General features: G+C 32.3%; 1 protein-coding gene and 1 non-coding gene across 6 annotated transcripts; one reads left to right on the top strand and one right to left on the bottom strand.

Moving 5' to 3' along the window:
* Positions 1-35,600: 35,600 nt before the first annotated feature.
* Positions 35,601-43,597, bottom strand: LOC115988683 (DNA repair protein RAD51 homolog 2). Of its 5 annotated transcripts, XM_031112313.1 has the most exons (12): positions 43,334-43,594; positions 42,613-42,726; positions 41,990-42,142; positions 39,858-39,961; positions 39,688-39,751; positions 39,536-39,591; positions 38,293-38,373; positions 37,555-37,614; positions 37,350-37,441; positions 37,159-37,278; positions 36,318-36,461; positions 35,604-35,966 (listed from the first exon to the last, which is right to left on the bottom strand). In XM_031112313.1, the coding sequence occupies exons 1-12, from the start codon at positions 43,415-43,417 to the stop codon at positions 35,923-35,925; spliced, it is 1,116 nt and encodes a 371-aa protein (XP_030968173.1). In that variant the 5' UTR covers positions 43,418-43,594; the 3' UTR covers positions 35,604-35,922. The 5 variants fall into 5 exon arrangements, with proteins under 5 accessions (XP_030968146.1, XP_030968152.1, XP_030968157.1 ...); XM_031112286.1 differs by having other exon boundaries at positions 35,601-36,461; positions 38,293-38,403; positions 43,334-43,597; XM_031112292.1 differs by having other exon boundaries at positions 35,602-36,461; positions 37,555-37,641; positions 43,334-43,597.
* Positions 43,598-63,802: 20,205 nt separating this feature from the next.
* Positions 63,803-63,911, top strand: LOC115956150. Its single transcript, XR_004084269.1, has one exon. It is a non-coding gene; the product is annotated as a small nucleolar RNA R71 (small nucleolar RNA).
* The last annotated feature ends 8,178 nt before the right edge of the window (positions 63,912-72,089 follow it).

The following is a 72,089-nucleotide window of genomic DNA, read 5'->3' as shown; positions in this document are numbered from 1 at the left end:
TCCCCCGCGCAAGCCACTGTCAATACCCTTTTTGCCGCTGCTTTTCTTCTTGGTGCGGCATGGATGACTTCGATTACCCCCAGGGGTGGTGGAAGGGGGTTCCTTTTCTGTTGGGCGCCCTGTCCGGCTTCTCGGTCAATGGAATCTGCTACAAACTCTTTCAGGTACCCTGCCTTCACTAGCTGTCCGAGATGATCTTTTAATACCCGACATTGCTTGGTGGTGTGCCCCTTGTCTCTGTGATAGGTGCAGTATAGGTTTTGGTTCCTCCGAGATGGGTCGCCCCCCATTTTGTTTGGCCACCTGAAGAATGGCTCGTTCTTGATCCGTTCCAAGATTTTGTGCACGGGCTCTTTAAACGCCACATTAACCCCTTCGATTTGCACCTCTGGTTCCTGCATTCTGAAGTCTCTTTTCGGTTTCGTCGGCAAAATTCTTTGCCGAGATCTCCCCATTAAAGGAGCTTTCCCCCTGCTCTGCAGCCGGTCATCCTCCAGGCATTTGTACTCCTCTATGCGTCTCATCAGTTGCCTCATATCTTCTGGGGGTCTTCTCGTCAGCGACTCCCGTAATTCAGAATTTTCGGGGAGCCCCATCCTGAAGGTGCTTGCTGCAATTTTCTCGTTTCCTCCACCAATCTCGTTATAGAGTTCCCAGTATCGGCTGGCATAACTTCGAAGGGTTTCCCCGACCCTCATTTTTATGGAAAGCAGTGCGTCAACTGGCTGTTGCACTCGACTGCAGGTAACGAACCTACTGCCGAACTCTTGAATCAGCTCGGCGAAGCTGTGTATAGAACCTTTCCGTAACCCATTGAACCATCTCAGTGCAGTGGAACCGAGACTAGAGGGGAATACCTTACATATCAATGCATCATTGTGTGCATGCAAAGACATCATGTGGATGTAATGGCTAACATGCTCCACGAGGTCTGTCCTCCCCTCATACGAATTGAATGGCTATCGCATGAATCTGCTCGGCATTGGGGCCCGTTCAATTTCATTGGAGAATGGAGACCGAGCCGCCATCCGCAAGGCTCGGCTCATGGCGTCCATGGCGGCATTGTGGTGTAGTCGTTCCTCCGGCGATTCTGATCCTTGGTCATCGTAATCGTGCGACCGTGAGCGGTTCCGCCGATGACGTTGTTCCCGTTGTTGCCGGTATGACTCTTGGGAGCGTGATCGGTCTCGGGATCGTTGTGTACCAGATCGGCTGGAGCCCTCGCCCTGATTTCTCCTTTGCTAGGGGTTGCGATTCCTTTCATGTCGCCGACCCCTTGCTTCCAGCTCTAAATCCATTACCAGTCTGCGCAACCGCTCCAGCTCTCGGTCTCTATCATCATACTGTCGATGCGCCGAGACGCGAAACCGTCCGGTGTGTCTGGGCCGATCCTTCTCCCAATCCGGACCTTTCCTCCCCTCTTGGGTGCTCCCTATCTTCCCGCTGTTTCTGCCTTCTCTCTCTCCACGTTGATCCCCGAGAAGATCCTACGGAGCCGCTCGATGCACGCTCTCCTGAACGCTCCTCAGATATTCCCCTCATTTGAGTCTCAGTCGAACCACAGCTTCGTAGGAGAGCCCCACGGTGGGCGCCAATTGTAGGAATCAAGTATAAGACTTCTGGGCCTTAAATCACTTGGGCTCACAATTTATTTGTAGTGGGCTTGAGGATTTCCTACTATGGGTCGTTCTCGGCAGAGAGACTCAAAGCAACACTTAGTTGATACTCACTCACTTGGCTCTTTTCTCTCAATTTTTCTGAACCCCTTCTTCTCCCAACTTTCTTCTATTTATAGCTAAGGTTAGTGAGGAGATTATGATTACAGTCACCGTTAGTGCTACTGAAGGTCCAATATAATCTGGTTAAAGTGGATGTTTAGGTGAGAGGGCGATGCAGCATTTATGATCTTGGAACTTAGTTCCATCTTGACCGATTATGTTCGGCAACTCAGTTTCCCGTGCATATCATGATTTCCCCAAACACGGCTCATATGCTTGCCCGGGAAAGCTTAACCGGTCACCTCTTGGAACTCAATACCCAAAACTTGTTTTTACACTAAGGCGGTTTCAAGAAGGGCATAAGGTAACTAGACCTTTCTGCTGGGCCTGCGCCCAAAGCCGGTATGGGCTTGGGCCCGGGACCTATATGGGCCTGGGCCCAAGGCCAGTATGGGCTTTGAGATCTCGGTGCCGTACAAGTATTATTAGACAATGCTCAAAGTAATTGTAATCAAGATTAAAAAAATACAAGTTGTAGAAAGAAAATTTTAGAAACTGCCTGGTTCGATCGATCGAGAAATAGGCTCAACCGATTGAAACACGTATCTGCAAAATTCTATTTCAGCCCAAACGCTACTTAAACGTATTGGGTTTCAAGTAAAACACTACTAGTATATAAAGGAAACTCTAGACACGTTTTTATGAGGCTTTTCAAAAAGAGAAGAGTGTGCCTCTTTTGTAGATCTAGGGTTTTGTACCTAAAAGCTCTCTTATGTCTTCTACCAGTGTTATTCCTTAAAGAATCTCAAGATTCGGTGTTGTAGAAGTTACTGCCTTCTCTAGTCATTAAACGTGTTGATAATCTAAATCTTTAAGGGTGGTCTTGTAGTCACAAACAGGTGGGTTTGTATTTGTTTTTTATCACATGTGTGGGTGCTTGTGTTGCGAAGGCCTAATAGAGAAGGAGTCCTTGAATTTGGAACTTGTACGTGATCGTGTTAGTAAGTTCTACATGTGGTACCAATAGGATGTTAGTAGTCTAGATCTTATTGTAAACTTCAATTCTTTATAGTGGATTTGCTTTTTACCTTGAGGATAGCTAGATTAAATCCTCCCTAAGTTTTTTACCGGTTTGGTTTTCCTGGGTCATCATATTGTTGTGTTATTTACTTTTCTACTGCTTTGCATGACATGATTTATGTTTGTTTGACCTAGATCTGAATAATAAACCTAAGTATTCACTTGGTTAATTAATTAGGTTAAATAATCTAGTTTACAGGGATCTAAAACCTAACACGATTTTTAAAACCATGACTTGAACATCCTTTTTAGGGTTTTGAGTAATAAGATCAGATCTTTTGAGCAATCGAAAATAAAAGCCATGTATAAGGAAGAAATGTTGTGCACTATAATTGTAAAAAGAAATCGAAGCAAATGTAAAGCTTTCTGAAACTTTCATGTATGTTATCGTACTTTCAACATATGCCTGATTTTAATTACATGTAATAAATACATATTATTTCGTAAGATTATGAACCAAGCATGATAATGATTATTATTAGAAATCTTAATCTACCATAAATGAACACATATATCAAGTTTAAATTTGTGAATATCTCTTTCCACCGCCCCCCCCCCCATATTGCAATCCTATTACAATTTACATTTACAAAATATTTTTATATCTTTGTTTAATATCTATTTATTTGATTGATTATCTATATTAATTAATTTTTTTCCATTAATTTCTCTAAGAAGGCAATAAAATGTGCTATTCATAAGAATAATGAGACCTACGAAACTTAAATGTTAATCCAGTTGTAAATCACATTTAAATTTCAACATTTTTCAATAAAATTAATAGTTTGAATAGCTCACATCATCTCTCTAAAGACTAAAAGTGACCTGTTACTAACAAAGCATAGATATAAGAGCATCCACATCAGTTGTGGCAAAAATTATGCCATTTTGCCACACCAAACACCTACTTTATTATTTTACCACATAATTTTACAACAGCCCATTTATCAGATGTTTTATCCTTCAATTCTATATATTAAAATAATATATACTACACATTAAAATAATATATTATCTACTCCCTCTCATTACCATCAACAACAACGGCACATCACCACTGCCGCAACAACAGCCACCAACAACCACTGCCGCACCAACAGCCACCACCACCCCACCATCACACACACCCAGCAAGGCAGAAACCACCAACAAAACAGGGAAAAAAAAAAAAAAAACCAATCACCAAGCACAACCACCACCCAAATGCCAAACCAACACCGATTCAAACAAACAAATAGCAATTGATTCAAACAGACAAACATAGCCACCGATTCATCATTTCATCAAACAAACACCAACAGCAACCTTCACCGATCCAGATCATCCGTAGCAACCTTCATCAACCTTCACCCATCCCAAATCTCACACCCACAACGCCGACCCAAAACCCACATTGTAACCCACATCAACGCCGATCCACAAATCTCAGCCAACCAACAACAATCAAAACAACAACCACCAAAAGAGAGAGAGATCGGTGAGATCGGATAGCGATGGCGATGGCTCGGCGATGACGATGGCTCGTGCGCCGTGAGCGGCGAACTCGTCGCCCATGCCGCTTGCGCCTCCGGTGATAATGGCCACCGTCAAACTGATCTTAAATTAAAGGTAAAAGAGAGAATAGAGGGGATCGGTGGCTGAGAAGAGAGGCAACCGGTGAGAGAGAACAGAGGTGAGAGAGAAGAGAAAAGAATAAAATGAAAATGAAGAGAGAGGAGAGAGAATAGAGAATAAAATAGGATTAAAATTATACCATTTCTATTCCGTACCGTTGCAAATTTGCAACGGTACTGTTCACATGTTGTAAAAGTTATAGGATTTGTCACATCTGGTATTTGGTGTTTTTTGTGTTTGGTGTGGTAAATGTGCCAAATATTTGGCATTTGGCATATTTACCACACCTGCTGTGGGTGCTCTAAAGGAAGTCAAATTGCACTGGTATTGGACGTACATGCGGTATACATTGTACCAGTCGAAAGACCAATGCCGATACTCCTGTAAAATGTATACCGATCAAAATGTCGTGTTAATGTTGTACCAACCTGTACCGGAGACTTTTCAAGTGTTTTGGCTAGAATTAATGTTTCAAACGATATAATAATAATAAAAATTGTTATGTAAAATGTTTTCTAAGCTAATACATTGGCTTAATGTATTTAGACTAATATTTGAGCTTATAAAATATATGGATTTAAAATAAAATTTTTGTAAAGATACAAAAATAATTAAATACATTCAATATATATATATATATATAGGCATATAGCAATAGCTCCGAAATGAATCAAATGAAATTTCATATCAACTAGTGCTGAAATATTTTGTTTCCATGGCCAAACCAAAATTGCCTACGTATGAAATTGACCCCATTTATAAATATTTTAAAATAAAAACCGTGTGGCACTAAAGCCAATATAAAGGAGAAAAATTCATACCCAATCGATTTTTAGGACTTGTTTTGATGCAAATTATTATTTATTTATGAAAAAATATGTGTAGGGGTGACCTGAGTTAGCATTTTTTTATCTAAGCGTGACTATGACACTCTACCCGTTGGACCCAGGCCTACAGGAACAAGAAATTTAGATGACCCATAGCCGTGCATCCAGCCCCATCAAGAACGCTAGTGAGCATGAGCCGAGAGCTTAATGGCCTGTTTGGAAGTTAAAAAAAGGAGAGGGAGTAGAGTAGAGGGAGGGAGAGTAATTCAAATACCTTGTTTGGAAGTTTTTTAAGGAATGAGAGGGAGGAGTTTGGAGGGGTTTGGAGGGGTTTGGAAGGTTTTCAACCACCTCTAACCCCTCATTTTTAATTCCCTCAAATTAGAGAGATTTGGAGGGAGAGTAGAGTAGATAAATTTTCCAATTTATCATTTCTAAATTAATAATAGACCAATGTTGCAAGTCCATTTTCAAATAGGGGTAAATTTGTCTATTTTAATCATTTTCTCTCCTCTCCATCCTAATTTTTAAAATATCCAAATAAGGGGAAAGACTAATTACTCCCTTCCTCTTTACTAATTTTAAAAATATTCAAACAAGTCACTACAAAAAAGATTGCTATTAGCGACGGCCAAAGTTCGTCGCAACAACACAAAAAGCCGTTGTAGATTAGTAGTGTCGACGGCAAAAGGCCGTCGAAGTCCGTCGGTAAAAGCCTCGTCGATAATACTATATTACCGACAAGGCCGTCGCTAACACTCATTTTCGACAGTAAAAAGCCGTCATAAGCAATTTATTTTTTCCGTCGAAAATACTTCTTCATAAGAGGAAGTTGGACGACCAAATACATTTTGTGATGAACTAAGGCCGTCATTAATGTATTTTTTCGACGGCTAAAAGTCATCATAAATACTTGTTTTGCCGTTGAAAATACAACTTCGTACGAGGAAGTTGGACGACCAAATATATTTTGCGACGAACTAAGGCCATCGTTAATGTATTTTTTTAATGACAAAAAGTCGTCATAAATACTTGATTTGCCTTCAAAAATACAATTTCAAATGATGAAGTCAAACAACCAAATACATTTTGCGACGAACTATAGCCATCGTTAATATATTTTTTTCAAGGATCAAAAGCCATCGTAAATACTTAGCTTTTCGTCAAAAATACAAAATCTTAGTGACCATTTATGTCTTTTCAACGAACTTTGACCGTTATTAAAAATTAGTTACCACGTCACTAATACATTATTTGCAACAAAATAGCTTTGTTGAAAAAAAAAAAGGCCATTTTTAGTAGTTTAATTGCAACAAAACAATTTTGTCGAAAAAGAAATACATGAATTATATGAAAGTAAATAAAATAATATATAAATTACAAACATACATCTCATAAAAAATTTTCCATTCAAATAACAAGTACAAATCCATAATTGTTCAAAACTAATAAGTGAATAATGCAATAAAAATGAAAATATTAAAAGGTCTACAAAATAGCATGATGTTCAATAATACATGAAAGCTATATTATATCCTTCGCTAAACTTGAAAGCATAAGTATTGGAAGATCAGTCATCATCCGAGCTAATTTCCTCTAACTGAGAGTCACCTTCCTCCTCAAAGTCATCTAGTGTAATTATTCACACTACGATCTCCTCCCTAACATTGGTCTGCAATATTTTAGATTAAACTGAATAAATATACAAAAATTATAACTACACAAATTTTTATGTTTACAGTAAATAATAAAGAATTAACTAAAATATATTCATTTAAAAAAATTAACACAATCACCATGATAAAATGACAAAACATCAAAAATAAATCCTTACTACTGACACAAACATTGCATCTATCATAAATTCTTACTACTGTCAAGAACCTTGTAGTTCTCCTGTGAATGAGAACTTCCAAGAATACATCCACCACCAATAACCACATTAATAGTACATCCCCATCACTCTTAACAATATATCCATCATCACAACAAGTCACATAAAAATTATATATGAACTAAGAATAGCAATTAATTGAAAACTGTAATGAGCAAATTTATCATTGGTTTCAACAACCTCAATAAAATAGGGAAAAAAAATTTATGTTGGTTATACTGGAATAAATTATGTGCAATAGGTGCTTGCATATAATTAAAAGTAATCAACAAATTGGTTGGGGCCACCAATACACACAAACATTACACTATGGTCTAGTACCAAACTGTCAAGAATTTTACCTACAATACAAGATTGTATATTATGAAAGAGATATATCTAAACCAAACCCAAAATTTAGATAAAATAAATCAACCAACAAATCCATTTAGTAATCCACTACATTAACAAAATATATAAATCAAGATATAAGGATTTAAGAAAACTAACCTAGGCTAATGAGGTGAGAGCTTTTTCTTCTTTATTTTCTTAGTGAGTGAAATAGAGTGTTAGGATTACTAAGTAAAAAGGGAGGCGTGGGATTGAAAAAATAAAAAGGTAGGCGCTTGTTTTTTAGTGATAGGGAGAGGTAGGGTTTTGTCTTCTTCTTCTTCTTTTTTTTCTTTTTTTTTTTTAAGTTAAAATGATATTGCCGTGTGTGTTTTTTTAACAATGTGGGGCTGGGTTTATTTTACTGCAATGTGACTTCTCTTTTTGTTTTATTTATTAAAATTATGTTTTTTTTTTTTTAATGACAACCACGTCACTTTCTTTTTTTTGGTCACTTTGAAATATCATTTTTTTTAATTATTATTATTATTATTATTATTATTATTATTATTATTATTATTAATAAAAGATAGAAACACTATGAAATTTTACTTCTTGCAATTATTTTTTAGCAAGTGTTCTTTTAAAAAATGTCAAGGAAATATAACCTCAATATTGTTTAGGTGGATTTATTTTACAGAAATATAACCTCAATATTAAAAAATAAATAAAAATAAACTTTAATTGTGTATTTTATTTGGCAAAACCACTCCATTTGAAGGAAAAACCATTTTCCACTTGACATCTCATTAACTGAATTTTGTTAAATTAATATTAAGAATGTTGTGTACAAACCTGCCCGCAAATTTCCAAAATCATCTTATTTCATAATTAAAATACATTGATTTCAAATTTTAATTAAAGATTATTTTAAAATATTTAGTATGACATTTTTTAAAAAGTTTTTCAAAGGGTTGTGGAGGGAATTTTCGTTGCAAGTATTTTGGTGCTTAATAAAATTTGTATTATTATTCTAAAATTTTTAGTATTGTATGTACTATTTATTGTTAAACTTTGATAAAGAAAATTTTATAGAAAAGCATAAATGTCAAGAAAACCAAAAAATACAAAGCAATACCCAAAATCCACTCAAAACCTCCTTATTCAACCTAATTTGATTCTATTGAACGGTCATAGACCCAACTTCGATGGTTGACCATGTTTGACCAAAATTTGCAAACTTTGACTACTCATTTCTCACAATCTAACCGTCTAATTGTTATCATACTTTGCCAACACTAATATCTCACCACATTCTTCCAATCCAACGGTCGGATTTTGGATTTGAGTCTAGAGCATTATGGACGTGTTGTTGTACCAAGACACTAAGAAATTTTGATTGGTCACATTCTCCTAATCCAATTGTTTGATTGAGCTCAAAATCTATCAAAACCAATATTTATCCCACTCTTTCAAACTAATGATCAAAGTTTTAATCTAACTCTGGCACAAGATGGATGCGTGTCGTTGTATCCACCTATCATGAAACTTCAATCAATAAAAATATACAATTCTCTTCCGAGTTATAAACTATATAAATATCACTAAAAATCGAGAAAATGATCTACAAAATACAACCAAAAACCTGCAAAATGACCCCAATGGATTTGCATATGACCTTTGACTTTGCCATTTTTAAACTTGAAACTGATAAAGGCATAAAAACCCAAAAAACCTTAAAACACTGACCAATACCCAAAACCTACTTAAAACCTCCTGATCTACCTAATTTGATCAAATTCAGTAGTCCTGGAACCAACTTTGAAGTTTGACCAAAAATTGACCAAGTTTAATAGACTTTGACGAAGTTTTGCAAGATTTGACTTTTCTGTTTTCATAATTTGATCGTCTGATTGTCATTGTAATTTACAAAAACAAATATTTCACCATATTCTACCAATCCAACGGTCAGATTTTGGATCTCCATCTGGTTGCATGATGGACATGTGTTGTTGTACCCACCCACTGGGAAACTTTGATTAACCCTTGTTGACACAATCCGACCATCCAAAATGGCTAAAATACACCATCAAAGCTAGGAAATAACCAAAATACCCATAAACTTCTAAAGTGACGAAAGTTCCCCTAAAAACTTCAAAATAATAAAAATACCTTTTACTTGGAGGGTCTTGAAAGTTTTTTTTTTTTTTTTGCAATTTTTAAAATTAAGAAAAAATTCTACATTTTTAAGACAAAATTGAGGAAAATTTACCATTCAAATAAAATAATAGATTTTTATGGCCATATATATGTTAGAAATCACCTTTATTGTGACAGATTTACCTTACCGACACTAATACCTTCTTTTCTTAAGAAAATTTTAACTATTAACGACGACCAAAATGTCTGTCACAAATAACAATGCAATATATAGTGATGGAAAACAATCGTCAAACACATAAAAATAAGGGCATGAATTCCCCCCCTTTAAAAAAATTACCATTGTCGACAGCTTAGGTCCATCGCAAATATTATTTATTGGGAGGGATCCAATTCTATCATTAATACGTTCTTTCTTTTAAAGCAAATTAACTATTTACGACGGTCAGTATGTTCGTCACAAATACAAACTTAGTTAGAAAAAAAAAATAAAAATAATTGCGATGGATAAATGTCATCACAAATATTGTGAAAAGTAAGGGGGAATTTTCCCTCCAAAACATTTCACCATTTTTGATGGCTTCATGGCTGTCACTAATACCCTCTTTTATATTTACGATGGAAGAATTTTTGTTGCAAATAATAACATCATAAAAAATATATTTTTTGTATTTTCGACGTACAAAAGCCGTCACAAGTGTTAATAGTTTTGATGGTTTTTCTTCGATCATCATAAATAATACCCACTTTTATATTTACGATGGAAGAATGTTTGTCGCAAATAATAACACCATAAAAATATATATTTTTTGTATTTTTGACACACAAAAGCCGTCACAAGTGTTACTAGTTCTGACGGTTTTTATTCGATCGTCGTAAATAATACTTTATTAGCGATGAACATTTTTATGCCGTCGTAAAAAGTAAGGCGGGAAAAATTCCCTCCAAAACAAATCATATTTTTGACAAAAATAATAGGCATTCTCGACGAACTCATTTTTCCGTCACAAATATTTTAATATTTGACGAGTAATTGTCGACGAAAAAGACTTGCCGTCGAAAAAGCTAGTTTTTTCGACGGCTTTTTGTAGTCATCGAAAAAGTTTCGTCGCAAATAACAATCTTTTTTGTAGTGAGTTGGAGGGGAACTATTTCCCTTTACTCTCCTCCCCACTACTCTCCTCCTCTCTACTCCCTCTCTAAACTTCCAAACAGGCCATAAAGTTTTTTCTCAAATACTTGTAATTTTAGGTTTTGAACTTGGGATCTTTACCTCCCAAACCAAACCTGTAGAAGTGAGCCCATGATTGAAGTATGGGGTTTTCATGCAGCATCTTGTTTGATTACTTTTTTTTATTTTTTTTTATTTTATTAAAATTTGATTAAAGAGTAATTATAAATATTTAAAAAAAAAAGTGAAACTCAAAAAACCATACATAAAAAATAAAACAAAAAATAATAATTGAAAGAAAATTGTTGTGAAAATACGTGTGAGTTAAAAAGTATTGTAAAAATACGTATTGTAAAAATACATATTGTAGTATTTAAATACTAAAAACTGTTGTTTAAACAACATTACCAATTTCTCAACCAAAAAAAAAAAAAACAAAACATAACCAAACACATCCTTAATTATTCTGGAATGGTTGGATTCCTCGTTATTTATTTTTTAATAGCAATTGGATTCCTCGTTAAGCACGAGCATGATGGAAGTCGCAAGTAGTTAAATTAATAGTAGTTTCTTAGGATGAGGAATTCAAATTGCCACGTTGCTTGGGAAACGAATCAACCTTTTTCAAAGATAGTTATAATCTTTATGGTTTAACCAAAAACCACACAATAATTCACTTTTATAGACGCAAACTTTGACTAACAAGGGGGATTTTTCTTTCTTTCTTTGAACTTTGACGTGTATATATATATATATATATATATATATATACACATTCCAAGAGAAGAGAAAACCTTGTCCATCTAGTTTTATAGGAAACATCAAGTCTAAAAAGTTTCAAAAATGTCCATTGGGTTTGAGTCAATTTACTGTATAGTTGGCTGGCTGCCATAATAAATGTGAATCATCACATTCTTGCTTTGCCCTTTTGCCTTTTGCAAGATTCAAAGTTATTTGACCTATTTGTTATTTCTTTCAAGTTCTCTCCCTCTCGTGAAAAACGAGGCCTTCTAAATGCTCTTTCGAATGATTACGATGTCTTATATTATATATGGCCATGTAAGTTTACACGTAGATAGATTTTCTTGGTCCAATATAAAGATTACAGTCTCCTTTCCCATGTTGTCTAATTTTTCTCACTGTGATGTGTTGCTCGTGGATATATTCATCATATTTTGAGACTTTTTACCAGTGTTTTGAACACGTGCAGTTTAAAATTTTCTTACCAAAAAAAAAAAAAAAAATCACTCTCATCTTGTATATATGTTTTTTCATAGAAATATATCTCATGCTCATCCAACAAATATAAACACTTTTATAGACTATTAATTAAGTCTATTTTAAACTTGTGCAAGTTAAATATTTATTTTGAGAATTGCTCGTTAAACTTTAAGTTTAGAGTCAGATTAGGTTTATGCAACATATAAGCACAACACATGTCAAAATAAATCATGTGTTGGATCTCTGTTCTATGCAGGGACGGAGCCAGAGCTTTGAGTTAAGGGAGACGGCTTTACTGTTGACTGTATGCAGTGATTTCAATTTTTGACTCTGCTACTACTTAATCTCTGTGATTTTATTTATTTTTTATTTTTTGGTGTCGGTTAATTATTTTTGTTTAGAATTTTTTAAATGACAAGGTTTTTTATTTTAAATAAAATTGGTTAATTGAGCTTAATTTTTTTTTTAAAAGTTTTACTATTAGTAATTTTTGTTGTTGAGCTATTTTTTTGGAGCTTGTATATTTTGTTTTAGATTTTAGATCTATAAATTTTTTTATAGTCACTAAAATGAGGAAAATACTAGCGCTACAAACTTTTTTATATATTATTGATGTAATAAGTGGTTACTAGTAAGAAAAAAATGATGTGAGTGGTGGGTCCATGTGCGAACCAATAAAAATTTGCTATCAAAACAGTTTGTAAAAACATTGTAAAAAAATTTGTGAGTATAGCATTACTCTTAAAAAAATCAATGATATTGTTTAAGGGAAAAAAATGTAACTTTATAGAACAAATTGCTAAAATTAGTACACATATATATAATAATAATAATAATAATATTTTTTTAAAAAAAGTTAGAGGGGGGCCATTGCCCCCCTAGTCCAAAGCTAGCTACGTCCCTGGTTCTATGTAATGCAATCAAACATTACAAGGAAATTTTGCCTGTTATAATAAATGAGAATAATCGATTATATATGATAGTTTTTAGACCCCTTAAAATACAATTGAATTAACCTAGGTAATTAGCCAAGTTGTTACTTAGTTCAAATTAACAAATCTAGGTTATCACAATCATAGAGATCATATCATGCAAAGTAACGGAAAGATAAATAACACAAAGATATGATCACCCAGGAAACCAAACCGGTAAAAACCTGGGGATGATTTGACCTAGCTATCTTCAAGGTAAACTTGAATCCACTATCTTGAAAGAATCGAAGTTCATACAATAAGACTTACAATCCCTTACGCTCGACTTCTTATTGCTACCCACCAGTAGAACTTACTGACACGACCACGTGCAAACTTCAAATCCACAGACTCCTTCTTTCTTGGATTCACCACCAGATACAAGCACACTCGCTTGTGTTTCTTTAAGTTTCAATGGCAGCAACCGAGTTGATCATCAAGGTGTAGATAAAATCTCTTTCTTGAAAACTCTAAGTTTGTGTAAAGGAAAACTCTTCTAGATCTCACAAGAGATTTACACAAACAGCAATATGAGCAGCACTAAAACGTGGCTAGGGTTTGTCTTTTATACTTAGGACAAATTAGAAAACCCTAAACGTTTTAAACAACTAGAGCTGAGTTGAAAATTTGCAGAAAAACGCATTCTGCCCGAGATTCGATCGATCAAGCCTAAGCTTCGATCGATTGAGCCAGGCCAAAATGCACAGTAACTTCTGCATTAGCTCGATTCCAACTTTACATAAAAGATACAACTTTGAGCAAGACTAAACATTTCTAAACATATTGTTTTGATCATGGTTTGCCAATAATACACATTAGAGTTCTAAATACATAAATACCTAAGTCTTTAGAACCTAACAATATATGCTTCACTTTGCTTGAATCTATTGGAATCAAAAGGGAAATGATTCAAGCTTTGCTTCACTCTAAGTATCTAACATTTTAAAGTCGTAGTCAAGTGTTCTCTAAGTTTCCCTTAGAGAAAAAAGAGTAATGTCAAATGCGGGTGATTACTATGTCTTATAATTAAGGCCCAGCAAAGTTTACGCGTACACAAACTTTTAGAAGTGTTTTAAACACATGTAGTTTAAAATGTCCATACGAAGATATCACTTTCATTTTGTATAATTTTCTAATAAAATTGTATCACTTGCTGGTTCATCACACACACACATTTTCAGACTATTTCAAGCATGTACAGTTTAAAATTATTTGTTTGAGAAATGTCTGTCTAAACTTTATTATTGAATTGTAAAGCTATCATCATAAATGTTTAGTTTCAAAGATACAAGAATGAGGATAATCAATTTTAGTTTACATTGCTTGAATCACTTGGATTCAAGCATTGCTTCATTCTAACACTTGAGAACCTTAGTGAAGTGTTTTCAAGTTTTCCCTCATGAAATAAGAGTCGCGTTAATTAAATGTGCACTGAATGATTACAATGTCTTAAATCTTAAGGCCAAGAAAGCGCGCATGCACACACACACACAAATATTTAGCCCTGATCTCTAAGTGATCTGAATAATTTTAGAGTTAGTAACTTATCTCAATAATAATCTATCTTGACAATTCACGATTAAGTGACAAAGCAAATTAAAGACACAAGCTGAAAAAACTCCATATATATATATATATATATATCATGAGTAATACTTAGGTATAATCATTGTCATAAATATTTTACATTAATTTATGAAGCTAACTAAGTATTAATCAACTATCATGTTACATAGAATATAAGTATAATCATTGTCATAAATATTTCATTTAAAAAATTTTAAAAACCTGAGCCTCATTTTTGATTAGCTAGTCACAAGGAATTAAATAATTTATGATAACATCTAAATCCCAAATGTCAAATTATTAACTATTAATTTAAAAGAGATTAAAAAATTTTAAGCTTAAAAAGTAGATATATTTGTTAAAAGAAAAACTTTTGGTTATACAAGACCAACACAAAATATAAAATATTTAAGGAGGCCAAAAATAAATATATTCTAATTTTTTTTTCCTAATTTAAGAACACATGAGGGAGGGAGCATGGGGATTGCCTATTTCAAAATGGTTTTGAATGCGTATGTTTTAATAAATTTCATCTTATATAATTTTCCATTGAAATGTGTTGTTTGCTGCTGATTCATCATATATAGATCCATCATCTTATATATTGTTTTAGGCGCATGCTATTTAAATGCTTCTTTGAGAAGTGTTTTTCCAAACGTGAATGTTAGATTCTTAGCTATATATCATGGATTTATATAACAATGAGAACAATCAATTGTAGTCCACTTTGCTTGAATCCATTGGAATTTAGGCAATGATTCAACCACCGGTTCATTCTAACACTTGGGATTGTTAGTCAATTTACAATTTCACAATTGTCAAATTTAGGCTAACTCAGGATCCCACTTAAGTCGAAAGTCTTCCATTTAGAAGTGAAAATGATGATGCTGAGATCTTCAGTCAAGATGATCACCCAGTAGGATTGTTGACCAAGACCATCTAGAAGCCCTGCAGGAACAAGTGGAAAGAGGGAACATCGGTGTGGTGCTTGCCACAGAGCCTCCGATAGTTAAGTCAGATAACTGAGAGAGGGAAGAGAGTTTCTATATTAAAATATCAGAGTTTTCTGTACTAGAATTGTGTACCTTTTTAGGTCTTAAGATACTTGTATATATACCTGCTTCCTTTTCCTAGCCGTTGGGGGTGCTCTTAATGGAGGTCTATATGTGGTATTTGTAACTCTTCCTTGAGGTGTTAATGAGAGGATCGTCGTCTCTCCAACGGTAAAGAAACTTATTGTGGCCCCGTAACGTATTGCTATAATTTATGAGCGAGTGGCCCTTTTTTCATCCAATGGGTTCCTTTGTCCGTTGGTTCCTCTTCTGGACGAGGAGGTTGCCTGAGGGAGTTATGGTCGTCCATCAGAAAAGATTGGATTTGGATTTTCACTCAAATGTAATACTTTGCAATCATTAGGTTCAGGTATAACAATCTTGGATTGTTAAGCTTTAAGTGATTAGTTGATCGATTAACCTTAAAAACTAAAAACTGTTAAGAGCTTGGAAGACAACGAGTGATCTTGAAAGGAATGAATGGAAAAAAGCTCTTGAAATGGGGGTTTTAAAGGAAGACAAGTGTGTAGAATGAAAGTAACTAAGTGTGTACATCTACAATTTTTCTTCAAATTAGGTTAGAGGTGATTCTTTTCTCAAAAAAAAAAAAAAAATGGTTAGAGGTGATTCATTATGATCAATAATAGAGTTGGGCCAGTGGGGCCAAACCCTTCTACAAGTTGGAAAAAAAAAAAATCTTAAATACACGTAAGATTAATCTAAACCTCAAACTCCATTTTCCAATTGGTTAAAATATTAAAATTAAATTAAATAAGGCTAACTTGTGATTCCTCAATCAAAAAGTCACAATAATTCACACTTTTCTTATACCCTTCCACTTAGGAGATTGAGACAAGATAGCTCCTTTTTCTTTTACACCACTTTTGCAAATTGTGAGAATCACATATCTCTTACGTCATAAATATCACTATCCCATATCATGCCATAATAAAAAGGATTCGATTAACAGATGCCCTTTAGGTATTTGCTAATGAACCATTTTAGAAAAATTTTAATATTACTTTTATAGGAAATATAAAAAATTGTTTAAAAAGTTAGTTACTTTTTGCCTTTTCCATAAGAAGTTTTTAAAAAAAGTTCTTAAATCAATACCCTTAAAGCATTCGTTAACTTTTCCCAAGTTTCTTTTGTAACTATTTTTTTTTTCTTTTCATTTCCCCAAAATTTATAAATCTTCTTATAGTTGAATTATTTATTTATATGTCAAAATACAATTTTAATTCTCATTCATATTTGATTTCATTCAAAATATTGTTACTACTTCAAAAGATGGTTGAATTAACACACGATTTTTGAGTATATAAATTAAATGGTATAAGTGCATATTGTTTGATTTGCTACATAGTAGGTACTTGGTAGTTAGAATTTTCTTTAAATTGATTTAAAAAAAAAGACTTTGTCGGCTTTTAAACACGATAAAAGTATGAAGTAACTGTCTCATTTTTTACTTTTTATTTTATTTTATTTTTTCATAATTTTATTGTCGTTAAGGTTTTTTTAATCAAAGAAAATAATGTCGGTAAGTTAAACTCATATTGTATAATATCAAATCTGTAACTTTTCCTTTTTCCTATGTAGCCATGTTCGTAGTCTCAATTTACTCCATAAAGAAAGGTAAACAAAATTTAAAGAGAAGTAGTCAAACATTTTTATGCCTTACACCAAAAAAGAGGTCGTATAGTATAAATAAATAGTTCGGGTAATGTGTACCCTTAAGGCATATATTAACTATTTATTTAAAAAAAATGTTTTATAAAAAATTGAAAAAATTGTCAAATTAGTTAGTTACTTTTTCACTTTAGCTTAATTGGTAAAATCTCTAATGGTTGAATAAAAGATTTGTGGTTCAATCTCTACCTACACCAAAATTTGACTGGTGACTTGGTCTGACGATAAAGAGTTATCATAAAAAACGAATATCATAGGTTGAAACTCTCTTTAAAAAAAAAAATTATAATGATTTTCTAACATATATCTTTTAGAGCACACATCAATAAATCCCATAAATAAAAGTTAGTAGTATCTTCTAGTTCTACGTTAACAAAATAATGACATGTAGGTCCACCATTTTTATTTTTATTTTCTTAAAACAAAGACCACCAATATTGTTAAAGCACACGTGAGAGTGGAAATAGAAATAATTCAATTTGAGCAATAAATAATTAAGAAAAAAAGAGAGTAAAGATTAATATACTGTTTATTTTGTTGAAAATTAAAAATAATAAAAAAATTACTATTCATACGTGGGTTACTGTTTCTTTAAAAAAAAAAACAGAAAATGCAATCGCCGGACGCTTAGAGAGGGAGAAAAATAGATACTTTTAACCCAAAAGAAAAAGAAAAAAGAAAAATAGATACTTTTCTTAGTCATACAATCAGCACCTTCCTCTTAAGGCAATCCTCCAACCTTAAATCTTTTGTTTAAACTTATTTTCCTCTTCAGGTAAACTTCGATCACCACCATGATTGCGATTTATTAACCGGCTATAACCGGTTCCTCAATTAAATCCAATTCCATATGAATCCACTAAACTTGTACGCAAAGTCCTTTTCTCCGCCAACCCTCTTCTGCCACGTGTTATGTAAGTGGCATTATCCACCCAGTCCATCTACTCATTCGGATATTTTTTTTTTTTTTTTTTTTTTTTTATGAATTTCTAGCAGATTCTTTTTTGAGTGAGTTTTTTAGGAGATTCAGAAAGATAAAAATTGGAAAAAAAAAAAAGAATCTTATTATTATTTTTCTTTAGATAATCCAAGGCTAGAAAAATAATACTAAAAAGTATTAGAAGTGTTTACAATGAAAATGCGTAGAATTCAAAATTTTCCTCCCTTGTTATCAAATTATTGTTATTATTTTAAAAAGCTATTAGTCAAATACCGCAATACACTAAGCTATTAAATACAATAAAAATATTGCAAGAAGGGCAAAAGCCTGCAAAGTTTTGTGCCAATCAATTAGGATAGCAAACAAATCCCACTTCATCTTCTAAAGTGCCTTAGGTGAATTTGGTTGGGACATGGAAAAATGAGAGAATTAAAAAAATGGAGGGGTGAAAAAGTGGGGAAATAGAAAAAAAAAAATTAGGTTATGTTTGATAACGGTTTTTATTTTCTATTTTCAAAAACTTGTTTTTGAGAATATTAAGAAAAAAAAATTTCTTGTATTTTTGAAATAAAAAACATGTTTGGTTAGTTGAAATTAAAAAGATAGTTTTTTGAAAAAAAAATAGAAAATACTAAAATATATTTTTACTAGGATTTGAATTCTAATGCTAACTCATTAAATGAAATAGATTCATTAAATTAAATGCGTGTTTCCATTGACTTTTAAAATTAGAAATTGAAAATAGCTTTTTGCATGTTTTAAGTTTTCTTCACAAATTGAGTTTTGAGAACAGTTTTTGTTTTCTATCCATTTTGGATACCCAGACAAGTCTTTTAGTCTCAAAAATAGAAAATTGTGAGGGGAAGGGGGGGGGGGGGCGATGTAAATGACTAATTTCAATCCAACCCATTCTCCTCCCCATTTTCTCCAAGGGAGTCAATACCGTACCGGAGGCTGCACCGGTTTGGCCAGCAATATGATATATTTCGGATACCGGTTAATACCGATGTACCATTTCGGGTTTACTGCTATTTTTTATATTTATAAATATATATATGTATGTGTGTGTGTGTGTGTGTATTATAATAAATATAAAAGTTTACCATAAAACATTTCCTCAATTTAGAACTAATTATTCATGGTTTTAGACTTTAGTATCAATTAAAAGAAAAAAAAACACACAATATAAAAAATAGAAAGTTTAAAAGTTACCATTGCATACTAAGAAAACAAATAATACTAATAAGTTAATGCAAAAAAGTTACCATTCTGCCCTAACAAAAATTCAAAAATTACAAAACTTAAAAAAAAAAAAAAAACTTTTTTTTTGGTACCGGCCAGTATTGCCCGAAATTGGCTGGTATGGCTGGTACATGGCCAATATTTAAACCGATATGAAACGTTGATATTTCGATACCGGTATGACCGGTACCGGTACGGTATTAACTACCTTGAATTTCTCTCCCATTTGATGGGGCAGAAAAATGGTAGGCCAGGAGAAAATAGTCATGCTCCACCATTTTCTCTCTCCCCAAAATCACTCTAACCAAACATCCATCCTACCCAAAATCTCTCTTATTTTTTCTCTCTTCCATTTTCCATCTTCCTTATTTTCACTCCAATCAAATGTAGCATTAGAGAATTCACATAAGTTTTTGTAAAATAGAAAAAGCTCCACATTTTGCCCAACCAACCCTTAGAACCTCCCACATCAATCTATGTATAAATATTGTTTAAAATCCATCAACAGCTACAATAATTGAGTAAATTTATACTAGCACTATTCATTTTGTATTTAGCTTTTTATTCTTTATTTATGTATCCGAATGATGAATGAAGATAGTGAATGATGGTTGTTGTGTATGAAGAAAGATAAATTTTTTTAAAAAATCACGAAAAATTGATATTTTGATGTGGGTATTTCTAAAAAGTGATTATATAAAATAGAAAAAAAGTAAATTCTTATAATAGAATAAACTGAAATTTTTGCACAAGTTTATGTGAATGCTCTTAATACTTCACTTGCTTATAATGTTTGATCCTTTATGTGAATTTTTAATTTTTTTTATTACAATTTAATTGTTGTTATAATTTATGGTCAGGAAGTCTAATTATCCACAAAAAATTGAAGACGAGTAATCTCATTGAGTTACAGACTTACAATACAACTAAATTATAACTTAAGAGTCATTCAAATAACTAATTGTTGATTTTTGTCTTTATAAAGAATAAATGGCTAAAGAATTATTAGAGTTTTTTATTTTTTTATTTTTTAATTGTGTGGGTTATAGTTGAAAAAAGCTAAAACTGAACGAATGAAAAAGAAAAGAAAAAAAATCTAAACAAGTTATTTAATATATTAATATTGTGAGTTGTAAGCCTGTGAGTCTGTGACAGATAGAATGAAAAATTTAGGAAAACTATCCAATCTCAATGGGTCTCGATGTATTAATAATAAATTTATACCCAAAATAAAAAAAATTTATTGATTGAGATCCAAATCTTATTCTATATCATTATCTAGAACCAAATTATGAATTTTTTAAAAGGAGAATGAAATAAAATAAATCATACACAAGTTATTTGTTTTGGATTTTTCTGTAGAGGTGAATCTCCTTTTAGCACGCGTACATAAAATGATTTTTTTATGTTCTTTTAAATAAAGCAGACATGTACCTGGTCCTATTGTAGAGTACTATATTACAGTATTGTTATTAATATTATCTTTGCTGTACCTGATGATAGACTGATTCTGATGTTTTGTTTTAATATATATATGGGTTGGGTTCAAGTTACATCTAATTTAACTCTAAGTGATATTACACAATTTAATAACTTATTATTATATGCGAATTTTGACAAATCTACTGTTGGATTATATTATATTCATACACTTTCCATGCTTGCAAAATTTCACGGTGATCAAAGATTAATAACCATGTTATCAATCATTTTTTTAAATTCAAGTTTTTGTAATTTAAAATAATTCATAAAAAATGAGTTAATGGATCACAAGGTAAATAATATCCGATTAACATGAAAATTGGCATACATGTTAAGTACATATAGAACATGTAATTCAACAATGAGATTCTTAAAATATGAATTTAATAATAAATTATTGGGTAGTGTAACATTGCTTAGAATTACACTAGGTGTAACTCTCTCTCTCTCTCTCTCTCTCTCTCTCTCTCTCTCTCTCTCTCTCTCTCTCTCTCTCTCTCTCTCTCTCTCTCTCTCTCTCTCTCTCTATATATATATATATATATATATATATGCAACCGCAAAAGTAAACAATGGTTGATATAGAATTTATTAACATTGGAAATATCGGGTTTTTTTTTTACGAAAAGAACCTTGGAAATTGCCTCAGTCCAAGGTAAAACAAATTTATAGCAAAGGTCTCTTTGTAGGATTTTGCTAATGTGTACTCTAATAGAAAAAGTATTGAAAGTTTTTTCAATTCCCAATAAATTTTTTTAAATATGGATGGTTTAATGTGTGCATGTATTAACCGTACCTTTCTTTGTATGCCGGTTAAGTCATCGGCGTTAACCTTTTTGTGGTCAAAACTTGGAAGTCCTGGTCCTTATGATCATTGTGTTAGATCTCCTTGGAAATTTTGATTTTTGTCGTTGAAACTATTTTCACCACTCGTTTTCAACCTTAGGGAGTTTAGATCATCATAGATGCTCCAATTGGTGGTCCCCTTTAAGGAAACCTCGGGTCCCTTTATGCTATTTTAACCTATTATTATTATTAATTAAGGGTTTGTTTGGAATCTGCTTATTTTGTTGAAATTGAAAACTTTTTGCTGAAGTACGGTAGATAAATATAAAAATTAACTGAAATAGTATAGTGGGACTCATGAATAATAGTAAAAATAAGCTGACTTTTTAAGCTGGAGCCAAATGCACACTAATTATTGGAGTTTACTTATCCCATGTGGTAGATTTTTTTTTTTTTTGAAAAAAAAAAATGACTTCACCTCACCTTCCTTTTTTTGAATTATCAAATTCACAAGTTAAGTTTATATAAATTAAATATTAAGAAAAAAAATCAAGTAATTACTTTAATTTGTGTTTGTGCTCCATGAATTATTAATATATATATATATATATATATATTTTGAATGCATATATTATATCTCACAATTAAACATTTTATTATTCTTAATTTTTGTCCAATATAACACTCGTTACTACCGATACTCTTCTTTCTCAATTTTTTGTACTCTTATTTTAGGCTGTGTTTGGATAGACGTAAAATGTTTTTAGATTGTAAAGTATTTTAAGTTGAAAATATTTTTGAAAAGGAAAATGTTTTCAGGTATTTGGTTGTTTTGGAAAATATTTTCAAGTATCTAATTTTGTTTAGTTTCTCACATTTTCTAGCATCCGAACATATTTTATAATAGGAAATCTCAATATTTAAAACCCAACAAAAATAAAAACAAAACCATTCATTAAACCTGGTCAAATTAACTGTGTGTGTGTGTGTGTGTGTGTGTGTGTGTGAGAGAGAGAGAGAGAGAGAGAGAGAGAGAGAGAGAGAGAGAGAGAGAGAGAGAGAGAGAGAGAGAGAGAGAGAGAGAGAGAGCGGAGGTGATGATGTAGAGGTGTTGATGACGAGCTTCAGGCAGAGTTGATGAGATTGGGTTATGGGTGGTTCGATTTTGGTACCTGCTAGCTTGATTTGGACAGATTGAGCTTTAGGGCTTTGTAGGTCTGAGGGAAAGAGAGGGAAAAATGGAGAACGAGGGTGGCGTTCAGTGGTGGATGTTCAGTGATGAGGATGAGGTTAAGGGTAGTTTTCGATGGTGGATGTTTGGCAGTAAGGATGAGGTTGAGGGCGGCATATATAGGAATAACGTTCGGTGTTTAAAATTAACCATTTAATAATTCATAATGTGTCCAATATGATACTCATTAACAATACTCATCTTTCTCAATTTCTTGTTCTCCTATCTTATTAATGTAATCTGAGAGTAAGAGAATGAGTTTAGGCTTTTTATTTCTTTTCCTTCTTTTAACCATCACCACTCAACTCAAAAATAATAAAAATGACGAGTGTTTTTGGTGTGATAACAAGATGCAATGCATGCCGATGAGTCTTGTTATACATTTAAAAAAAAAAAAAATGTGTGAATCACCTTGTAAAAATATCACTAGCAATTTTTCAGAAATTATATTATTTTAAATAAAATTCCTCTTTGAACCCAAAAAAATAATAATAATAATAATATTATGGCATTTACTATTTATTTGTGGGTGGTTTTGTCACATCCTTCTTTCTCGTTAATTTGACTTTTCATTAAAAATCTGAAGTAACTACTGCAGTACTACATTTTATCCTAAAAGTTATTACATATATATCATATCATTATTACTAATTTGTCATTTGGTTTTAGAATCTCTATAGACCCTATCTTTCATATGATAAATTGATAAAAACTTTACGTAGATACGAAAATCTTGTACGAGACAGGCGCGTGCGCCCAATGTGTCACAAATACTTACTCTAAATTATATGAAAACCATCTTTAATATCTCTCTCTCTCAAAACCTTGACTTACTATGTACCTCCACCTTATCCTTTGATTCAAGCAACTACCATTATTGAAAGGGTGGGTAGGGGCCTGGTTAGAGTTTATTTTATGAAAATGGTCCACATGTTAAGGTGCTAATTTATATTAAATTATTAGCACCAAAAAGAAAAGAAAAGAAAAGAAAAGAAAAATCAAGAATATAATAAGTTTTGAAACATAGAATAAAAGCAAAGTACAATTAGGGTTGCGCTTTTCGGCAGGTACATTGTCGGCAAGGGTGTACGAGGTTTACGCCTAGGGAGACGTGGACTCTTCTTCTCCATTCATGGAAAGCCCTCCACCAATATAAAAATACCCTGTGTTTTTGTCAAACTTTCTATTTTTATATTTTGTTTATTAAGTCCCGCTAATTGGTGTTTTAGATTTTTTTAATACTGATTAGCGAACATTTCATGTGCTATAAGTAATTAACAGGGCAGGATATCTTTTTTTAATTTTAAATAAGTTGAATCTGTTAATATATTTGACAAAGTTAATCTTTTAATAAGCTCATGTTGTCATGCATGACGTGTATTTTAGAAGGTGTTTGGCATGTTATATACCTTAATCAGATAGAAACATTCTGATTAGTTTTAATAATTATTTTCAATTGGATGATTTTTTTTTTATTTTTTTTATTATTTTGGTTAAAAGTTAAAACAACTGGTCCAAAATAAGATGAGATATACTTCCATAAAACTATTTTTAATTTGCTTGCATGAGATGCATGTTAGTTTTTTTTTTTTAAAAAGGTTTTAATTTGATTCAAAAAAAAGTTTTAATTTTGGTTCAGCTTATATTAATTATTAAAACTAAATTAGTTCTGTGGTTTATAAAATGCCCATTAGGCACACAAATTTACCATAAATTGGATATAATTTCTTGATATATTTATATATAATTTCAATTTTCAAAAAAATAAAAAGATTATTAAATTAAAAAAATTAAATACTTCTAGCCTATGTATCTGAGTACCTCCATTTACAAATTTATCTATACTATAGAAAGAATAGTCTTTTTGGTTTCATGTTTCTAAATTCTTAAAAATTATTTTGAAGTTAATTAAATGCAACAAATAGACATAAATTACAAAAGTTAAATTAATAAAATAATTAAATTTTAAATTTTAAAATTCAATAATTAAATGAAATAAACATATTCTTAGATGTAAGCACACTTTAACAAAATGACTCCCCCCTTCTTGTCCTCTTCTTTTCTATTTAAATTTCTTTTAAATTCCAGTATTTTTTATATATATAAAAATTGTGAAAATATTGATTTTACATATTATGCCCTTTATATGTTGACTTATCTCAATTTGGTACATACAGTTCAATTTTATGACCCTCCATCTATTTTTGTCAATTAGGTTGCTATTAAAGGGACTTAAAATTGCATAGTGTTTCCCCCCAATTTTTACTCTTTATTATGTTCTTCTTTTTTCATCTTATTAATTCTTCTCCTCCAACCCAGCCGGCTCCAAAATATAGAGATGAACCAGCTCTTGTTCCTGTAGAGTGTAGACAATTTCATAAAATAATCGAAGGGTTGGGTTAGTGAAGGATTGATCGGTGTTGTTGATGGGTTAACATGACTAAAGACCGTTTTGATTTGTTTTTGGGTGTCTTTGATGGTTAAGGCAGTGTGTTGGCTAATGGCTCATGGGTCTTGTTAATGATTCAAATTTTAAGTATTATTTTAATTTAACCAATTGTCAATAATAGGTTTTCGTGAGGTTGTTGTGGGTATGAAGGTGAAGGAATATTGATGAAGTAGTGATCATGTTCACGTCGTCAATCACTATGAGATTGGTGGCCTCAATTTGACGTTTGGTGGTGAATGGACCGACTGTTAGGGTTGCTTTACGTGTGTGTGATTGGGAGGGGCGTAGTTATGCAACAGTTTGCAGAGCTTTACGTTTAACTAATTAGGTTTAATTTTGAGTTTGGTGGCTCTCCCCTTACTTTTGTGTCTTGAAGGTGAATTAAGTTTTAAGTTTAGTTTTTCCTCAAAAAAAAAAAAAAAAGTTTTAAGTTTAGTTACAAAATTGGTTGTAACCTAATGCTATAATCTTAATTAATAAAATAAACATTACTACATATTTTAAAAATCAAACTGTTGAATTGCATGTTCTTTATACTCTTAATACACATGTTAAATTTTGTATCAATCTAATATTATTTACTATATGATTTATACACATATATTTAATGCAAAATTTTAAGTTACAAAAACTTGCAAGTTAAACAATTTATTAATAACATAACTATTGATTTTTAATTTTTTAGAAATTTTGCAAGCATAGAGGATATAAGAAGAATATGTAATATAATGATGGATTTGTCAAAATTTATCTTTAATAAAAAAATATTGAATAAAGTTGTAATTTTAAGCTACCACCAATAAATTATTGGCCAGATTAAAAATGAGTCAAGTTTAAAGAATATAACATATAATTAAGCCTCTATGATTTTAATTCCCCTTTCTTTTACTTTCCTTTTCCCATTACGTTTTTTCGCCATCTCATATCTCTTACCAATTATTTATTTAAAATCTCAACAGGACAAAATTAGGTTTTTTTTTTGAGAAAAACGATACAATATTAGTTTAAAATACATGTTATTGTTTTCTTTCTAGATCCTATATTAGGTTAAGTTTATAATTTTTTTGGGTATAAAGGTTAAGTTTATTTTCATCCTAAAAAGAAATGTAAATTTTTTAAAACATCACATTTCTTTTAGTAAATAAATAAAAGTAGACATAATAAAGTATATATATATATTTTTTGAAATTCAATAAAGTATAATTTTCATTATAAAATGAAGTTTATAATTTTGTATTTTTACACCATAAATAAAAATAAAAATAAAAATAAAAATAATAAAGCGATGAAAATAAACTTATCAATTATTGGTTTTAATAAGTACCAGAACGTTCTATGCAACAATAATATTAATATGCCCTTGAACCTTTTCACTGTGGCCATGTCGTTGTGGGGACGAGCTAAGCTCTGGGCCTCTGGCTATAGAAACAAGACAAAGGCACCTGTCATTTGTTTCTGTCAAGGATCTCCTGGGTTTGTGTCAAAGATCTCATGCTTCCACACCGTTCCAAGTGTAGTTAACCACAACCTAGTTTTATAAGCCATAAAGCATGTTTTTTTTTTTCTTTCTTTCTTTTTTGTTTTTGTTTTTTTTCGTTTTTTCTGTTTATTATAGTATTTTTTTAATCAAACCCTTCAAATCAAACAAGCACGTTGATTGACATTTGTGGTATTCTTATCTTATGCTGTTTAAAATACAATGTTATTTTCAGTTTATGTTTTAAATCATTAGTATATGGGCATTGTTAATTTCTATGGAATTATCATGCGACTACCTATAAAATATCACTGTATAATTGGCTTATATGATCATAGCTTGCACCAAACAACTTTATTTGTGTGGACGAAGCATAAACTACGAAAACGACTCGTCTTTCTTTTAAGAAACTTTTTCTTTGAGATACTATCAATCTTATAAAGTAAAGATTCACATGAAACTCATCAAACAAGTAAACATCAAATTAGCGGCGGAGCCAGAGGGGGTGAGGGGGGCAACTGCCTCCTGACTCCTAAAAAAGTTCTTCATATTTTTCTATAAAGTAAACCATACCCTTATATGAAATAAATATATAAATAAAATACATATTTTTATTTGAGAAAGTTTAAAAATGCAACAAATTCTCACAATATTTTCATAACACTCTTATTTTTAGTTGAAATGCATTCTAGAATAAATATATTTTATTTTTATTTTGACCAATGATATACTCATATTTTAATTTATCATAAAAATAGTGAGATTTTGTAGTATTACTCAAACAACTCCTTCCCACTTTAAGCAATGAGCCTGACATAAAATAAATGTCACTGCCACCAAACTTGTTTAGACTTTCGACCAATTTTAATCATTTTTCTTTTCTTTCATTTTAGTTTAACCATGCCGAACTCAAACTTTACACAAAATGATAATAATAATATCTTGTATAGCACTAAAGCAGTAAAACATCAATTATTTATTTCTCCTTCATTTTTTGCATTTTCATAGTTTCAAATTTTGATTTTTATCATAAATCCAAATTTTAAATAATTAGAAGAATAGAGAAAGAAAAGTTGAAATGTATTTTCTCAATTTATTTTGAGGAATCAAATTAAATGTCTAAACTTGATGCATATAGATTAATCTCTTACTTTGATAATTGATCGTCAGGAGTGTTTTACAATTGTTTATTTATTTTATAATTATTTAAATTTTAATTTATTTTGTATGACAATTATTGTTGTTTATAATTTTATTATTAATATTGATTAATAATTTTAGGTTTTTTTAAAAAAAAAAAAAAATCTTGCCCTCTTTAAACTGAAATCTTGGCTCTGCCACTGCATCAAATGGACTTTGTTTTCTCAACCAAAAAAACAGACTTTGGGTTCAGAGTGACAAAATTGACCTTGCCCAGAAAAATTTAATATAAAGCTTAACAACAACCTAATGAAAGAAACTTTTATCGACTGTATCTAATTAATAACTCAAGTCCGCTTCTTGCCAAAAAAAGAAGAAAACAAAACTCAGTCGGCCAAGCCCAGAGGTGTAATAGATAAATCCTAGCTAGGTTTGTTATTATTGGTGTTCTACTTCTAAGTTCTAACAATTGTAAGATGAAAGAGACCTAACAATAATAAACAATTTGTAGTATGGAGATCATGAGAGGTATATTGTAACTTTTAAGTCGATTGTGAGTTTTTTGATTGATATATTAAATCCCGTTCACACCATAAATGAGAAAGTTTTTGGGAGGAGCTCTACAACATCTTAATCCTATATATAATTCTATTAAATTAATTAATTTTTAATTAAATTTTTTTAGTTAAAAAAAAATTATATTTGTCAATGTGTATAGGTTCATTTGGCTTTAGGCCTACTTTCCTTGTCTTGCATCTCCTACGTACTTGTACAACGTTTATATGTTTTGCACTACATTCATAATATTTGAGGAATACAATTCATTTATTCAGTATTTTAACAAATCTTAATAGAGATTGATGTAATAATCTATGCTATTATTTGTAACTATTGAAAGCGTGTCATCTGACTCCAAAATTCTTTTAGCTTAATTACTTGACATGACTAAACTATTGTGCTAACTCACATCCATTTGTTTAAAATCTTACTTATGTATTATGACATATCATATCGATGATGAAAAAAATATTAATGTCATGAAATATTATTTAGAAATATATAAAATTTGATATATCAACATATGTATTGAAATATATCTTGAAATATAGAAAAATACAATATATTAATTTAGCAAAAAAAGAAAGAAGAAAAATACAATTTATTAGGTGATATGTCCTATTTATCTGCCCAAGAATATCGAAAATGCCTGATAATATAATAATAAAAATATTATTCTTTATATATGTTTTTTGTTTTGCTTTGTTTTTTCTAATTTGATGATTTGAGAATTTTAAACTATAAACGTCTTTATTAGAAAAAAAAAAAAAATGACAATTAAGTTACATAATTTTTTGTCAGAATTTTTGCAAATAAAACCTTCCGGATTTTTGTTTTTTGGGAGGTGGATGTTGTTTGGTGATTTATGCTATACCTAAATCAATTTCCTATCATATTATTAAACAAAAAGCACTTTTTCACAAGCATTTATGCAAAAGGTTCTTCAGGAGGACCACTCTAAACTATTGTGAAAAGTTCCAACAAATAAAGGAATATCCATCTGCAACCAATCCACATGTTAAAGCTCTCTGCAGCTATGAGATTTTTATTTTTGGGCCTTTATATATGTATGACTATGTTAGCCGTGCGGATAGAATGGTTTTGGTGAAATGAATTGTGAAAATTCAGAATTCCCTGCATCTCCTCCTATTCGGTTATTCCTTTTTTCGGAGGTGCCCATTGTTTCTCTTTCTCTGGTTTTTCTTTCTTTCTCATTCTTCTATTTATTTATTTATTTTTGTTAATAATCTTGTGATTTAATGATACTATATTCGGTCTCTCAAGTGGTGAAATTGGATTTAAACCCCCTCTCTCTCCACTTGTAAGAAAAGAAAAAGAAAATCTTTATTTTCTCTTTTCTATTTTGCATTGTTTCAATTTAATTTCTTAATTTTTTTCTATCGACTTTTTTAAAAATGTCTCACGTGCTCACTGGTCAACGAGACACTTAACAATTAACATTCTTCGCAACATGGATGGAAGAGTTTAATTGAATCAATCTAAAAGCATATATGGGGTGTAATTACACCAAATATAAGCTGGAGGGCCCTGTTTAGAAAAAAGAAAAATTAATACAAGTTGGAGAACTGTCCGTACATTAACATTAACATAAGGCAGCGATATCTCAAATCCTAAACCCTTTAGCCATCCATTTCTTACTTTAAACAAAATTCAATCAAATTTTGTATATGATGATCAGCAAAATATTTTATGATATAATATAATTGAACAACAAACATATACGTTTGAGCTTAATGGATTGGATCGATCCAATCTATTAGTACATTGCATAGAACAGATTTTCCACTAGCTATGGGCGACAAAGCTACAGTAGCAAACACTATTAAAAGGTAAAAAAAAAAAAAACAAAATCATATAAAAATTGTTAATATATCTTGGCCACTTCCCACTTGATACGAGTAATAAAATATAAACACAAATGGTGCGACTATCATCTTTTAAATATAGTTACTCCCTTAAGGAGAATAAAATTTCGAGGAGATTAAGATGCGATAACTAAGGTGGAAAAGTACACCTCTAGTTATTATTAGACTGAAACAGAATGTAATCCAAAGTAATTTATATATATAATAAAGGTTTTACGTTCTTAATTAATTTATATAATATAAGAAGGTTTTCGATCTCCTATTTCTATTTTGCCTTAAAACTTGAAAGGCATAGTAGGTTCAAAGACAGAACAGACAAGGTTTGAAAAAAACAAAATCATTTTCACATTGTTTATTCTGTCAAAGTCAGGCTGGTCGCCCAGTGGGGATGATTCACATCACAAACACACAAAAACAACAGCTATACAAATTAAACAAAGATAATAAATAAAGAGAGAGAGAGAGAGAGGAAATATTATCTAATAATATGTGTCCAGATAAATACTGCAATGTATAATATTGAAAAGCTAAAGAGAGAGAAACCTTAAAAACTACCCCCCCAATCTTTGGCTGCATCTCCCAGGATCTTTTCTTGTTTAAGAAACCAATACCATAACGTTTGTAGAGACTACTTTAAGTCTTCTTTGGCTGACAACAAGTAACAGAGTTCACAGTTCTTTATCTGTGTTCTGTATCACATGCATATACAATTCAAAATCAAAAGCTCTCTTTCCTCGGTTCCTACCAAAGAATAAACAAGGAAGGTAAAGTTGTCCTTAAAATGAATCTTTGATGGAGTGCATGCTAAGAAATTGTTAGTAAAGATCTGCTGAACTATCAGGACAGGCAGAGATAAGGCTTAATTTAAAAAATATATAGTGATGCCGTGCATGCAATGCAAGGATATTATTGAAAGGTGTACTAAATTACCAATACCCCAACCCCCAGCCAATCTAAGCCTGAAAGTTGAAAATTACATGTATTGACTCTCATCATAATGAAGTATCCTCTTTTGGGTACATGTTTGGTAGCCCGAGTAATCAATAGCTTATATGCTAGATGGCAAGGTGGCAGTGCCAGTGGCATTCATAATGATCATGTGCACCATGGTGTGACCATTTCTTTTATACAGGGTACATACAGCTGAAATGATTTTTCAGCTGCGTCCAGTGTTGCGTTTGGCAGTAGGTACTGGTAATAGATTCTGTGCACTATTTATGAGATTTGCAAATCTCTTTTTTCAGTAAAATTTTCATTAAGAATGAGTCTCATAGCACTATTCATATATTTAAAAATTATTTTACTACACTATTTTTAGTTTTTAATTTTTAGTAATAAATAGTATTCAAACAGACCCATAATGTCTAAAAGATGGATAGTGCCATCGACTTCTCATCACATCAGATCACTCAATTCTCCCACCCCATTCATATAACCACTATGTCAATCATGAGCAACAAAGAAAAAAAACAAAACAAAACAAAACTCATGCGAGTAATACTAAGTTGCTAATTATTAACAAGGGGATTTTATTTTATTTTTAATCTCTATATTCTCTCTCTCTCTCTCCCTCTCCCTCCTTATGTGCCTTTAATGCTCTCTCTCTTCAATTATCAGACTTTAATTTTCCAATTTTTTTAATCTTTCAAGCAATATGGGACACATTAGACTTTAATCTCTAATGATAGCTCTTTCACATTAGACTAAGACACAAGTTTTATTTTTATTTATTTAATAATTATTTTTTAAACTGGTTAGGGTAACAAGCTGCAATTGGAGTAATATAATTTTCACATGGCCCCAGTTAGCTCAATTGATAAAATCTCTGATTGTTGAATAAGAGATTTGAGGTTCAATTCTCATCTACACCAATAATTGATTAGCGTCTTAATCTAATGTGAAAGAGCTATCAGTAGAAGCGGACACCATAGGTTGAAACTCTCTTAAAAAAAAAAAAAAAAATCACATGGCCCCATCATTGACATATATTTTATTATGCATTAATCACAAAAGATAAAATTGTACAAAACTTGTGTATTCCTTACATTTTGTTATATTTTATGTGGCATTCATATACCTTATCATATGATTTATAACCATTAGAAATGACAAAGAGAATAGGAAAATTATACAATACTTTGGGAGTACAATGGTTGTGCACTCTCTCCTCTCACATAAATTTTAAGTTTTATTATGAATTTACTTATTAAAATTCACAATTATGTGAGAGGAGGGAGTACGTCATTATTGTATTCTAGAAATATTGTATAATTACTCAAGAGAGTGGTACTTAGTGAAGCTCACCCTCTCTCTCTCTCTCTCTCTCTCTCTCTCGATAATTTGATAGTTACAATGTGGGAAGAGGGATTTGAAACATAGATGTCTCCATTGAAAACATTAAGAGGTACTCACCAATTGAGTTACAAAAAAATCATATACGTGTGATGTGTGTATAAAGAAGGGAACAAGATTTAAGTTCTAATATCAGGTTCAGATTACCTAAATAAGGTATGGATAAAAATATTTTTAAGGGAATTGAAATAGAATAAGCTCAAATTGCCAAAAAGATGAGATATGAAGCAAACCAAAATTTGATGTAGTAAAATTTACAACCAGGCTTGTTTACAAAACTTTATTAATTTGTACATTAAAAAAAATTATTAATATATGAATTTAAAGAGTAGTACATGAAAGGCAATGTTTTAAATTCCTTAAACAATTTAGTTCATTTCAAGCAAGAGCTTCTCTCTCTCTCTCTCTCTTCCATTAATTACCCTTTCTTCCCTTACAACTTTTAGCCTTTAATTTATTAAGTGTTACCTAATTTGATGGCACGATCTGCCTGGAAACCCATTCACCAAATGTCAAGTAGTACCTTAGTGGTACCTAAACCCTGTCTTCACATAGAGATCATTATTCCACCAACCCCAGAATTTGTTTTAGCTTTTAATTTGTATCCATTGCTTTCTGCTCAACTTGCTATTACTCCTAGTTTATAACAATCAACTGCCTCTCTACTTTCCACCTCTTTTTTTATTTTTATTTTTTTTTCCCAGAGGATTCAGAAAGACAAAAAGTCGCCACTACCTCTTTTCCCTCTATGGAACTTAACAAGGATTGGCTAATCCTTGTTTTGGCTTTCTATAATTCTATATATGCCTTTTCTACTAACATGAACATCATGAATAAGCATTTTAGGGGAAAAACAAACAAACAAACATGTATAAATAAGCATGGATACTCCACTATAAAAAGATAGTAAATATTGCAAAATATCTTTACTTCTATAATCACAAGTGGCTTCTGATCAATCAACTCGTTGGGTTTAGTTTATTCGCCTTCTTTTTTTGCTTTTGGGCTGATTGGGTGTCACATTTATTCAACAGGGTTTGGCAAACGTATGGGTTACTTGAAAAGGGTTTTGAGCTTATCAAATAAAATAGCCCACTTAATTAATGCTTTCCACCTCGCTACTTTATCTTTGAAACTAGCAGCAAATCGCATCACTTATAATTAATCCAACAAAAAAAGTTACTTATTTTTAGAGAGTAAATATATACTTTAGGTATCCGAAAAAAAAAAAATTGAACCTCTTTATTTATTTATTATTATTTTTTCCATTGCCAAATAATCTCATGCACCAACTATATGTGCATGTCTCTTAGCACATAGATCTTACGAATATATGTACATCTATACCCACTTCATATAATGGATACGAGAGATAATTTTTGCTTTAAATAAAGGAATTATTGTTTCACACCTCATGATAAATGTTCACATTTTCATATCGGGTGTCTACTTTTTTCAAGAATATTCACATTTAACACATGATAACATATGATGTTTATGGACAGTGTACAAAGAGAGTGAGAAAATCAAACCCGATAAATAATTTTACTAACAAATCATATCCTAAGTCCCCGTCTGTCTATATATGTTACTCAGAAAACATGGACCGTAGAACTTCTACTCAAGCTCATACAAACCATTCTTACCCAAAAATGAACTGGCAGACGCTTTGACATTTCTTCCTCAATGTTTTCCGCTAAAACATGCCTTCCTGAATTCTTCTTCTTTCACAATTCTATTAGCAATGAAAAGGGCCAAGCTCAAAAAAAGAAAAAAAAGAAGTAGAGGCTTGTGTCCTGAGTCAAGACCTACAGGAATAGCTATTGATTTCTACCCAAGAAAATTTTTGGTAGTACACTTACATAATATTGAAGCATAAGCAAATTATGACTCACTATGGAGGCAGAGAAGATTGAAAGTTCACCATTTACAAATTACAGTATATTGACAACTAGGCCAAGGCACATGGATGGCATGGCAGGCTTGGAAATCTTATTCAATTTCAGCCTCGTAGCAAATGTACTAACCCAACCCAAACTTATAGCATGCCGAGTGAGAAGCATTACATCACCTTGAAGTTTTCCAATTCAAACACCAGGTTCAAAATTATCACTTTCTATTCAAGCATCTCAAAGTTTCTGCTTGTTCCAATTTATGCCTAAGAGATTCTCGAACAAATAGGAGTACGTTATAAAACAAAATCATTATCATGGCTCATGGGTCTCAGTCACAATTTGAATGAAACCAATATCCTTAACTATAGTGAAATTAGAAACCCGCGTCCAGCATCATGTACTTTAAACAACCGAAAATATCTATCCATTGTGATAATGGTATTTCAAATATAGGTGACTCTTGTAGACCACCCATCATGAATAGGGCCTTCCAATTCAACCTTTCCCTATATCTTAAGCTTTTCCAATTCTTTGCTCAATCTAACATCTCCCACAAGAACATGCATCTTTCATCTTCATTTGATAAAATGCCAGCATCAAAAAACATACACTACAAGTGTGGCGGTCAGATTAACATGGCATTAATATAAAACATACAATTATAATTTCCAATATAGCAGGTATAACTTTAATCACAATGGCACATCAGGATTCTGCTACTGTCAGGCCAAATTTTTGGGGTCGGCTATGGATCCTCAACTTTCTTACTTAATGATTAAAATACTCACAATTCAGCAAGAACAAATCCTCCAAGTGCTAAACATAAATATGTTGCAGTTTGTGCCATGCGAATCATCTACTGTAGTTGAAGCATACTTTAATTTCACTGCAATTCATGAAAGTTTTGCAAGCTAATATTATGCAACAGGAAGGCACTATACTTTTGTTATGCACAGTTACATTAGACATAATCCATCCCACCAGCAATTTGCTTTCATTTAGCTCATGCTTGAAATATTCAGATGTAAAAATAATACAAACTCTAAGATATCTAAGAGGAAAATACATCAATTTCAGTTCATTGGTCTCTCTTCTATACTTCAAATTTACCTAGAAAGAATGTTCAAAATGAGTAACAGGATTCATAGTATATTCTATCTACTTCTAAGAACATCCCTGAAATTTCATCAATGCAGCTTGTGTCTTGATTTATCACTGCAAGCTTTCCCCACCGAAATTGATAATGTCATTATGGCCTGCATTTTTTGAGTCATTGATCTGAGGCTTAATTGATTTATTAAAAAAACACGTAAAATAAAAAATAAAGAAGTCCTAAAAATTTGTGTTATAGACATTTTTCTAACAATTTTTTGGGTACTAGTTTCTAACGAAATTTAAGGTTCACATAGCATGATCTGTAAAGTTAAACAATTTTAGTTTATCAGTTCTTATGAAGTTATTCCACTGGAAAGCCACAAGCAAAAACACTAAATGATGGATGCCATCTGCATTAAGTGCTCCACATTTTAAATAGTGACCAATGGTAGTCTTGGGCATCCACTCAATATTCTTCTGCAGATTCACCCAACAAAATCTCAATGACAAACCTTGACAGTGAATTGCGTTAATATCTGGCCCTGTTAGCTCTATTCCATCATCACTCAGCAATAATATCCCTGATGAAGTTATGTTAAAAGGGAAAGCCAGAGGTGGGGATATTGGAGATTTTGCCACCTTAATAAACCTCTGATCTGCAAGAAAAATGAAAATTAGAAATCTCAAGTACCCAGTGGAAAGGCAAAATCTATGGTTTTCACATGTTACATACTATGTATAAAAGGTAGTCTCAATAATCCAGCAGTAAACAGGAAAGGGTCCCCTTCAATTGAATCCTACAATTCCCTCCCATTTTTAATTGGATGTGTGACATGTTACATTCATTTGATTTTTAAACATCACGTGTCTTACATCTAAAGTTGGAGGGAATTGGAGGGGATCTTATCTTGCAATAAACAAGTTAATTGGACTTCTCTTGGAGGACATTTCACAATCTCAAGAACACAAATTCTAGATAGTTTAGTTTTTGATACCAATATGAATGAAAGCATACAAGTTTGAAAGATATAGGCATAATCTTTTCTGGGAAAAAAAAAGCATTTTCTGATAAAACATTAATTATTAAAGAAAGAAGAAAAAAGGAGGCCAGGCACCTCAGATCCCTCAAACAAGTTAAAAAAAAACCAAAATCGCTAATTTTTTTCCTGTTAAATTAGAAGGGAACATAGTCCACTCTTATATTAAATACACTATCTTCAGCAAGATAACATTCTAAAAGAAAAATAAATTCAAAAGAAAATTGAATGAAAATATTTTATTCTAATAGCATGCACAGGAGATGTACACTTAGGCTCCTTTTGATTTATCAAAAATTAGCAAGTGTAGACCAACCTGATTTAGCTTCAAGCACAAGACGAATTGTAACAGCATGAGCCCAGTTAATTCCCAAAGCAGCAACAAGATGAGAATCATGTCTTGTGCGATCCTCGATGGTTTCATTCCAACTTTGCACTGTACAAAATAATCTATACTTTAACAATATATCAGGAGGAAGATTTTATAATCTGATTATGTCATCTAACCTTGGAAATAATAGTGGCAGATCTCATCACGGCTTTGAGATCTCACTTGATTTGTCACCACAACAGGAATTCGTGAAAATTCAGCTAGTGACCTAGAGATTAGGGTTGGGGGTGAGAGAGAGAGAGAGAGATAGAGCATCATTGAAAAGAGTCACCATAGCTAAGAAATTCTGTGATATAGCAGCTAAGATGGTATGATCCTCACTTAATAAAAGAAACGTGCCAACCCAATGTATTTTGTCTGGGAGCCGCATGCTCGAATTCCCTGAACAATGTAGAGCAACCACCGATACTGTATTAACACACCAACCAACAATGTATGATGCGTGGCGATTGTATATTTTAAAAATATATATTCGAAACATAGAAGAGATGTGCAAACATAGCACCAATAAAGAAAGGAACTATGTAGCCAACCAGAGCACATCAATGGCCTTCATTCGTGTAATGGAGCATATGGTGGGGAGTTTTGACAATGGCAGTCACACATATCTAGGAAAATTGAATAGGAAATTGCAGGGGACAACAAATCAAAACATGCATATTCCCAAGCCACTTCTTGTTAAAAGTGTCAAATGAAAAGCACCAGTTCAACTTGCCTTGTTTCTGAACTCAAGTTATTCATAATATAGAGGAATCTAGGAGGGAGGGGGAGGGTGTGGTGTGGTGTGGGGTGGGTAATTAGACTATTTTACTCTATAAGATCAATTGAAGTGGACAAGCATCATCATTCACACTCAAAGCTTTCCATACTCAGGATTCAGTCTTCAGATGATAAATTAAATCCTTAAAACTGCAGGTTATGGACAAGATTACAGTTATCCTAAAGCAAAGGAAGGCATGTTGATTGTGATGTAGAACTTTTCTAACGTGGAGGACCAAATCTGGATTTGATTACAACTAGCTAGACTAGATCAATCGTTACTGGAAAAATTGAACTTACCCTGTAACCAGAGCAGCCATGCTATCAATAACTAGCAACTTCACTTGATTTTGAAGGAGTGAAACCTTGATTTGTTGCAAACTGGTAACAATTTTGACAACAGATGGTTCACTGACCAATATCAGTAGTCTTTTGATAAATTAGTAAAAAAATGAGTTGCTATGACCAAGGAATATTGAACTACCAGGAAATCTAGGGGCAGCATAGGCATACAAAGTAAACAACTCCACATTTGATAACCAACATAACATATTAAAAAAATAAAAAATTAGATGCAAGACCTTCTAAGGTAGATATTGAAAAGAGAATAGATTTACATATTGTGCTTGACAGGAGACAAGTAAGAACTTAACCCTCAACTGGCATGACAATGGTGCTGAGGGATGACCAGAGAACCTGAAAGATGTCTGTAAGTCCATTCCACGCATCAGAGGCAAATGTCAATAATTAATATAAATGCACTACCCAGATGGAGTTATGTTCCAAACTTCCAATGAACTATTTCACTAAAACACTAACCATCAGTGGGAATCCCTCAGTTCAGTAACTATTTCTCTCACCATATATATGTCTCATGCCATTAAGACATGCAACTAAGCAGCACTACTGCTGGCTTCTTGGGGATGTTCCAATCATGTTTCAAATTGAATTAGAGAAAAAGATACTCAGCCCATCTTATAAGCATGATCTTAACTAGTTAAGGTCAGCTTCAGAAACCCTGTTTAATTATTCCACTGTGTGTTAAAGCTAAACTCAAAGCACTGGGTGCAGACATTTTTCTTTCCTCCCTGCCATCTTATGTTCCATTTGATAATCTACTTAGTTGCCTCATAGAAAGCCTCCAAATCAAACCACGCCAAACATTACAAACTGAAGAGGAACTTGTTTCACTTAACCAAAAAAAAAACAAGAGGAGCTGGTTTTCAATGCAAATGACTAGAAATCCAGTGAATTCCATCTTGTCATCCATCAATCCCATCTGTAGTTGTTGCTAGTTTATTTTTTTCTCTTTTCTTTTGGGATAAGTAAGAAACGATTATATAAAAGAAAGATTGAAATGTGTACATGAATAAATGAAAATGTTCAAGTATACATGCTATAGTCAACTGTCTCCTCAATATATCTTACACATACAAAGAGTCCAAAAAAACCAACAAGATTAGGAGGCCTATACTCATCTAAAGATTTCAGTCTTGTTCTATCCTTTCTAAGGCCTTAGAAAAAATGAAGTCTTAACTCTTACCTCTCAGTGAATTCAGAAAGTGATGCTGGCCGCAAAACATGGATCCTACCAGCCATCTGAGATATAAAAGGAAAAATAGTCTCTTGTTAACATGAAGTGATGCGATGGAAGTAAAAAATTGAAAAGAGAAACAATTAAGTTTTCCAGCATACCTCCTGTGCCATTCCTTTCCTGTGAAATATTTCAGGGAAACTTTTCACTCCAATTTCTATCAACCTGAGGATAGCAAACTTACTTGAAAATAATGCCTTTTCTTGTTTAATCATTATAAGCAAATACGAATACCTGAAAAAATGGTAGCTTAAAGGTGTGCTTCAAATACCTTCTTGAACTAAATTTGGACTCTACGTCGATATATATTACATGGCCATCTAAACCTCCATAACTTGCAGGTAATGAAGCCAATAAAGAGAGCTTCAAGCAAAACTGCAATTTGATGAAACAAACTACAACTAAAAATTCAACCAACCAGACTACATATTTCCAGAATGAATATAGAGATGCTAACAGCATATATGTGTGCAAGCTCAGAATTGTATCCTTTATTGAAATGCCTCATTTATCAAGATAATAAAAAGAAGAAACCACTTACATAAGTTGCATTTCATCACACAATAGGTGCCAAAAGTGGTATGTTGTCTCTTATACTGTCGTAAATCTCTCAATAGCAGAAGCAATGCTAATGTGAATATGGTTTTCACAGTAAAAAGGTGCTAAAAGAAGGAAAGGAAATAGAGTACTAATAAAGGCTTCAAAGTTTATTATTGTAATTATTTTCATCATCATCCAATGACTAGTTGTCACAGCTAAACGCATTGTTGCCAACAAAAACTAATACTGATAAATAATTTGTGCACGTGAATGCATAATATAGGACCTTGTATTTTATTTTGTAATTTTCACTTTAAGCTATACAGAGTCGGTTGCTAGCATCTACAGCCCAGCTAAAGCTCAAGAGAGCCTTAAATCTCAACTATAGAGGACACTTCCTTTTCCATTGATCAGCTATAGGACAGGATAACTCGGTTAAATTAAAGGCTGCTATGCACCTTATCATCACCATGAGCCAATTTTCTTTCAGAATTTCTCCTTTCCTCAAGAAACTTCAAATTGGACCAATAATCTTGGGGATTCAATAATCTTCATTGCACCTGAAAGGCTAGGAAACATGGATTCTTCAAATTACTAGCCATATCTGTATTAGTTAAGCATCCTATACAGATGCTTCCTTACTTCTCTCTCTCTCTCTCTCTCTCTCTCTCTAATAGCTTCTTAATTAGTTTTATTATTTGGAAATGATTTATGCTTTTTAGCATTCGTAGATTTATCTTTAAAAATTGAAATAATCAGTTTAATATAAATTTATATATTAATCAATTAAAGTTTCTTTGCTATATAGTATCCTGGATTTTTAAAAATTGATGTAACACTGTGTCCATATTGTATCATGTCTACTTTGTGTCTGTATTGGTGCTTCCTCGCTGAATTACGTTTCAGAAAAAAGGTACATGTATATATGCCAAAAAATGTTGGTTTATGCCATATTACCCGGACATGTCAATTCATCCCAGCGTATATAGGAAAAATCAAAAAAGAAATTGGATGCTTTGACTAGTCAATGATGCCTCTAAGTATTAAATTTTTAGATCCAAGGATCACATCAATTAGATGCCCAGACCCTGCATGTGTATTGGGTTTGTGAGGGTTAAGAGCAACACCTTAGGGAGTCTCTTTGTGAAGGATTGATACAACATGTTGGGATACCATCTTATCCTAAAAGCTCACGTCATGACCTGATAAATGAGCTAGCTATATATGCACTATACCCAAAAAAAACTAGTCAATTTTTAATTAGAACTAGCTCGTAATTGCTTATGTGGCCCAGATCTACTTAGTATATGCCCAACGTGGGACGCAACACAACCTCACACAAGACACACTCGTAGAAACCAAACCAATCTGATCCATACAATTGAGGTATCATAATTTCCCCCACTTAAATCTGATATCAAGGACTACGTTGTGCTATAGTGCCCTAAGCCACATGGTGTTACTAGGTTGGTGTTATAATAGTGTTTATCACGATCAGCACACAATTTCTCAACAAATAGTTTTACAAAACTAATCCAATCCAATGTAGACAATCTGGAGGTATCTAGCTTAAGTCAATAGTATTGGGCCAAAAATGTTAAATCAAGTAATCATTCTTATACTACAACCCAATGTGGGACTTGATCTCTCAACTAATTACACCTCACACGTGAATATTCCGATAGATAAAAAATTCTCTTACTAGGACACATGATTATAATGTAAAACTCAAGCTCCTTCCAACTATAAAATACGTTATTATGGAATAGAGTGAAGATGGTCACATAAAATTATCAATATATGAAGAGAGGGGAGAGGAAGATGCACTTGAGAGTAAGTAAGATACTTATGAAAGACAAATACTTGTGTTTTTCCGATTCCAGCTGGACCAACCAACTCTGTCAAGACACCAAATGGTATTCCGCCACATAAGGCCTCGTCTAATCCTTTCATATGAGTGGGAAGATGGCCAGCCAAGTGCTCATTTTGAACCCGTAGCTCCATCAGCGATAATGCCTGGAAAGAAACAACTAAATCCAGCACCTTTGAGAAACTCAAAACCAAAGAAGAGAAAGAAGTCCTTTAATGCACCAGTTTAGTCAATTGAACCACCGCAATAAGGTCACGTTTTGATTTGATGATTCAAAATCACAGGATTTAAAGAATAATTGCTAGTATAAATTGCTTTATATAAATTAACAACACAGGATTATTTGAGGTTTAAAGATTTTGCTCAAATAGAAACACCTTGTGATATTATGGATTTGAAATGACTTCTTATTTGTAATCATTTCAAATCCACATATTAATAAGCTCAAATCCATGCATAAATTTCAACGATAGAGGAAAAAAAAAAAAAAAAAATTTCATACTTCAATCAAATCATTTAAAATAAAATTTGAAGCTCAAATCCTTCTCTTTAAATACCTCTATTCAACAAACCATAAACAAATTTGAAAAAGAAAAACAAAATTTTTAACGCTTACAGTTTGATATGGTGGACACACGATTTCACTGATGTGAGCTACTGCAGATGTTACTTGTGCCAAACCCACATCTAACAATTCCATCAACTCAAATTCAGTTAAAGATAATGCATCCTGAAAGCAAACAACTTATATGTAATTCCTCCACATACCCAAAAGAGAAAAAAAACTCAACTCTCCATATTTTTATTCCTCATTGCCTAAAAATTCATTGTAAATTTAAAATTTTACTTCTAAATTCATATCCCAATCAATGATACCCAATATTTTTTTTTTCCTATTAATTTGGCTAAAAATTAGAACTATAATCAACCATGAAATTTTGAGGAGAGCCATCCTTTACAACTTACATTTTTTCAAAGTTAACTTAGCTGCATCTTGGGTATAGATTAGATTCATCTACTAGTACCATGGACAAGTTGAACTTTGCACAAAAAAGTTACACCCAGAAAAAAAAGAAAAAAGAAAAAGAAACATGAAATTAATAAAGTAAATTCTTTGCTAAAATTTTACAACAAATAGTTTCCCAACAGTTTCAGCACTATGTCCCATGTTTACATTATCGAAGACTACCTTATGGGTAAAACAAAACAGTGTCCAACGGGACCGGGCTGTTTGTATGTTTCATATTAAGAAGTAACATTAATAGATTTTGGGGGAAAATGAAATAGCTAACAATCCGATATCCAAACAGGTTATTAAAGGTAGTTAAGTTAGTTACCTTGGCGGTGAAGACATTACGAGCAGCGAAGACGTTGGCGATCGACTTTGGCAGACCCATCTGGCTGATTTGCTTGTTCGCCATTGTCTCTCTCTCTCACGTGCTTTCCCGCCAAATGTGAGAGCCTAACTTACCTAATCAGTAAATATATGGGTGAGAACTGAGAACAAAGTACAAACTTCAGGGATTTTCTCTTGAAGCCCAAATCCAAATGTGACTAATGGGCCTATTCCTAATATGATTGTGATCAGTACAACACCTCTGTAACAGACCACTGCATGATGCACTACCTATTTGCTACACCTCTTTAATAGATGGATAATAGCTTAATTTTGTATATTTATATTATTATTATAAAATATTATTATACTTATTTTGAGTTAATTCATACATTTTATAGTTGGTTTTGGAATAATACTGAATAATCAATTTTATGTTTAATTGAATTTTAATGTGTGAATTTGTCTTTTGTAGAATAATGAAATTAAATAGGTGGATTTGTGCAAAGAAGAAAGCTAATGGACTTTACGTTTACAAAGACTATGATGAAGTCAAAGAAGGCCAACCCAATTAAATTCGAGTCCAATTGAAGTAAGAAATCAAAGGAAATTTGCACCAAATCCAAGTCCAATTCGGATTAGAATTTCAGCCTGTAAATCAGTTAGTATTTGGAGCATAACTTTCGGTTTTGATGTCCAATTGAGATGATTCAAGTTAGGCTAGAAATTTAGCTTAAAGGGCTACAACTTTGTAGTTTACCAAAAGTCTGAATTTTGAAGTTAAATGGGCCAAAATGTCGGTTAAGTAAAGCCTAAAAACCCGAGGTTTTCTCTAAACGAAAATTCAACTTGTAATAGGATTCCTTGACCTATTTAAAGCCTCTTTAAGGCAAAATTCAGGAGAGAGCTACTGTAGAACATAATTTAGGTTTTTTAAAAGTTTCTTTATAATTTTTAGAGTTTTATTTGTGTTATGACTTGCTAGAAGCCTTGCTAAGGCAAAGGGTGAAACCTAGTTGTTTATTGGTATGTTCTTAACAATTATTTATTGGTTTTAATGTTTATGTTTTTATGTTTTTGATTGTTTTATTCATCTAGAAAAGTGTTTGGTTTTGTATAATTCTTTGATTTATAGTAGACTCCGGGTATATCAAATGCTTAGTATTCACTGCAAACTAATTCACTAGTTTTGTTTTGCCTGAAATCACTCAATTTCTTGAAACTACCTTAGACTACTAATTCTTGATGAGTAAAACGGTTATGTGTAAATTTTAGTTGAATTATAAAATAAATATTGTTAAGACTACCAATAGATGTGTTGTGTGTGAATTCCTAAACCTTAGCGATTTAATATATTATTATTTTCTCTAAATTTAAATTACCTTTACTAAACCATCAAAAATCTCTTGAATTAAACTTTATTATTTTAGTTTTATTCTCTTGTGGTTTGCTAATCAATTCCCTTTTCCTTGTGGATTCGATCTCAGACTTACCGAGTTATTATTTCACAATAATTCTACACTTAGGAGCATTATTTAAGTCGCAACACAGGCCAATGCATGATGCACTACCTATTTGCTATTTTTGGCCATGCCTTAGGCTTTGCTCCATGGACCAGCGTTCTACATTTCCTTAGACTAAGTAGATATATATATATATATATATATATATATATATATTGACAACTCATTTTGCAACCCGCATTTAACCTCACATGAGTAAAACGGTTGTGTGTAAATTTTAGTTGAATTATAAAATAAATATTGTTAAAACTACCAATAGATGTGTTGTGTATGAATTCCTAAACCTTAGCGCTTTAATATATTATTATTTTCTCTAAATTTAAATTACCTTTACTAAACCATCAAAAATCTCTTGAATTAAACTTTATTATTTTAGTTTTATTTTCTTGTGGTTTGCTAATCAATTCCCTTTTCCTTGTGGATTCGATCTCAGACTTACTGAGTTATTATTTCACAATAATCCTACACTTGGGAGTATTATTTAAGTCGCAACACAGGCCAATGCATGATGCACTACCTATTTGCTATTTTTGGCCATGCCTTAGGCTCTGCTCCATGGACCAGCTTTCTACATTTCCTTAGACTAAGTAGATATATATATATATATATATATATGTTGACAACTCATTTTGCAACCCGTAATTAATCTCACATGGATGGTAAAAGGGTAATTTCACTTTGAAAATATGTATCTTGATTCTGGTCACTAGATCCTTAATCTCATTTCACCAAAATGATCTTGATGTTGTAACGATTAAATTGACTAGTCGTAAGCCCTAATCGGACCATTAGATTGAGAGTTATCATCAAATCAAGTTCTCATCAAATCAAGTTCTAATGGCCGAAATGCACTATCACAAATTGAGTCCGACTATATGTGATTATGAACAATTGATTTCAATTGGTTATAAGTATAATCAATTGGAGATCGATGATATGTCATAATTTGATTGGTTAGGATTACATTTTATGGTAGGGTTGCACACATTTGATTAATTAGATAGTTAAATATTAATTATTTAATGAGTAATTTGTGCAATTATCTTTTAATTAGGGTAAATTTGGAACCAATTAAGTTTGAAATGGGAGTGATTGAAGTCATTTAATGTTAATTGGGAGCTAATTTGGGACCTATTAATGTTAATTGTGTTGAAATCATTTTCTAACAAATGACCTCTGCTCACCATTTCATCGATATCTCTTAGAATATTTTGAATCTGTGAATGAGGTTATTTTTTCCAGAAACTAGACATTCGGGGCTTCAAATTAAGTATAAGAATGAGACAATTCCAATTAGATTTGAGTTAGATATGATTTTTTGAAATTGGCTTTACAGGCTGTTACAGTAGTTACGGGAAAACCGAATTTTAGCTTGCTTCTCACTCCCACCAATCTCTCCATTTAATGCACCAGATTTTCCCCAAGGCTAAAATGAGGTCTAGGTTCATGATTCTTTATCAACCCTCATTAAATGGTCTTCTATTCATATTTTCTCCACCATTACTATATAAACCATTCATTTCCTTCATTCCAGGACACACAAAACCCCCTCTCTTCTCCTCTCTTGGGTTCTAGGAAGTTGAGTAGTCTTGTTATATCTTGGTTTTCTTGAGACTCAAGGTATTGAGTGAGACTCATTCTTCCTTTCTTAACTTTTTTTTTTCCTCCACCTTTAGGATCTCCACCCTTAGGACCTCCCTCAAGAGTCTCCTCCTCCACCATATGAATCTTCCATGAAAGTATAATATCTTTCCCTAGTTGTTTTTTGTGTTGCTATGATGAGAATTTAAGATTAAAGCATTATAATAATCATTTAAATTCCTTTGAATATGTTTGAATGTTCTTAATTGTTCTTATATGTTCTTCACATGTTCTTGGTTGTTCATCACATGTTCATGTATAACACTAGTTTTAATCTTAAATCCACATCAAAAATATGAAAAACATGTTTGTTTCATAATTTTTTCAAATCTTTGAATCTAGGATATCACCATCTACACATATTCACTAGAATTTATTTTTTAATCTAAATGCAATGCTTAATAAATTGAATTAAGGTTTTTCACATGCACACACATTAAATTCAATATGCAAATTGATTGATAACATATTGGATGATGTGATATGAATGTTGGCTACCATAATCTAGAAGACCAATTTCACTGGGCAAGGTGGGTGCCTAACACCTTCCCACGTTGTAACACCTTCTCACGTTGTAACATAGCCTCCGAACTTAGATCAAAGGTTGATAGATCAATGTTTATCCTTGTAATTTTCAAGTTTTAGATTGTAACTAGGAAACAAAGTTATGTACTTTATCTTAGATTGTATCTAGGACCAAAACTATGTAATTTTCCTATGATCAATGTAAATTCAATTGAAAATTAATAAAATGAGGAATTTTTCAATTTTGGTTTTCTTATTTATCTCAATAATTAAATAAGTAACGACTTCATTGTAAAACCCTTAATTTAAAGGGAAAAATATAACTAGTCAAACTTCTATTTTGAGAGGTAATAACACGACTCCACCCATTCACGTGGGTTTGGCCACTGTGAGAGACCGCGCTCCCGACCCGTTTTTATAGGATGTTGAGCCAAATCCACGTGAATGGGTAGAGTTGTGTTATTGTCTCTCAAAATGGAGGTTCGACTAGTTATATTTTCTCCTTTAGATTAAGAGTTTTTACAATAGAGTCACCACTTATTTAATTATTGGGATAAATAAGAAAACCAAAATTGAAAAATTCCTCATTTTATTAATTTTCAATTGAATTTACATTGATCATAGGAAAATTACATAGTTTTGGTCCTAGATATAATCTAAGATAAAGTACATAACTTTATTTCCTAGTTACAATCTAAAAATTGAAAATTACAAGGATAAACATTGGTCTATCAACCCTTGAATTAAGTTCGGAGGCTATGTTACAAGGTGAGAAGGTGTTAGACACCCACCTTGCCCGGTGAAACCGGTCTTCTAGATTATGGTGGCCAACATTCATATCACATCATCCAATATATTATCAATCAATTTGCATATTGAATTTAAAGTGTGTGCATGTGATAAACCTTAATTCCATTTATTAAGCATTTCATTTGGATTGAAAAACAAATTCTAGTGAATGTGTGTGGATGATGATATCCTAGATTCAAGAATTTAAAAGAATTATTAAATAAACATTTTTTTTTCATGTTTTTGATATGGATTTAAGATCGAAATTAGTGTTATGTATGAACATGTGATGAACAAATAAGAACAAATGAAAAACACATAAGAACATTTAAGAACATTCAAATATATTCAAGAGAATTTAAATAATTATTATCATGCTTTAATCTTAAATTCTCATCATGGCAATATAAAAAAACAATTAGGGAAAGTGATTATACATTCATGCAAGATCCATATGGTGGAGGAAGAGACTTTTGAGGGAGGTCTTAAGGGTGGAGGAAAAGAAGAATTAGGAGAGGAAGAGTGAGTCTTACTCAATATCTTGAGTCTCAAGAAGATCAAGATATGACAAGACTACTCAACTTCCTAGAACTCAAGAGAAGAGAAGAGAGAAGTTTTTTTTTTTTTTTTTTGTGCTTTGAAATGAAGGAGAGGGGGATTTATATAGTAGTGGTGGAGGAAATATGAATGGAAGACTATTTAATGAAGATTGACAAAGAATCATAAACCTAGACCTCATTTTAACTTTTGGGGAAATCTAGTGCATTAAATGTGGAGATTGGTGAGAGTGAGGAGTAAGCCAAAATTCGGTTTTCCCGTAGTTACTGTAACAGCCTGTGGAGCTAAATTTAAAAAATCATATCTAACTCAATTCTAATCGGAATTGTCTCATTCTTGTGCTCAAATTGAAGTCTCGGATGTCTAATTTCTGGGAAATTAACCTCATTCATAGATTCAAAATATTTTGAGAGATATTGATGAAATGGTGAGCAGAGGTCATTTGTTAGAAAATGATTTCAGCATAATTAACATTAATAGGTCCCAAATTAGCTCCCAATTAACATTAAATGGCTCCAATCACTCCTATTTCAGACTTAATTGGTTCCCAATTTACCCTAATTAAAATATAATTGCACAAATTACTCATTGAATAATTAATGTTTATCTATCTAATTAATTAGGTGTATGCAACCTCATTATAAAATGTAGTCCTAACTAATCAAATTATGACACATCATTAATGTCAAATTGATTATAATTATAACCAATTGGAATCAATTGTTCATTATCACATATAGTCGGACTCAATTTGTGATAGTGCATCTCGGCCATTAAAACTTGATTTGATGATAATTTTCAATCTGATAGTCCGATTAGGGCTTATGACCAGTCGATTTAATCGTTACAACATCAAGATCATTTTGGTGAAGTGAGATTAAGGACTACTGATTAGAATCAAGATGCATATTTCCAAGGCGAAATTATCCTTTTACCCTCCATGTGAGGTTAAATACGGGTTGCAAAATGGGGTGTCAACAATATATATTTATTGGTTCCTTAAAAAGAAAAGTAGATTTTTTTAGATTTTTTTTAGATTATTGGAAATATATACATTAATATGTTCTTAGCTTTGCAACTTGAACCCCTTCTTCCTAAAATCTAAGAACTTTTTGTATGATAAAGTGTCAATTGAGTTACAAGCCTCTTGGCAAGATAAAATAGAATTTAGATCACAAAGTTTTTATCTAACATGAATCAAAGATCAGTTGAACAGATATTAATACTAAAAGTATGAGGGTATTTTTTAATTTTTGAGAAAGAAGTATGAGGGTATTTGTATGTATGCATTAAATTATAAAAATTATTCAATACAACTAATGCTTAACCTATGTATTTAAAAGAAAAAAATAATGGAAAGAGAGAATAATGCTTATCCTTTGTGTGCCTGAATTTACACACCAAAAAAAATTAAAAAAAGAGAGTATTTTATACCAAATGTAAAAATGAATAGGCAGCGGGGAGCTGTTATTCCATGTTTTGTTGATGCAAGCTTGTTATTTGTTATGACTTGCAATTGGATACTTAGAGAAGCAAACAAAGCTGCGTACACACTTTAATCGTTGGTCCTTAATCCTTATCTAACTTTTGGGTCATGGCGGTCCCTAATTTTGTCAAGTAGAGGATAGTCCTTGTCTTGGTCTTCTTCTTTTGTACTAATTTGCCTTTGTGGCCACTTTCTTTCTAATTTTGCTTCTATCAAAAGTAATCATCAATAGCTTGTTTTGATTAATGTGATACAGTCATTCTAAATCAGACCACGTTTTTCATGGAAATATAGGTTTTGCGCCGAACGGCATTGATGGAGACATTAGAAGGTAGGGGTGCATAGTTAAGCTGCCAAAACTTACCCAATCTGAATCCAATAGGTTGGGTCGGTTTTTTGGGGTCGGTGAGGGTTATGAATTTTTTATTTTTAGTGGGTGGTTTGGGACATAACAATCACAAATCCGTTTAGCCCAATCTAACTCACCTATATGTAATATATATTTAAAATTTAAAATATATAAGTAAATATATATCATATAATTAATAATTTTGTTATTTAATTCTCTCCTCTTCCACTCTTCTTATATAAAACCCAAAGTCCTAAACCCTAAGAGCATTGGCATTAGGTATAGACCCCGTTTTTTGTAGTGCAAACACCAAAAGTCATGCCTCATGAGATGTGTCAAATGCCAAATTGGCATTTGTTACAGTGCAGTCTATATTTAGAATTGTACGGTCAAGAATGCTATAAATTTATCTTATTATTTTATTAAAATTTCCTCTCTCCTCAACCTATATTCTTCTTCTCTTCCCATGTGCTTCTCAGACTTCCTCTCAATCTCAACCTCGCTAACTCTCTTCATTTCTTCACTCTCTTTCGCTGATCCCAGCCATGCCTCCAATCTTAGCACCAATCTCAGCCACGTTGCCGATCTCAGCCACTTCCTCAGCCATAAGCCGATCTCATCCTCTTCCTCAGCCAAGCGTCAGTCTCACCATCTTTTTCCTTAGCCATGCCATCGGAGTTTCAGATCATAATCTTACAACTTCTTTTCTACCACTCACAATTTGTCAAATGAATTATTTCGGCAAAAATTGAGGTTTTCACGTAGTCCTAGAATTTTTGAAAAATTATATTCTTTACTTCCAAGAGTAACATTCATGCAGTTTGGATAGGTAGATTGGCTTAAGAAGACTCATAAGAGTAAAACAATCAGCTGAGAAATCCAAACTTTCCACACCTGTATTCCAGATAAGAATTTGTCTTATCAATTTAGGCTTTGAAAAGAAGATATTTCTTATAGACATCCTATTTTGTGTTGCTATTACCATGAGTCCACTTGTCCAACCCAAAACTTGATATGGGAAATAATACACTCGGCAAATACAAAACCGCGCGCGTCAGGACTCAGGAGTCATTTCCGTTTTGTTTTTGATAACATGCCGTAGGATTCTCGAAAATTAGGAAATATTTGAAAGACGCGACCCACTTGGCACAGGTTAGTAATTAGCAATTACAATTGCACTTGGTGGGGTGCCTACAAATAGCCCCCGAAATATAATCCTCCACTGCTTAAACCTTCATGTAAGCTAGATCTTCTCATCAAGCTCCTTCAACTCTCTCATCCTGGCTCCTCTTCCTGTTTCTTTTACTTCTATGGCTTCTGCTTGTTCCAAAACCACAAGCCTCCCCCCCAAGAGAGGTCAGATCAAAGCTCAAATTTTTAGGATCTTCGTTAACACTATTGTCTTTGTGGCCTCAAAGGTAGTAGAAGCAGTGAGAAGTATCACCAATTCACAATCATATGAGGTGGAAGTTCAAGTGGAAGAAAACTCTGCCTCAACGCCACTGCTACTACTTCGATGAAATTATGTTGCTTTTAGATTCAGAACGAAGTGTTTGTCTTTATGTATATTGAATCATTGATTATTGATAGCCTTTTCTGTGGGAAAATGTTATATTACTACCAATCTACTACTGAATAAACAAATTATGTATTATAAATTAATGTGACAGTGATTTCACTCGGTTCGACGTTAACAATATTATAAACTAGACTCATCCATCCAATGCTTAACAACAATTACAGATATGTTTATTGCAGCTACGAATGTTGACATTCATTAGTATAAATCCTATTTTATTTTGCCTTAAACTTGTTTGTATAAAAGAGAAACTGGGCTAAGAAATTTCAACCCCAATACATCACCACTCCAATAGAAACTATCTTACACTTAGTGTCCCACTATATCTTCCATTTAAGTTTTGGTTATTGACATGAATTTAGAAAGCCAATTTAGTCATATACAACATCTAAATCTAACACTATTATTTAATAAGTATAGTTCTATCTCTTTCAAAGTAAAATGAATGAGTATAATCTTTTGTACTCGGAATTGCCTTCAAACTCAACCAAGTTGAACCCAATCTCCAATGCAAAGGACACTGCTTTCCTAAGCGGCAGCGCCTTGATTGTTTCGCCATTATAGTGGAAAGTGATCCTCCGACTTAATGCAGCCATAGCATCCCCACAAGAGTTGGCGTGTACAACCGCTCCAATACCGGCACACTTAGATTTTTTGAAAATTGCAGAATCAAAGTTGGCTTTGAAACAAGAAAGGGGATTTTTTTTTTTGGGGGGGGGGGGGGGGGGTTTGTGCCAATCTAATTAATCAAACAAAATAGGGGGGGGGGGCCAATCTAATTAATCAAACAAAATAGTAAATGTATTATTCAACTAGATAAATACAATTATTTAGAATTTTAATTAAAAAGAAAACATTATCAACATGAAATTATCAAGTGCTTGTATATTTAATATAATTAAACAATGGATAAAATTTAGCTACAAAATTAGTTGTAGCCTTAGATTAAAAACTTAATTAATATCTTTTTGTTGGAGATGAATTTTGACAAATCTACCATTAGATTACATATTTTTCTTATATCCTCTATGCTTGCAAAATTTAAAAAAAAAAAAAAAAAATTAAAGATCAATAACTATGTCATCAATAAATTTTTTTAAATTGCAAGTTTTGTAATTTAAAATTATGCACAAAATGTAAGCTTATAAATCATATAGTAAATAATATTCAATTGACATAAATTTAAAATGTGTATTGTTGAGGTCTAAAAAGTCACAATGTTGCACCAAGGCCCAAAACAACACATAAAATTGAACTCCATAAAAAAAGAATAATAAAATACTTAAGCCCGCAATAAAGAAAAAAGGTGGTCGGCCCAAATCCATTAAGGGTCTTAAGGAGGAACCCAAACCCATGAGTGGGTAAGCCTTAGAACTCATGAAACAAAGGGAAGAAGAAAGCCTAGCCCGCTAAGGTCAATAAATTGCTGGGGAGCCTAGTGGTAAGAACTGGGTCGGGATACTTGGGGTTGCTATGAGCCTGGGATCCTCGGGTTGTACAGTAAAGCCAGGGTTGGATTAAGACAGTTCAGAGGGGTGCCAAGGAACATAAGGAACGAGAACAGATAAGTCCCTATTAGCCACCTAATGATGCAGAAAAAAGAATCAGAAGGCTTGGGAACCAACAATTCATGAACAAGGGGTTGGTACCTTGGGGAACCTAGAAAGAAGAACCATGAAGGAAGGTGGCTGGGAAACTTTCAACCTAGTAGGTAGGAATCAGCTCACTTGGGAAAAATAACAAAGGAAAAAACAGCCAAAAGTTGAGTTTGAAAAAGTGGGATCTAGAAGCCTTGAAAGAAGAAGGACAAAAGGTTAGCTCTTTAAGGACACCCCAGAACGGAAAGTCAGCAAGGAGCTTTTGAGGAAGAAACTCCAAAAGAAGAATATAATAAGAAATGAGGAAGGGACCAGCCACCAATGTTGCTGGCACAACATTGGTTTTGGTACCCAGGGGAGCAAATTGGGAGAATCAGTGGTACCTCGGGAACCCTAGGATGACACTATAAAAGGGGAAGCAGCCAATAGTGAAAGACATTCAGCAACAGTGAACTAGAGTAGAATCATTGAGAAAGCTCTGTCAGAATTCCAAAAAAGAGAGAAGAGAAGGAAATACCGCCCGGTATCCTCAAATAGCCATTAGAGAACATACTCGGATTAAAAAGGATTCAAAATTTGCAAGTCTTAGAGGTCTAAAGAGCTATCAAAGTCTGTGATTTTTGAACTTATTTGAACCTTGTAACATGTTCTAGTGAGCATAGTGTATTACACAAATAAGAAAGTAATAGAATATTTTACATTGTTTTAAGGATCCTTAATGCTTTATTTTTGTGTCTTTCTTTACCACTTCGTTCCTTTACTGTTTCTTGCTATTCAATGCATATATTTCTTGTTTGTTAGCATGTATGTGTTGTAGGATTCGTTCTCTGTGCACCATCTGGTTCGTACTCAGCCCATTTAGTTGCGGTGAACCAAGCCCAGTCCCTTAAAACAAGTAAAGGGCCGAGGATCCTTGTTTCTACTTGGGCCTGGGTATTGTGCAAAAAAGAACCTACACATGTATTAAGAGCGTAAAAAACATACAGTTCAACAGTTAGATTTTCAAAATATGTTATAATATTTATTTTATTGAGTGAGTTTGTAGCCTTAAGTTACAATAAATTTTGTAGTTAAACTTAGTCCTTAAACAACCAATCAACCAATATGATTTTATCTTCCAATTAAAAATTTAACTATTCCTTTTGGTGACCAACTAAATTTAATCTTGGATTAACCTAAGCATGCATGCCTATGATACAATCATGGATCAATCAATCATATTCAATTATCAATAAAACATTAGAAACTATTTGGAATGATACTATTTTGTCATATATTTTACAAAACAGTATTATTAAGCTATATATATATATATATATATATATATTTGCTAGACGGCAATGTCATGCAATACGTAATTAAGGTTCAAACTCATGTATGCACATTTATGCTACTTTGGTCCTAAACCTCTTGAGTTAACATTAATTAAGGTTTTTGAGATACACATGTGAGACAACTGTCAAATCGGAAATTAAGAACGTAATCAGCACTCTCTTGTTTTGATAGATATGATACCAATTGGAAAATTAAGGGTTTTTTTTTTTTGGTTATCTATGTGTCACACCATGCATTAAGAGAACAATGTATACCCCAAGCCTTATGTGGAGTAGAAGGAGAAGTGACTTCAAGGACACCACGATCCTTGGATGACGACAAACCCGTCTCGAGGTTGTGAGACCTAACCTCACCTCCCTTTAGCATTGTCAAAGATTGGGCGATCCCTACAGAACAATGAACTAAGGGAAACAGAAAAACAAAACAGACCTATATGGATAGTTCTTCTCTATAAACAACCCAACTCTAGGACATTTTCTACCTACAGCCCCGAGTAGACCACACAATCGAGCAAAGAAAAAAGAAACTGAGAGACAATTCAACCAAACTAAAGAGTAATCTACCATGAAAGAAAAAAAGCAGAGAAGGAAGCACGAAAAACTTACCAGAAAACGAAGAGGAGTCAGGAAGAAAAAGAACTCCGAAACAGATGAAACGCCACAAAGAAAAACTGACCAAAAATGAAAAGAAAATAAGGGAAAAAAGCACAAATAAATAGGAGATCATGCGTAGGAAAACCGAGAAAAATTGACACGACGAGGACATCCTGACGGTACACGTGGCACACAGTAGATTGGATGTCATCTCGCAATAAATGTGTCGAACTCGGAACATGAAGCGACGAGCGATTTTGTTCTTGCCTCATCTCAAAGACGAGAGCACGAATAGGGGAGTAGCTGATGAGTCAGAAAATAAACGTGGAATAGTCATTCAATGCCAATGACGATCCTACGAGCGTTACACACTTATTGCGTGCATTAATGATAAAACGTAATAGACGAAGCAACGGTAACAATTAAGCTATGTACCTCAGAGCTCCCATTCATGACACACTACCCGTTGCTCATAAATGCTTATCCATTGTTGTGAAATTTTAAAGTACTTGCAAGTGTACGAATTGTACCGAAATATAGTTTGACAAGAACAAGGTCGAATCCACAAGGACTTGAATGAAAGTAGGAAAATTAATCAAATCTTAACCAAATTAATCCTAATCTAGTTTAATAAAATTTGGTTGTTTGAAATTAAATATACTAAGCAAAGATATAATATAAAGCAGTAAAGAGATTTAAACAATTTAGAGAAAGGAACGAAGGTTTTGGAATCTACGTTGTTAATTCATATCAGCATATATTTACAATCATTAATTTTTCTCAACCACTACATGATAATCTAGAAATCAATCTTGCTACCATGGAGAATATTATCATTAAAAATTCTATTTAAAAATCTAAAGCATACTCTTCTTCGCTTCTTAGGTATAAAATCAAATCATCAATTATATCCATAGTCAAACAAATTACAAGAGATATCCAATTTTAAAATCAAGAAATAATAACGTAGACACTCGATTTTGCACCCATAATTTAATCAAGGACGATGACTAGAATGACCATTCATGTACCCGAAATTCATGATTGCATTACATACATTAATTTGTTCATTGCATATCATAAAAATGATCTTGAGGTTCTAACAGTCATGACGGTATGCTCGGTTTCCAAATCAGACTGTGGGATTGAAAGATATTGCATGATCAAGATTGCACGGTCAGCATGCATTGTGTTTAGGTAGAATCAACCACACATGATTAATTTAAATTACTTCTGATTGGCTAGACAATTAAAATTAATTAAATAATTTTGTGTTTGGTTGTTAGTGAATGTCATAGATAGGCTTGCTTGCATAGGAATAAAGGGGATAATTAGATAACAATAAAATTGAGGATAATCAAGACTTTTTGGAGTATTTATCTACAAGATAATTATTGCTAAAAAAATCTAAATTATCAGAAAAAGAGTTTATTTTTTAGAATGTGGATTAAAAACATGTCTAAGTGCAAGTCCCGGCTTAAAAAATCTCAAAAAAGGAGTCCAAAATGGACTAGAACTCAAAAGCGGGTCTGACACCCAATAGTGCCAGTTGGCACTTTTGGAGTGCTGATCGGCACTTTTCAAGTGCTGATTGGCACAAATTCGGGCCTTGGCCCGAGGGCACTTAGATCGAGATAAAACTCATATTTTTCGATTTTTTAGAGATAAGGACGCGTCCCAGTTCGTATTCTAATCATTTAGCTATTTTTTTGAGCCTCCCAACCTCTATAAATAGAGGCTGCATCTCAAAATTCAGCACATTTTTTCACGCTCTCTGATTTCCCCTCTTTCTGACTCCCCTTTTCTATTATTTTCTCTCTTACGTTAAAGACGTTCTAGAGGTTCTAGCCTTAAGAATTTCTTTTTGTAGGCAAGGTATTTTAGGTTTCAAAGATAATTGAATAAATTTCTTTGAACCCTAAAATATTCCCTCAATAAGAAGAGTACGCCCATGCAGGAGGTGGTTTTTCTTTACCCTTTTTTTTCTTCTTTTATTTTGATGATGCATGATGTAGATATTCTTTTAGTTTCAACTTCTAATGTTCATGCCATGTGTTGTTAATATTTTTGTTGAAATATGTTCTTAATGTTTTTGTTGTCATGATTTACCTTTTGAGTTTAAAAAATCTGCACATTATCTCATTTTTTTCAAAATCAAAAACTGATATGTATCTTCCTTAGATGCAGCTCTAAATTTTTTCTAATATAAAAACTGATTAGTATCTTCCTTAGATGCAGATCTGGATTTTTTTTTTTCTAATACAAAAACAGATTTGTATCTTCCTTAGATGCAGATTTGAGTTTTTTCTAATACAAAAACATATTTGTATCTTCCTTAGATGCAAATTTGAATTTTTTTAACATAAAAACAGATTTGTATCTTCCTTAGATGCAAATCTGATTTTTTTTTTTTTTTTTTTAACATAAAAACTAATTTGTATCTTTCTTAGATGCAAATTTGAATTTTTTTAAACATAACAGATTTTGAAATAAAAAAGAAATTCATAAGTAGTGATGTTTTGTTTGTTTGAATATAAGTAGTGATGTTTTGTCTGTTTTGTTTAATGCAAGTAGCATAGGTTTATTTCATAGGTGTAGTCCTCTTATAAAAAAGAAATATTTTTCTTATTTTATTTAATATAAAAAACAGATTTGTTTATTTATTTATTTTTTTTTAAATCTTGATTTTCTAACTTACAAAACAGATCTGATTTTTTTTTTTTTATGTACAAACCAAAAACCAATTTTTTACTTTACTTAAAAATAGATCTGATATTTTTTTAAGCAAAAAACCTTGTTTTACTTAATAAAACAGATCCATTTTTTCTTCACCAAAAACTAACTTTTTACCTATACCAAAACAGATCTGGTTTTGTTAATAAATCAAATCAAAATTATTTTATTCACAAAAACAAATTTGAATTTTTCTTAAAAGAAGAGGACACATTCATAAATAGATTTATGTGACTTAACTTAGAATTAAGTTTGTCATGTATGCAACATATCATCCATATCATGTATAAATGGTATATTGGTCATGAGAGTCTAGAAGACCAGACTCTGTCTGGGCGAAATGGATGCCTAACATCTTCCCATTTCGTAACCTAGTCTCTGAATTTAGTTTCTTTTGGATAGGTAGACTTAGGCTTTATCTTTCTTTTTATTTTTTGGGTAGATTGTAATTTGGACAAAAAGCCATGTATCTTTGGTAGTTTGAAACTAGGACTCAAAGCCTTGTAATATTCAATCTATCAAGTTTGTACTTTTTATTCAATTAATGATAATGGAACATTTTAGTCATGTAAAGTTGTATGTAATTTTTTCTTATTTTTTTGTATAAAAAAAAATAAGTGGCGACTCCACACCACTTACCCAAAAAGAGAGGTGTCATGAAAAAGCACCCGCAAAATCTTTTTTTTGAGAGCACCCTAATTTTGGTCGTCTCTCACAAATAAACCAAGCATTCAATTAATTAAGATAAATTCTAAATCATCAGAAAAACATGATTGAACTCATATTTAGAATCCCATCTTAGTCAATTGATATGAAGCAAGAACAATTTAAATCATTAAAGAACAACTATTGTGGGAAAAATCAAATCACATAAATATTACTGATAATCCTTAACGAGGTTTCATCCTCAACCCTAATTATAAATTTAGCTACTCATGGTAATTGAAATAAAACACAAGAATAAAATACTAAACATTGAATTAGACAAATAAAATAGGGAAAGAAATAGTCACAATGTTGTCATGGAGAAAAGCTATAGAGAAGCGACATGCGGCACTACCTCTTGCTCCAATTTTCTGTTTTGCATCCCAACCCTAGCACTAGCCTCTCTAAATTTTGCCCTAAAGAGCCTTTAAATAGGTAAATGAATCCTATTACAAGTTGAATTCCCGTTTGGAGAAATCCCATATTTTTAGGTTTCAATTAATCAATGATTTTGGCCCAATTAATGTCAGAATTCGGACTTTTAGGAAACTAAATAGTTGTAGCCTTTTAAGTTAAATTTCCAGAACAACTTGAATCATCTTGATTGGACATCTGAGCCAAAAGTTATGTCAAAAATACTAACTGATGTGCAGGCTAGAATCCTAATCCCAATTGGACTTGGATTTGGTGCAATTTCCTTTGATTCCTTACTACAATTGGACTTAAATCTAATTGGGTTGGCCTTCTTTAACTTCATCATGGCCCTTGTAAAAGTAAAGTTCATTAGTTTTCTTTTTTGCACAAATCCACTTATTTAATTTCATTCTCCTACAAAAGATAAATTCACGCAATAAAATTTAATTAAGCACAAAATTGATTATTCAGCATTATTCCAAAACTAAATATAAAATGCATGAATTAACTCAAAATAAGTATGATAATGCTTATTATCAATGCACATCAAATAGTACCCCCAAACCTACATTTTGCTTGTCCTCGAGCAAAATAGATAAAGAGTAAAACAAAAAAAAGAAAAAGGAAATCCTAACTAATTCACCTTCGCTGGAAATTTCGATTACATTTAGCATATGCAACAAGCCTTTAAACCCCTAGCTTAGATTAGTGGACAAGTTGTAGTATCGTGAGGGTTTGTAGGGAATATACCCACAAAATTCTGAGAATGAATACTAAAAAAAATAAAATAAAAACAAAACAAAGAAAATCAAACAAAACTTTTTTTTTTTTTTTTTCATTAGCCTTGTGCAAAGAGGATTAGTTCAAGTTCAGAAACACTACAAATGCTAAAGAAATTTCTCATTCCATCAAAACTCAATTTGAGTGAAAAGTGGTAGCCAATCCAAACATACTCTTAGTTTTAGAATAAACTTGAGTCTAATCTCTATTTGAAAGTATGCTTCAACTCAAATCTTTTCGGTGTTATCACTCAACAAATGAAATCACAAAAAAAAAAAAAAACTCTTAATCAAGAAAGAACAAGTAGTCTCATGAAAGGATGCCAAAAAGAATTTAAACCACACTTTTTATTCAGTCATATCAATATCTGAACTACACAATCTTTAGGATCAAATAAGGACTTTATTAGGATGTAATGTAGGGTAAAAAGCAAAGGGAATGAAATAAAAATGGGTGAAGGTAAATATAAGAAGTGTTTTCAAGATTAGCCAAAATATCAACTCTTTTTGGAATTTCCATTTAACATTTTTTTCAACTCTTCTTCTTCAAAGCAGTACTCCTTCCTTCCATTTCACTTCTCAAAATTTGATGAGAATCCTTTTTATTTTCTTCTTTTTGACACTTCTCATTTTTTTTCTTTGAATTCTTTTTTCTTTCTTCTTTGAATTCTCGCGCAAACCACCACATTGAAACAAACTGATCAAATTCTATCTTAAAACACTATGGATAAGGGCTTTAAGATAGAAAAGCTAATTAAAAGGCTCAATAGGGTGACTAGCGATAATGTATCAAGAAAGAAAAAGAAAAACACATATATGACTCAAAGTAGACAAAAATGGCCTAATCTCATCTCACAAAGACTAGTACAGTTCATTCAACATCAATGAATTCAAAAGATTTAAGTGTGGCATAAAATTAAATTTTTTTTTCTTGGCCAAAAGAAAGAACAATGAGACTACAACAAGGGAAATATGTTACGCACTTCCAAATGAACTTTAAGATTAGAAGAAAAAAAAAAAAAAACCCTCCAAAAATAATGATAGGCTCAAAACTCACAAAGGTTACAGTCTCCACATTGTTATCTTTAAGATTTTCTAATCACTTTTATCCTTCAACAACAAGTTGTGTTTGAGTGGCTACGTGCATATGCAATGAGTTGAGCATGAAAGCAATGAAATTCTTTAATCAAGAGTGGTATAACAAACTTAAAACATAAACCTCAAGCTAGGCAAATGATTATTATTATTTTTTTTTTTTGGGTACTAAACAAAACACAATAGAAAGATAGAAATCTATGTACATCCCCCCAAACCTAAACCAAACATTGTCTCAATGTTAAAAATGTACTCTCAAATATATGTCTTGAATGAAAAGAGAGCAAAATATTAATATGCAACATGAGAACAAAGTAGAAACAAGTAAGGTAAGGAGAAGGAAGAGACGTACCTTGATCAAGCTGGTTGTTATAAATTTTAATTTCTATCAAATATCAGCTAGAACAAAAGAATATAAAGCTAAACACGAAAATAAACAAAAATATTAATCTAAAAGTAGAAAATATATAAGAAAAAGATTTTTTTTTTTTGGCAAAAAGATTTTACACAACTACAAATCAATCCTAATAAACAGGACCATTCAAACCTCAACAACACCTTGGAGATAAATAATGCATATTATGAATGGACTAGTCCAATGAGATTGTAACTTACCTAGGTCAAAAACATGTTGGAAGGCTTTAGCAATCCCTTCCAAGTGATTTCTATGCATAACCACAGAGGGAATAATACCCTTAATATCAACAATTGTCCAACTTGTGGCTTCCTTGTGCTCTTGAAGTATACTTACCAATTGATGTTCCCAAAAGTTATCCAACTTTGGTGGTTTTATAATAGATGGGAGTGGGGATGAAGAAAATGAAAGAGGGACTACTTTTGGTTGCTAGCTATCAGTACTTAAGAGAGGAACAAGATCCAATAATGCATTGACCTCCTCAATTGATTTTTCAATATCCAAATTGCAATAAAAAAAGGTTAAGCAAGCCTTTAGGGATCCTCACAACTTGATTGTATGAAAGTATCATGGACTAGGCTCCCAATCATGTTAACCTCACATATATTCTCGTTGTCTGGTACTTGCTTACTTATGTCAAATATATTAAGCTCAACAGTCATATTTCCAAAAGAAATCTTCATCACACCACTTCGACAATTGATCAAAGCATTGGATGTGGCTATGAAAAGGCAACCTAAAATGACATGGATTTGTGTATTGGCATTTAGAGCAAGCTCAGTGTCTAACACAACAAAATCAATAGGAAAATAGAGTGCATCCACCTTAATCAACACATCCTCAACAATACCTCTAGGAATTTTCACAGATTTGTCAGCTAACTGGAGTATCATGGTTATGGGTTTCACTCCCTTAAACCTAGCTATAAATAAATTGAATATGCCATTAAGTTCACACTTGCCCCCAAATCTAGCAAAGCTCGCTCAATGAGACGATCCCTAATCTTGCATGAAATTGTAGGAGCTCCAAGGTCCTTATATTTCACTGGATATTTATTTTAAATGATTGAACTGACTTGCTCTGTCAAAAATTCCTTTTTAGGGACATTTGTCTTTCTCTTCATTATCACAAGATCTTTTAGAAGCTTAGCATAAGCAGGAACTTGTTGAATTGCATCAAGAAATGGAATATTTATTTGCACTTGCTTAAAAACCTATAAAATGTCTCCAAATTGTGCATTTTTCTGAGGACTGATTAACCTTTGAGGAAATGGAGTTTTAGGAACAAACTTCTTATCAAGGGGAAAACTAAGATCCTGAATTGGAATGGAGGGTGGGTTGTCCTTCTTTTCTCCACGATCATCATGTGAACTATGAGTTCCTTTTTCCTTTAACACAATATTTTCATCATCCTCCACTTCTGGCATTTTCACTTGATTATCAACTTGCTTACTAGACCTAAGGGTAGTAATAGACTGAATATGTTCTTATGCATGAGTAGAATTAGAAGAACCATTGATGGCATACTGCCCTTTCGGGGTTAGGTATAGGTTGACTAGGAAACTTTCCTTTTTCCCTCTCTCCAACTTGGGTTGCTAACTGGCCAACTTGATTTTCCAACTTTGAAATAGCTTGAGTATTCAAATGGATGGAAACTTTTCATCTCTTGAATGGCTTGGCTAGTTGATTGCATGAAAGTTTTGAGAGACTCCTCCAAAGATGATTGTTGTCTTAGTAGTGCTACAAATTGAGGAGTTGATTGAGGAATGGGAGGATATGCTTAAGTATGTGGATGAAATTGACTTTGTTGATGCACTTGTTGTCCACCTACATTTGTGGGAGGCTGATTTTGCCTCCATGAGAAATTACGATGGTTCCTCCAATTTGGATTGTATGTCTTTGAAAATGGACTAGCAAATGGTTTTCCATAATTATTTAGTACATTTGTTTGCTCAATATAAAAATTAGGGAAACCAACTGTGGAAGGACACATTTGTGTTGTATGCATAGGACTCGCACAAATAAAGCATGTTTCACTTTGAACTTGATTAATAGATTTCATCCCTCTACTTAAAGCTAAAACTTCAACCTTATGAGTGAGATTGTCCAACCTAGCTTTTATGTCTAAATCTTTACTAACTTCATACAATCCTCCTTTCTTAATTGCAGGGGCAGATCTCTCTCTACAGTTGGAAAAATCCCATTGTTGTGCACTTTCAGATAAATTCTCAAGAAATTTGTATGCCTCATCATCTACAAGACTAAAAAATCCACCACCATTTATGGACTCAATCATATTATGATTTGTTTGAGTCAAACCATTATAAAAATATCGTACTAGTCTCCATGTTTCAAAACCATGATGGGGACACTTTAAGATCAAGTCCTTAAATCTCTCCCAACCCTTATAAAATTTCTCTTGTTCATCCTGATAAAAATCTGCAATTTCTCTCCTCAAAGCATTGGTCTTGGCCATTGGGAAAAATTTAGAGAGGAATTTTGTGACCAATAGTTCCCAAGAAGTGATAAATCCAGGTGACAAAGAATTAAGCCATGCTTTTCCTTATCATTCAAGGAAAAAGGGAATAAAAGCAAGCGAACATAGTGATCAATGAAATTCTAGAACTTACAAGTAGCACTAATCTCAAGAAAATCCTTCACATGCATATAAGGATCTTCTCTATCCAATCCATAAAAAGTAGGAAGAAGGTGGATTATCTGTGGTTTCAACTCAAAATGTGTAGCAGTGGTTGCAGGTAATACTATGCAAGATGGAGGATTGATGGTAATAGGTGAGAAAAACTCTCGAAGAGTTTTTGAATCATCTACTGTTTCTCCCATGGTGGATGGATAATCAATACCAACAAGACGATTTTCTTTATCACGTATCCAAGTTCTCATACACTAATTTAATTTTGTGCTTAATTGAATTTTATTTCGTGAATTTGTCTTTTGTAGGAGAATGGAATTAAGTGGATTGTGTTGTTGCTTTATTTTATAGTTGTTTTCCCATCTTTATGGATGATGTGCATTGATAATAGCTTAAATTTGCATATTTATATCATTGTTAGAAAGTATTATCATACTTATTTTGAGTTAATTCATGCAATTTATATTTGGTTTTGGAATAATGATGAATAATCAATTTTGTGCTTAATTAAATTTTATTGCGTGAATATATATTTTGTAGGAGAATGGAATTAAATAAGTGGATTTGTGCAAAGAAGAAAGCTAATAGGCCTTACTTTTACAAGGGCTATAATGAAGTTAAAGAAGGCCAACCCAATTAAATTTAAGTCCAATTGGAGAAAGGAATCAAAGGAAATTTGCACCAAATTCAAGTCCAATTCGGATTAGGATTCTAGCCTTCACATCAGTTAATATTTTTAGCATAACTTTCGGATCAGATGTCCAATTGAGATGATTCAAGTTGGGCTGGAAAGTTAACCTAAAGGTCTACAACTTTGTAGTTTACCAAAAGTCCAAATTGACTTTAAATGGGCCAAAATTGTCGGTTAAATGAAGACTAAAAATCTGGGATTTTCTACAAATGGGAATTCAACTTGTAATAGGATTTCTTGACCTATTTAAAGGCTCTTTAGGGCAAAATTTAGGAAGGCTAGTGCTATGGCTGGGATGCAAAACATAAAATTGGAGCAAGAGGCAGTGTCGAATGTGGCTTCTCTGTAGCTTTTCTCCATGATAGCATTGTGACTATTTCTTTCTCTATTTTATTTTGTCTAGTTTAATGTTTAGTATTTTATTCTTGTGTTTTATTTCAATTACTATGAGTAGCTAAATTTATAATTAGGGTTGAGGATGAAAACTTGTTAAGGATTATCAGTAATATTTATGTGATTTGATTTTTTTTTTACAATAGTTGTTCTTTAATGATTTAAATTGTTCTTACTTCATATCAATTGATTAAGATAGGATTCTAAATATGAGTTCAATCATGTTTTTCTCATAATTTAGGATTTTTTTTAATTAATTGAATGCTTGGTTTTTTATTTCTTGATTTTAAAATTGGATATCTCTCGTGATTTGTTTAGCTACGGATACAAATGATGATTTGATTTTATACCTAGGAAGCGAAGAAGAGCATGCTTTATATATTTAAATAGAAGTTTTAATGATAATATTCTCCATGGTAGCAAGATTGATTTCTAGATTATCATGTAGTGGTTGGGAAAAATTAATGATCATAAATATATGCTGATAAGAATTAACAAAGCGGATTCCAAAACCTTAATTCCTTTCTCTAGATTGTTTACATTTCTTTACTGTTTTATATTATATCTTTGCTTAATTTAATTATTTGCTTAGTATATTTAATTTCAAACAACCAATTTTGTTTAAACTAGATTATGATTAATTTGGTTAAGATTTGATTAATTTTCCTACATTCATTCAAGTCCCTATGGGTTCGACTTCGTTCTTGTCAAACTATACTTTGGTACTGTTCATAAACTTGTTGTGACATTTTAAAGTACTTGCAAGTGTGCGAATCGTATCAAAGTATAGTTTGACAAGAACGAGGTCAAATCCATAGGGACTTGAATGAACGTAGGAAAATTAATCAAATCTTAACCAAATTAATCCTAATCTAGTTTTATAAAAAAAATTTGTTTGAAATTAAATATACTAAGCAAATAATTAAACTAAGTAAAGATATAATATAAAGCAGTAAAGAGATGTAAAAAATCTAGAGAACATAATTAAGGTTTTGGATCCCGCCTTATTAATTCATATCAGCATATATTTACGATCATTAATTTTTCCCAACCACTACATGATAATCTAGAAATCAATCTTGCTACCATGGAGAATATTATCATTAAAACTTCTATTTAAATATCTAAAGCATACTCTTCTTCACTTCCTAAGTATAAAATCAAATCATCAATTGTATTTGTAGCCAAACAAATCATAAGAGATATCCAATTTTAAAATCAAGAAATAATAAACTAAGCATTCAATTAATTAAGATAAATCCTAAATCATGAGAAAAACATGATTGAACTCATATCTAAAATCCCATCTTAGTTAATTGATATGAAGCAAGAATAATTTAAATCATTAAAGAACAACTATTATGGGAAAAATTAAATCACATAAATTTTACTGATAATCCTTAACAACGTTTCATCCTCAACCCTAATTATAAATTTAGCTACTCATGGTAATTGAAATAAAGCACAAGAATAAAATACTAAACATTAAACTAGACAAATAAAATAGGGAAAGAAATAGTCATAATGTTGTCATGGAGAAAAGCTATAGAGAAGCCACATGCGGCACTGCCTCTTGCTCCAATTTTCTGTTTTACATCCCAGCCCTAGCACTAGCCTCATTGAATTTTGCCCTAAAGAGCCTTTAAATAGGTCAAGGAATCCTATTACAAGTTGAATTCCCATTTGGAGAAAATCCTAGATTTTTAGACTTCAATTAACCGATAATTTTGGCCCATTTAAAATCAGAATTCATACTTTTTATAAACTAAAAAGTTGTAACCCCTTAAGTTAACGTTTCAGCCCAACTTAAATCATCTCGATTGGACATCTGAGCCAAAAGTTATGTCAAAAATACTAACTGATGTGTAGGCTGGAATCCTAATCCGAATTGGACTTGGATTTGGTGCAAATTTCCTTTCATTCCTTGCTCCAATTGGACTTGAATTTAATTGGGTTGGCCTGCTTTAACTTCAACATGGCCCTTGTAAAAGTAAAGTCCATTAGCTTTCTTCTTTGCACAAATCCACTTATTTAATTCCATTCTCCTACAAAAGATAAATTCACGCAATAAAATTTAATTAAGCACAAAATTGATTATTCATCATTATTCCAAAACCAAATATAAATTGCATGAATTAACTCAAAATAACTATGATAAAGCTTTCTAACAATGATATAAATATGCAAATTTAAGCTATTATCAATGCACATCATCCATAAAGATGGGAAAAAAACTTTAAAAGAAAGGAACAACACAATCCCAAGGTACACACAAATACTCACCCAAAAACCACTCAACCACTCCAAGTCATTTTTCTCTCTAAATCATTTTCTTCCTTTTTGACTTAAGCATTTGAGTGTTTTTGGCAAACACCACACCAGTGAATTACACTTCTTTCTCAAGCTTTCTTTTAGTTTTGGTCCAGAGGTACGACTCATCACGGGATCGTCCATCCAGTGAGACGAGGTCCTCAACTGGGTGATTTTTCACAACGTCAAAACTCATTTGGAAATTGTGTAAATATATCCTTATAGGACTAAGGAGGATAAGGCTTAAATGACTTTAAACTTTAGACCTAAAAAGAGTGATACTATTGATGGTGTTAATAGTAACAGTCTTATTGTTGTAAGCTACAATGAGAGCATGTGTAGGGAAGCACTCGCTAAGATGATTACTGTGGATGAATTGCAATTAAAATTTGCTGAACATGAAGGGCTTAGGCACTATAGCCCTGTGTAGCAGCCTAGGTTCACGGTCCCACCTTGCACTACTATTGCGAGAGATTACATAAGACTTTATACAATGGAGAGGGGATAGGTTGAAATTTTTTTTGGAAAAGTCTACTCAAAGGACTTCTCTCACCACTGACACTTGGACTTGGATCCAAAATATTAATTACATGTGCCTTACTGCTCATTTCATTGGTGACAATTGGCATTAGGGACAGACCCATGTGGGGCCTAGCCCTCTGGTCCAGTTTTGTTTTTGTTTTTGTTTTAAAGAGTTGTTTATATTATTTTAAATGAAGTGGTAAAAAAAAATAGAACATTTGATGTTGGGTGTATGGTAAAGTGAGATGATAAAATAGATAAATTAGTCTTTTGAGGTGATAAAAGATAAAATTTTTAACACTACTATTGTGAATACTCTAACTTCAAAAAAAAAAAAAAAAAAATCCTAGCAATCTAGTATTAAAAAAAATTATTTTTTTATTTTGTTTTTGTTTGTCTTTAAATCTTTGTTGGTAGATGATTGCATCTTAATGTATTAAGAAACAACGATTTTATGTATTTATAATTTGTTAATACTATATGAATGCCTATTTGAAGTTTTTTTTTTTCTTATACTCTGGCCCCCTCTAGCTTGAAATCCTAGGTTTGTCCTTGGGCACAATTATTCGTTACTTCTAGGATGATTAGCACAATTATTTGTCACTTCTTGGATGATGGAAGTGGAAAAATAATATTAGGACCACTTGATTTTGAGGATTGGGATAATGTGAAGGTGTTTGTGAAATTTTTGAAGTTGTTTTTTGAAGTTACATTATGATTTTCTGGTTCTTTATACATCACATCTAAGGTACTTTTTCATGAATACTGTGTGATGAAGACTGAATTGACAAACTTGCATGAAAGTGAAGATCCTCTTTTGAGTATGATGGCAAGGGATATGCATGAGAAATTTGATAAGTATTGGGGGGACATTGAGGAACTTAATTTGATGTTGGTTGTTTCAATTGTGCTAGACCCAAGGTACAAGATGAGGTTTGTAAAGTTTTGGTTTTTATCAAATGGAATCTAGGAACAGTGGTGGAGAATATGGCAAAAAAGGTGAAAAGGCCCTTGTTCGTATGTGTGAGCACTATTGTGTTTATGATGGGTTTTCAAATGGGCAAGGTCAAGATGACTCTTCTTCAAACAATGTTGAGATCAAACTTGAGCAAGATCCCCATGCAATGGTGAAATCTATTTATAAGATGCATTTGGCAGAGGAAGATAGTTTGGAAAGCAAATCAGAGGTGGATAGATATTTGGCTGATGGTGTGGAAGAAGGTTCTCCTAATTTTTGTATTTTGAATTGGTGGAAGGTGAATTTCTCAAAATATCGGGTTCTCTCAAAAGTAGCTTGTGCTTTGTTAGCCATTCCTCTCTCTACAATTGCTTCTAAGTCAGCATTTAATCTAGGGATCGTGTGTTGGATCCATTTTGAAGCTCTTTGTTGCCAAACATAGTAGAAATGTTGATCTGTGCTTAGAATTGGTTAAGAGCTACTGATATAATTGATCTTCGAGGATCAATGGATCAAGTTGAATCCTATGAGGGTCTTGAGTTAGGTAATTTTTCAACAAAGTAATTTTTTGTAATTATAATTTTTAATTGTTATATAAGCCTTTTGGTTTTGTCTTTTTTTTTTTCTTGGTTTTGTCTCAGAGTTTGCATCTCAAAGCACCATAACAGTGGAAGGGGATGATTAGTTGGAATACTGGATAGCGTTGGTATTTTTGTTCTTAGTGGGATTATGATAGATCTCTTTTGAAATCCATGTGACTCATAGAACTAGTTCATGTATATTTTATTTATCAACTCAATTTGATATATTTTGTTCATAGTTGAGTTAGGAACTAAGGATACTAGTTCATGTATATTTTGTTTATCAACTCAGTTAGATATATTTTGCTTATGATTGAGTAAGGAGCTTAGGATACTATTTCATGTATATTTTGTTTATCAACTCAGTTAGATATATATTTTTTATAACTGAGTTAGGAACTTAGGATACTAGTTCATGTATATTTTGTTTATCAACTCAAGCGGGATATATATATATATATATATTATTTTCATTCTAATGCTCAATTTAATAATAATAATAATAATAATAATAATAATAATAATAGTAATTACAAAAAAAAGAAAAAAAACTGTCTAACCCATGAGTTCAACTCGATCTATGTAAATGGGTTAGTTAGGTTGGACCCCTGTGATGGGTGGTTGGATTTTTTTTAACCCACGATGGTTGGTTGGGTAGAAAAATCCCCTCAGCCCAACCTAACCTGACTCATGCACACCTCTATAGGAAACAGTGAAGTTGTTGCAAATGTGAAGGATAATTAGTATTTTTGCAAGTGAATCACTAGGTTGATAATATTTGGCTTTTCTGCATTAAGTTATAAATGGGGCTGAACACAAATGCACAATGAGATAATTATACAATATTTTAGATATAATAATGACTTATTCCCTCCTCTAATATAATAAAGGTTAAAAAAAAAAAAAAACTAAATTTATGAGAAGATTCATTATTTATGTAATAGTAAGGAGTAAATCATTAATGTACTCTCAGAATATTGCATAATTTTTCATGCTTAATATTTGTTTTATAATATATAACTAATGCACAATGAATAATCAAGCATATGCTAGAAACTAGAACAAAATAAATAGATTGAAAATAAAAGGGTATTAAGTCCGTACTATTGGTACAACAGAAGCTCTAACTTGTTATAACAAATTACTGATTGTCTTTCATTTCCACATAAGCTTACAACTTTTTCTTTATCACTCATAATCTGTCAAGTGGATTATTATGGCAAAAGTTGAGGTTTTTATGTAGCCCTAGAATTTTTGAAAAGTATATTCTTTACTACCAAGAGTAACATACATGCAGTTTGGATAGGTAGATTGACTTAAGAAGACTCATAAGCGTAAAACAATTAGATGAGAAATCCAAACTTTCCACTCCGGTATTCCAGATAAGAATTGGTCTTATTAATTCAGGCTTTGAAAGGCAGCTATATCTTATAGACGTCCTATTTTGTGTTCCTATTACTATGAGTCCACTTGTCCAACCTAAAACTTGATATGGGAAATAATACACATGGCAAGTACAAAACCGCGTCCCAACTTTTGTGACAAAATCGCGTCAGGACTCATTTCTGTTTTGTTTTAAATGTCATGTCGTAGGATTCTCGAAAATTAGGAAATCTTTGAAAGACGCAACCCAGTTGGCACAAGTTAGTAATTACAATTGCACTTGGTGGGGTGCCTATAAAATTATAAATAGCCCCCAAAATCCTCCACTGTTTAAACTTTCATGTAAGCTAGATCTTCTCATCAAGCTCCTTCAACTCTCTCATCCTTGCTCCTCTTCCTTTTCTTTTATATCTATGGCTTCTGCTTGTTCCAAAACCACAAGCCTGCCCCCCAAGAGAGGTCAGATCAAAGCTCAAATTTTTAGGATCTTCGTTAACGCTATTGTCTTTGTGGCCTTAAAAGGTAGTAGAAGCAGCGGGAAGTATCACAAATTCACAATCATATGAGGTGGAAGCTAAAGTGGAAGAAAACTCTGCCTCAACGCCACTGCTACTACTTTGATGAAATTATGTTGTTTTTAGATTCAGAACGAAGTGTTTGTCTTTATGCGTATTGATTATTGATAGCCTTTTCTGTGGGAAAATGTTATATTACTACCAATCTACTACTGATTAAACAAATTATGTATTATAAATTGATGTGACAGTGATTTCACTCGGTTCGACGTTAACAATATAATAAACTAGACTCATCCATCCAATGCTTAACAACAATTACAGATATGTTTATTGCAACTACGAATGTTGACATTCATTAGTATAAATCCTATTTTATTTTGCTTTAAACTTGTTTGTGTAAAAGAGAAACTGGGCTAAGAAATTTCAACCCCAAAATATCACCACTCCGATAGCAACTATCTTACACTTTGGGTGTGTAATTTTTGCCAACTTATTTTATTATTTAGCTTATTTTTGTTATTATTTATGGGTTTCATTACACTTTTTAGTATTATTCATGAATAGTGCTTTACTATTTCAACTAACTTTTACTTTTATTTATAATATTTTCAGAATTTTTTTTTTCAATTTTAACA

Source organism: Quercus lobata, chromosome 1, assembly GCF_001633185.2.
Source record: "Quercus lobata isolate SW786 chromosome 1, ValleyOak3.0 Primary Assembly, whole genome shotgun sequence".
Lineage (NCBI taxonomy): Eukaryota > Viridiplantae > Streptophyta > Magnoliopsida > Fagales > Fagaceae > Quercus > Quercus lobata.
The sequence above is the reverse complement of the archived record's forward strand: the minus strand, read 5'-3'. Positions and strand labels throughout refer to the sequence as shown.

What these genes read in the sequence shown, in the direction of transcription:
- LOC115988683 (XM_031112286.1), bottom strand. Translation starts at nt 43,417, where the DNA reads ATGGCGAACAAGCAAATCAGCCAGATGGGTCTGCCAAAGTCGATCGCC. An exon ending in GTAATGTCTTCACCGCCAAG is followed by an intron (nt 42,727 to 43,333) that starts GTAACTAACTTA and finishes GTTTGCTTTCAG; the next exon opens with GATGCATTATCTTTAACTGA. An exon ending in GGAAAGGAATGGCACAGGAG is followed by an intron (nt 39,592 to 39,687) that starts GTATGCTGGAAA and finishes TTTATATCTCAG; the next exon opens with ATGGCTGGTAGGATCCATGT.